This window comes from Ostrinia nubilalis, chromosome 15 (genome assembly GCF_963855985.1).
Source record: "Ostrinia nubilalis chromosome 15, ilOstNubi1.1, whole genome shotgun sequence".
In the NCBI taxonomy this organism is placed as follows: domain Eukaryota; kingdom Metazoa; phylum Arthropoda; class Insecta; order Lepidoptera; family Crambidae; genus Ostrinia; species Ostrinia nubilalis.
In genome coordinates, this window is record NC_087102.1 from 10,143,111 (window position 1) to 10,215,199 (window position 72,089).

The 72,089-nt window shown below is 36.3% G+C and overlaps 1 protein-coding gene across 1 annotated transcript; it reads right to left on the reverse strand.

Moving 5' to 3' along the window:
* Positions 1-3,477: 3,477 nt before the first annotated feature.
* Positions 3,478-45,448, reverse strand: LOC135078688 (runt-related transcription factor 3). The gene is made up of 5 exons (XM_063973231.1): positions 45,031-45,448; positions 25,108-25,221; positions 11,812-11,928; positions 5,708-5,893; positions 3,478-4,512 (listed from the first exon to the last, which is right to left on the reverse strand). Exons 1-5 carry the CDS (start codon positions 45,446-45,448, stop codon positions 3,890-3,892), a joined length of 1,458 nt encoding a protein of 485 aa, XP_063829301.1. The 3' UTR covers positions 3,478-3,889.
* Between the last annotated feature and the right edge of the window lie 26,641 nt (positions 45,449-72,089).

Genomic DNA, 72,089 nt, shown 5'->3' on the forward strand with positions numbered 1-72,089 from the left:
CCTCAATACATTAGACTATGAGGATACTGAAAAAATTCTTCATCCGCTTATCTAGGAGTATCAAATACTAGTTTTTGCCCGCGGTCTCAACCGCGTGAAACTTGGTTTGTCACAGATCACCATAAATTATAGCCTTTATGTTATGTTATTCGTTCCGCCCGCGGCTTCGCCCGCGTCGAGTTTTGTCTGTCACAGAAATTGTCGCGCGCGTCCCTGTTTCAAAAACTGGGATAGTAACTGTCCTATGTTCTTTCCCGGGACTTAAACTGTCTCTATGCCGGATTTCGTCAAGATCGGTTCATTGTTTTGGGCGTGAAAGAAAGACATACAGACATTCAGACAGAGTTACTTTCGCATTTATAATATTAGTATAGATAATACTGTAAGGTTTCACCAAAATTAGTTCATTAGTTCTTGCGTGAAAAAGTAACAAACATCCGGACATCCATTCAAACTTACGCATTTATAATAGGTATTTGTGTGTAAATGCTTTAGGTAAATTTCACCTTCACATCCTTATTCGCCCGAGTGTACAGACACGCGCTTCCATCTTTCCTTCCATAACTCATATACTTAAGTCTTTCCCTCATTCACATAGACAACACATACACGACCAAACAGGCTACACTTACACATCCACTAGCACACTCACACTTTCACACTCACAGTCATATTTTCACACTCATTCATTTAATTTTTGTTACCGCATGCATTTTTAATTTATTTTTGTTACCAGCTTTTTCTTGCGGCACTGCCCGCGTATTATTAGTATTATATATTTAATAATTAGTATTAGAGCATATTACATTAAGCTGTTCTGTTATCTTTATAATAATACTGTCAAGTAACAACAAATTCGTCCTATGGCTTTTCGAATAGATGTGTAAAGTAACAGGCAAACATCAATTTGTTTTCGCAAACTATCGCACTTAAGGGTCTTACCGCTATACTACCATATAATATTCCACGGGTGGGGGCCTGGTGACCTGTAGAACAGGTTTTAAACAAAACCTATTTCAGGCACCAGTCCCACACAAACTTAGTATTAAGTACCTATAGCGTAATGTATATTTTTTTTACCAAATGTAATTTAACCTAAGTTTGTGAGGGGAAATAAATGATTTATTTATTATTATTATTATTATTAAGCTATGGGAAGCCTTCGGCGGTCACAACGTTACTAATAAATTGGTAATTGTTGTTTCGTAGGCACTATTTTGTATTTAATTGGAAGAACGAAATAATGATCAGTTTTTTATTTCTCTGACGGTAATAACTATAACTTAAAGAAGATGCTACAGGACCAATAACAGGTAGAGCAAAAAATTCTCAAGTGGATGGAGTCGTCTCAGCAAACCTACCTAGTGTTGGGTGCTTCACTTATCCACGGACCAACGACCTTTGGAAAAAATTGGCAATGGCTACATAAAATAAAACAGGAGTCTTGCTCATAAGCGTCTATTGTAAAGCACTTGTACAGCAATTGGATGATAATGATGATGATAGATTTGCATAATGCGCATAATGAGAGATTTGTATCATAATTAATAAGTAATTACAAATTATAATAACAAAAGGCTTGAAAGTTAAAATCAATGTTTTAGACCAAATGCAAACGTTTTCTACAAAACTATAAAGTTCTGGCAAATAGAGCGTTTTTAATTAACAACCTGTCGATACTTTCACCTTGTTACAAATACATTTTTATGAAAGTTCACCTACATCTCAAAAATGGTTGATTTTCTGTACATTGACACTTTTAACAAATAATAAGGGACACTTACTTGTTGTTCAAGCTTCGCGTAGATTTCCCATGTATTTGAAAAGACCGCTCACAGGCGGGCTCGCCTTACTTTCATATTCACAAGGACCTAGGAGTCCGATTATTCAATAAATCACCACTTATTCCTCACCTTTTATTTTTTATGTGGGGCGCAAAACAGGTAGCATATAAAACATGAACAGTGCACACACACATGAACAGAGTAAGTATACAGCAATGTGCAATATACCTACATATGAAGTAAATAGAATTGCAGTAATGATCTCATTACTGTAATGCGCAGTCTTTGGCGGTCATAATTTTACTCGCAATTCAAATTGTAGTTTCATTTTATAAAAGCATTTCGTACAAATTGTTATTTTGCGTACATTTTTATTAAAGTTCGTTATGATACGGTGGTGATGGCTATGAGATGCAGTGATTGTTTTGTATGAAGCAACGCGCAGCACTAGTAGAGTATAATGATTATTCCTCTTTTTATAGGTTTTTGGAAAATGAAAACACCGAATAATTTTATACAATATTTTTAATGTAAAATTATTTCCGCTACTTCAAGTCAACAGAAATACAACGACAAATCGAAATCAAATGCCAGTTGCTATGCAAATGTAAAAATAATGACAATTGATAGAGCTAATTAATAAACTAATTAATATTGCACAGTATCCAATTTTTGTGGAAGTATTACATTAAAATAGTATGGATTTGCTTCCGACAAAGTGACACAGATTTTTAAGAGCATTTTCGTTCCGTTCTTTTACGAACTTCTTCAATAAAATCAATACCTACTTGATAAACTTATCAAGACCTTCCTATCCTACCTAATTCAATCATAAACAACTTTGTCGATATTAAATAAAATATTATTTTGATAGGTGATCATCCATATCTCTATGCTTGATCCTAAATGTTCAAAAATATGTTAGAATAAAACGGACACAACAAAACGTTATTTGGCACTTTTTCTAACAAATAAAAAAGCGATTAAACCACAATTAAAATACAACAGAGTGACGAAAATAATTATTTACAAATGGACATACTCAACAGATAGAGTTACAAGGTGTCCTATGTCAGCGACCGACGCGACGTCATGACACGTTCATTATCTGCTTGTAGCGTCATAATTATGACGTCATACTATGGCCAAGACGCGACCTAACGTAGGATGTTACAGGTAGCATCATATCGCGTTGGGTATCGTTGTGTAGCGTAGCGTTATGTATCGTCGCGTAGCGTTATGTATCGTCGCGTAGCGTTATGTATCGTCGCGTTTGTCGCTGTCATGTGACACCTGTACTATTTTATTTCAGTATACATCTACTCAACTTTATAGTTGCACATCTATTGCACTTTACAAGATGCATTTACAACAACTTATTCACAATATTATTTACAATGTATAGAAATCAAAATTGTTATTTCAAAATCCTATTGCACTATTTTATACATAAAACATAATGAAAATTAGTTTGTTTTGATATGTTTAAACAATGTTATATATATTTTACTTCGGTAAATAAATTAAAAATGTGTACTAGTGTGTATTTCTCAGTTACAAATAGGTACATACTCACATTTAAGTATATCGAAATGTATGTCCTAATATTGCAAGACAAATAAATAAAATAAGAACTAAATAAACATTAAATTTATCAAATTGCATATTTAGATGTGATACTGATTATTATTTATTTAATAAATTCAAAAATCAATTAAAATTCAATGACAAACATCGTATAATTTCAGGACGGGACCGAATTTTAGAACGTAGATACAAATTTAGCTAATAATTACGTTATCCGTACGTTAATTATAAACATTTACATAATTACAGTAATTTCGGTATCTACTTCGTTGCACTATTTACCTTATACAACTTAAGCCTTAAATAAATGGCGACATTTTTCTTTTGGCTTCATCAAAAGTCCATCGTATTGAATATTTATTCTTCATTCATTTTTATTTCATAATGAAATATCCTCTTGATCCTTTTTTGGATCTTTCTCACAAATTCCTTACTCCATGATCTTATTACAACGTCACATCTATTGATATCCGAGCTAAATCAATTGTACGAAGAAATAAAGTACATATCCAAATTCTTTAATAAGGTCGCCAAACCGTGTTGCTGTCAGGCTGAGGATTCCCCCTCTGACCGAGGTTATTAACTCTTCCATCTTCCCCTCTCGCCGCAGCAGCGGCGCAAGAGTTTCCACCACCAAGCAAAAGATCATTCTGTCCGTGGTTACCATGCTGTCTATGACTGTTCGTCGTCGAAGAGATCTGATCCATCATGGTTTGTAACTCATTGTGATGATTTTGGGTAGAGTGGATTGTATTCGAGTGTAGTGGATGGAAGTTGTGCGTCTGATTCGCTGCTGTATACAGCTGGCTGTACAGCAAACTCGCTGGTAACACTGGATAGAGAGAATTGTTGCAGTTACTGCTACCATACGACGAGTTTTGCGTCCCCATCAAGGAAGGGAAGTTCGAGGTATTTGTGTGGTTATGGCCAATGTTCGTCGTCGTATTCGATGTGAGCAGGTCATCCTGAACTGGCGATTCAGGCTGTGAACTATTGTCGCTTAGCGACCGAGGGCCTGTGGAGAGACTGTAGTCTGCATTGTTGTTGTACCGTGGTAGGAGGGTACCGTGGTGCGAGGGCGATGACCCCACCAGCCCAGATAACTGTTGGTCCAAGTCCACGCCTGTCGTGTCTGGTAAAACTGGACAAAAGAAAAAATACGTAAGCGGTATGCAAAACTGTGACTTACTTTCAAAACCAGACTAATTTCGGCTGAGCCATTTAATGAATTCGTCTGGAATTTAAAAGTTTAAAATAACATCTATCGGTATTGGAGCTGGAATGGCACGTATTGGCTATAAATTCAGACAGCTATTTTATCTGCAGACATTTTTATGTTAAAGCTTGGGGAATTTTCTGGATCCTAGGAATAAGGGAAAACTCGAATAATACCAACATAGACCTAAATTTTGCATAGTTTAATAGGTGGGAAACGTCTTATTTATGCATAAAAAAAATTAAGAACAATAAAGTTAAGTGTCAAAATTTTCAGATTTGAAAAATGATGGTTCCATTTCTAAAACAGAATAGATGATTATTTTGGATTGAAATAATGCTATCATCCTTGCAGAGATCATATTTCCTGAACACGTCATCCATTAAGGATGACCACATCCCTTATTTCAACATAACATCACATCACTAAAATGTACCGTAATTTGATTATCTCTACTACACAAACTGCTAAGCCGACCTCGGAAGAGTTGCGTTTAAAAACAAAACAAAAAAAAAACAAATGCAAACACTGACGTATGGACTCGGTCAATATGTTAATGGTATCGGTCGTATCTCGTCCGTCACGTCGTCGTAAATTATACTGAGGGTCGGTTAACGTCCGATCGTACGCCTCGGAGGAGGATGTCACTCGTAAAACATCGGTGGATTTAATTTCGACCGAGATTTAATGAGTTACCTGCTATAAATCAAAACGCGTTAATGATTTCAGGAAGGGAAAAACGTTAGTTGGATGTTTAAGTTTCATTTGGACAATCAGCTCAAATCTCAGTTTCTTTTGAGGGAGCGAAAAGTACATACAAAATATACATTAGCAAATAGACTGTACGTTACAAACAGGTCAGGACGTTACAATTGAAGCGGTAATAGATTGAGCGAAGATGAGGAGCATAACTTTTTAATTTATTATAGTTTTACGAATGAATGGAAAAAAAGCTTTCAACTATAACCAAAACGTAATTAATTCAAATAGAAAACTAACTATACCTACTCTTCTTACCGGCGAGGGCTGCCTAGGAGTCAAGAGATTACGGGTTCGTTCCCATACAAAACACCCTTTTGTCTGCCTTTAAAATATCTAAAGATCTATTAATTTATCTTACCAGTATTATTCGCAGTAAAATCCTGCGTGGGCGTCTGCTCAGGAACTGCTCCCGTGAATCCCAGCGCTGGGGGATTGAACTGGGAAGCGGCAGGCGCTGCACAAGACGGCAAATACGCCGGGTATGCGCCCGCGCCGCCGTAGCCCCAGTGCGAGTTGCTCGAACTCAAGCCGAACTGGCTCATGTCTGGGGAGAAAGATGGTACATGTAGAGCCGTCGAATGTATGTGTTAAACTTATAGTTTAATGATGATGATAATTCATCATTTTTATTATTTTAGCCACAATATGCCCAGTGCTAGGTATAGGCCTTAACATGAACATGAATATACTACATTTGTTGAAAAAAAATTCCATAATGACGCTAGACCTGCCAGAGAGTAATAAGTGTAGATAGAGGTTTGAAATGTCGTCCACTTATTTTAATTATTGGCCTCAGTAACTATTCAGAAACCTGAATAACATAAATACATTTAAGCCCAAGTTCTAATGAAACTGATCACCAACGTTGTGCGATTCAACCACACCACTGTGTATGTGGTAATCGAAACCGTATTTGGGTTAAAAGCTTAATTGACTAAAGTACATAGGGGAGAGTTCGGTATATTGTACCGCCGGGTAAATTGTACCACCCTTATATTTCGTAAAGTATTTATTGAATGTCTGTAATTGCAACACTCAGCGATACACAACTAAAATCAATTAATATCGGCTATGTGGTTTTTGCCGTGACAACAAACACGTGTGTTTTATTTTGAAAAGTATTTTTTCATTGTTTTCAAGTAACTTTTGACAATACATGTTTAGATTGTAATTTTGTTAAATTAAATCACAGGGTGTTTCTAATATATTATTTAGAAGCGTAAATTAGTGTGGATTACAATTATTTGAAACATTTTTCGGTATTTATAAGCTATATTTTTTACCGATTTTTTAAAAGCACTATCACCTAGTCGGCTAAATTGTACCACATCAAGTTGTATGGAACTTTACCAAAGGATTTTAAAATTTTTTTTAGTAAATCATATTTTGAAGTTATAATAGCGTAGATGTGTTTGACTAACAATAAATGAAAGCAAAAGACTGGCAAAGTAGATTAGGTACAAGTGTGCGTTACGATAATTGGAATTACAAAACTTGTACTCAAAATCGTGATAACGTGTAAAACAATATCGATTGTCTATGTTATTAACTACTGTTTCTCTTCGTTTCCTAATTTGTTAAGAACGTATCGTATAATATTTTGCCATAGTTTTTTTAAAGGCTTGAAATTTATTGAAATCCAATTTAGTAACCCTGTGGTACAAATTATCGAACCGGTTGGCTAAATTGGACCGAAGCTCTGAACTCGTACTTTGTTGATTTGTGCTAAATATACAACAATCATGTTAATTAATACTTATGAAATAGTAAGTTGAATAATGTATCTTTTATTATATACCATGGACATTAGCAAAAACAAAAGAAAACTAAGTGTAAAATGGGATTGAAAAAAACTGGTCCAAATTAGCGGACTCTCCCTTATCTCTGAAAAGTTCAGAGACTGAACCCGAAGAATATTCAATTTATTATTAAGATCACCCCTCAAAATCATTACTGTTAGAGTCACATCAACCCGTTTGCATAGTTTGGACAACTCCACTACAACAGAAGTTAAAGCGCAAAGTAAAAATTCTAATTCAAATCGCTGCCAAAAAACAGGGAACAACCGACTCACTTATAAAGATACCCGGCGTGGACAAAACGCGCCGATCGGCGTGCACTTTATTTTTTCCAGGGTATTACCGGCTTTTATTTTTCGGTATCACGGTTCCGTTTTTGGCCAGCGATCGGTGGAGTCGGTTTTTATACGATATGCATGGCCCCGCGTCGATTTGTGATTTTTTTCCCGTTTTGAGCCGCATGAGTTGTTTTGGGGTAGCCGTGGATTTTAGCGGACTCGCTCGGTTGTTCGATTGCGTACGCAGTCGGCTTTTAGTCGATTCTCTTTTTGCGAGCTGATTGAATCCGCGCTTTAGTGAACGTAGTTTAGTGTATCGGCTTGGTGACTCATTCACTTTTGAGTTGCGGTTCCCGTTATAAGGTTTGCGTCACGAGATAACAGTTTAGATACTGTTTGGCGAGGGGAATTTTTCGATCGTTCTCTTGCGTGTTTTTGAAATCGTTTGGCTGTTAAGTGATTGAGCGATTTAGTTCTGTTGCCGCGCACTTTTTAGAGATGCTAGAGTCCACTTTCACGTTTAGGAAACACCAGGCAGGCTTTGCGTACATTTGTTTTAATTTGATATATCAACAAATATATTTAGGTATACTTAAATACTATCAAGAGAATGACATTGACAATCTTTGCTATATAACTAAACCATCATAGTTCATTGTGCCACTTAATTTTTTTCATTTTTTGTGTAACACTTAATAAAATGTATATAGCCAGATTACAATATTAAACAAATGCATGATGTAACATTACTGGCGTAAATGTTGACGCGATCGGCGCAATGTGAGATGCCAACGCGCGTCATGATGGTATGCAATGGCATGTTCAAAAATTGGTAGCGCATTTTCTTACATAATTTTTCAATTCCTATCATTGGAGGTCCGAAAATATTTCTCATACAATTTGATACCATAATGATCATTCTTCATAAAAAAAACCTACATATTTAAAAACATAATCATTGATATTCATAATATCACTAATCATACACTTAGTTTTTACTAATATTTGTTTTCATATATTTTTCTATACTAATGATCGAAACTCATAATCATTCGAATAAATAACTATAATATTCATAAATGTGATGTATCCTAATATTTGTTTTCATAAATTTATTACTCATAAGTGTATTTATCCATATTATTGAAAATCATGATGTCTATATTCGTATTAAATCGTATTTTAACATTATATTAATTTGAAATGGTCCAAAACAGGCAATATTTTGTGCCACAAAACTAACGTGACAGAAACGAATCGCTGCAAAACAGACTCCACGTAGTCTTGTCTGCCCTACCCCTAGAGTGTAATTTAAAAGCCGGAGGCGCGGAGGGAGGGCAGCCCTCGCCCGCTGTAACGAGGCTCAGGCGCCCGGGTGAGCTGGAGCGGCTGAGGCTGGTCGCCGAGGCGCCGAAGGCGCCGATGGCGATCCAAAAAGCCGAAGCTGCGGAAGCAAGCGTGGGTGCCTGAGCCTCGTTACGCAAGGGCGGAAGGGCTGCACATCCCGCAGCGCCGGAGACGAGGAGATACCAATGCATGCTGCATGCTTGCTTTCATGCTGCATGCTCTGCATGCTTATCTACTCTATTAAATTATATATGATTTTTTTTAAAGATACGAGTATGTCTGTTATAAAGTAAATTATTCTGAACAACAACATTATGTGTTGAAGTATGTTCTTAGTAACGACATTATTAATTAAAACAATATGATCAATGAATGTTATGAAGAAAAAAGATCTGAAACTAAAAATTATGTATTTTAAATGGTTCTTGGTAGTAACAGTATTGATAAAAAAATTATGATTACTAACTGTTATGAGCTCCGATGGTAGTAATAAAAATGTATGAATAAAAAAAGTATGAAAAATAAAATTATGAAGAGAGATTATTATGAACACAAATCGGTAGTAAGACAAAGAATAGGATTTAGAATTTTATGTGAGCCAATATAGAACCTCAAAAATTTCATCGTTCTCGCCTCTCGTCGCGCATTCAAATATTTTGGAAATGAAACAGGGTTCACCCTGTTTCGTGCCGGGCTTCAGCCTTTGATGGTTTAAAGTTAATGATGAAATCCCTTATCAAAAAACTACGGAGTCATGAATAAGTTATCTGTTGATAAAATAAACTTCAAGCTTACGAAAACTACACTTGGCATTGAAGTGATATTATGATCTATGACTAACTATAAGAAAAAGAAACATATTGTTAGGGTCCTAACGAATATTAGTATAAATAAAATAGTGGACTGTATTAAAATAGGTTGCTGTAATTCTCGCCAGCCTAATTACAATCAATTATGAGAGTACGCGGTATTTGTGCGACGACGGTGGTGTAGGGATATTCGATATACATCGATGTATTGAAAACATCGATGTTTACAATGCGATACATCGAATGGATCCGATGTTTTGAAAAGCTATTGAAATACTCGATGTATCGATGTTTTTAAGTTTTCAGTGTTAAAACATCGAATCGATGATAACCAATCAAAATTTCATAAAACTCAAGTCTGACCACTAAAATTTTACTTATACCGTAGTACTTATTATTATTCTGTGTTTATATATAACTTGTATTTTAAAAATGTTGGCAACACTGCGTACGAGTGCAGTGAGTAGTGTCTCTAGTGACAATAAAAAAAAACTGTTATGTCAATGTCGCGTCACGCGTGTCGGTTGGCGAGTTTGTTTGTGTCAATTAACAAAGAAATAGGCTGAAAGGCAAACGTTTAAATAAACTTTTGTTTTTGCAAAGTCTTCCAAAAGAACACTGGAAATACTTAGGATATAGGTAACAAACTTATAAAAATGAATGCGGATGTTTTTTTTTTGTTCTTACTTTAATATACAGTGTGAGTCACGTTAAAGTGTACATATGAAAATAGATGAAACTAGACCTATTTTTATCGACAAAAAAGAGGTCAATTTTTTTTTTAATTTTTTATAGACATTTTTTTCTTCCAATTACTTATTGTACAGAAAACGTAATAACTTTTAAACTAAGCGGTATATCCTGATAAAATAAAAACAGTAATAATGCTAAATAACAGGCGATACTAAAAAAATACATAAAATACACAAAAAAGGCCAACAAATAATAAAAAATGATACTTTTTGAAAAAAATCTTCTTTTAAATTCGTGTTTTTTTGGTTATTTGATAAATTTCTCCAAAAAATGCCTATATAACCGGTGGTTTTTATTACTTTGTATTATTCTCTATCTACCTTTGCAAAACCCAAAAATCGCATGTTCTCTCTATCCCTATCACAACGTTTGCAATGATCGTTTGAACTAAGCCTCTCCGGGCGCGCCATTCAACGCTTCGTTAACAACGAAACTGAAAATGGCTCTAGATTTGTAATTTTGATAAAGACAAGTAAGATTTCAAATAAAAACAAAAGATTTCGAAGTAAAATAAGAATTTTAGTTAAAATTAAAATTGTCTACCTGTAGCGGAGAATAATGTTGTAGCAGGCCTTTGTTCAAACGATCATAGCAAATGTTGTGATAGGGGTAGAGACATGCGATTTTTGGTTTTACAAAGATAATACGATAGAGAATAATACAAAGTAATAAAAACCACCTGTTATAGGGGCATTTTTTGGAGAAATTTATCAAATAACCAAAAAAACACGAATTTAAAAGCAGAGTTTTTTCAAAATGTATCATTTTTTTTTATTTGTTGGCATTTTTGGGGAATTTTTTGTATTTTTTTAGTATTGCCTGTTATTTAGCATTATTACTGTTTTTATTTTAGCAGGATAAACCGCTTAGTTTAAAAGTTATTACGTTTTCTTTACAATAAGTAATTGGAAGAAAAAAATTCTATAAAATTTTTTAAAAAAATCTGAAAAATTTTTTGACCTCTTTTTTGTCGATAAAATTAGGTCTAGTTTCATTTATTTTCATATGTACACTTTAACGTGACTCACACTGTATAATGAAGTTTTTTCTCATGTATGGCTTTTACTTTTTTAATAATACAATGTTTAAATTAGTGGATTATAAAAAATCTTAAAAAAGTACTCGATTTATACAAAACATCGATGTTTTCTTCCAATACATCGAAAGAAATCGATGTACAGTTTCAATATATCGAATCGAAAAAAACATCGATGTTTTTTCAAAGTGGACACCCCTACGGTGGTGTCCCAAAGGCGAGTGTGTGACCCGAGCGCAGCCGATGATGACGCTGTCGGCCCGAGGTGACGTTAGTCATCGTACGCCGCCCGCACGTCTCCTCCCGCGCGTTGTTGGGTTCCCAACACATATCTTCATGTGCTTGTGGACCATACCTACATATACTGTTAATAAGTAAGTACACCTATACACAGTACAGTATGTAATTAAAAAATCGTAAATAGGTTAAAGAATACTCACTTTGACAGGTAGTGATGGGCGGCATCCGGAACCCTCCCAGCGGGTCCGGAGGGAACGGGAACGGCCGCTGGCCGAAGGCGAAGTGGAACTGCTGCTGCTGCCCTAGGAGAGACAACACTACATCAGTACGATACGGGCTGCTCTTTGGTAGTAGCACTAGGGGTACTTTGGCCCGGTTTCCATTCCACCAAAGCAGAAAGGAGAGGTGTTGTAGAAATAAATAAATCAAATGGTTATTCAAACTCATCACTTCTCCTTTTCGCTTTGGGGGATTCCGGAAAAACTTCCAGATTCCGTGACTGACTTTCTTGCTGCTTCATTTAGAATTAATACTGGGACGTGTAAAAGTGCTTTTTAAAGCCTACTTGCAACAATAAAATGAGTTTTAAATAACAAGTGTTTTTTTATTCTGATGACGTGTGATTACTTATAGCCAACATGAATTGTATTAATGTTCCGTCGCAATAATTCAGTGCTAAGTTATCTTCACAGATTTCCAAAACAAAACAAAATTGTCTACAAAATAGATACTAAATCCCATCCATGCCCGAGTATCGGACGTCGAGCGTCTGGGCTAAGTTATTTCAATTATCTACGAATCAGCTTGAGATGAAGAATTTGCTTGAGACGCAAAGAGCAGCGTCTGCATACGATAGAAGAATGCATTTGAAAGTGTATAGGTACTTACTCGTACGTGTCAAGTATGTTCAAGAGCGTAAGTTAAATAAGATGAGAAATACGAAGTAGGTACCTACCTATTGTATCTTTTGATGCAAAAACTATTTATGTTACATTTTATAATGAAATCAATTAAAGTGATTTAAAAATGTAATACCTACAGACATGTTTAGTGTTGTAATGATTTGGTAAATAAAGTTTTTTAAGTTCCACAGTTCGAATAAAGACACAATCAATCGTTCGTTAGTTTGTGACACCAAAAGTGGCCAAAAAGTTTATTACGCAACCTTATACCAATCGTAAAACCCGGTTTCCATCAAAACCGAGAAGTGTCGAAAAATATAACAAAATTTGACAGCGGCGGTAGTGCGGTACCGAGCAGAGCTGTGTGTGCGGTGCGGTGAGAAGTGGGAATAAGGAAATCTGATTGGTTATTCAAAACAATTTTCCTCTCCGCTCCGGTCTGCTCCGCTTTGGTAACCGGGCCTTACAATGATGACTACGATATTTTTGTCTACTTTACGTGTCTAGAACTATTTGACGCTGACTGTACTTACCACGGTAAAATAGTAAGACACGGGTCTTAACGCGACGTTTATTAACGAGTTACACTATGTACTCACGGCTTGACGTTGCCGTCAAGTACGAATACGGATACTGTGAGTGTTGTGTGTCGTGGTAACATCACTAGTGGTAGTGTAACAAATAATGACAATAATATGAGGGTAGTTGAAAATTTTCAAGCCCGCCTGAACGGACGACGCCGCGAACCGCCAGTCTGCTTGTGACCACGGCTGCAGCATCGCAGCCGAAACGTCAAGCCGTGAGTACATAATGTAACTCATTAATAAACGTCGCGTTAAAACCCGTGTCTTACTATTTTAATTGAAATGGAACGCGAAAGTTTAAAATCTTGTACCACGGTATCCACACCGGCACCCCGATATCGATATAACAACTTGTTCGTTCCCTCGAGACTGGTTAGGTGCAGACGTCGAATTTGTCCGACAAGAGTGTCAATCCGTCCCTCCGCCTAGGGTTGCCAGGTGTCCGGTTTTAGCCGGATATGTTTGGCTTTTTACGGTCTTGTCCGACGAAATATTGGCTTTTTATGTGGCTGCCGTGCCAGGCGAAAGTCGAGCTACAAAATAATATCAAGCGCACGCATCAGGATGTTGGCAACCGATGATGATAGTACTCACTCGTGAGCTATGACACAAATTGCACCCCTCTTTGTGACCTGTCCGGCTTTTAGGGTAAAATGTCCGGCCAAATGAAGCACAGAGTCCAACTTTTGTGTTTTTGGACCTGGCAACCCTACCTCCGCCGAGACACTCGATAATTCATCGACTACGCGACACTCGCCCCTCACGCATTACTAATAGGTGTTAGAACCCTTGAAATTAGACAGTTCATTGTACTTCACTGTAAACATAGGACTTGATTGATTGGATAAAGGTTTTTAATTGTTGTAGCGATTGAGATTGTAACTTTGTTTGGAATCAGACTTAAAGAGCTACAATGTGCATCAGAAATGGTTCAGTCAGACTGATTCGCGACGGCTTATTAGGTTTACCTTTACCTTTTGAAACCCGGTTTCCACCAAAGCGAAGAGGTCAGAAGATGTGTTTCAATACACAATCAGCCCCCCTAGACAAAATGCCAAATGTGACAGTTTTTATGTCGAAACATGGACCTAAGCCTTTTATTTTGTTTCAACGGATTCGATTTTCGATTCGATCAAAAAGTGCCACTTGTCTAGATCCACAAATTTCTGAAACTGAACGGAGAGGTTTTATTGAAATGACGTAATTATTCAAACACCATCTCTTCTCCTCTCCGCTTTGATGGAAACTGTTCCTGTATCGTGAATAATTTCCTGAAAACTACCGCAACTTAAGTTTCATTCATAATGTTACTTTATTTTGAACGTAAAGCATTAGCTTCACTTAGCCTATTATCAGATTAGCAGGTATAAGTCTGTTATCAGATGATTAGATTCGGATCTACTGTGTGCGGATTGATTTTGAAATGCTTCAAAAGACGCTTAACATTCAAAGCATGCCTAAAGCCAAATATTACCATCAATATCCAATCAATTACGTCATAACATGGCACGCGTATAACCGAACCTCGTGAATAATCGAAGCGGTTGTAGTAATGAAGGCCCGCTAATTCCGTCCCCACTCCCGATTCGGCACTTCCGAATTGCATTGCTATCCAATCGACGTCACTAATCAAGGTCGCAGCGTCATAGGTCCGTTGCACACGTGTGCAAATACACGAAAATGTATTCAGAACAGTGCGGTGCACATGAGAGAAAATTTCGATTTAGAAGCAAGGATGATTTTGGGAATTTTAGATTATTGACCTTTTGGACTAATTAATACATGTTTTAAGTTTCGCAGCGTCATAGTCCGTTGCACACGTGCGCAAATGTATGAACAGTGGAGTTCACATGAGTGTAAATTCCGTTTTAGAAGCAAGGATTAACAGTTGGATTGATTAAGTGTTGAGTGATTAAAATATGTTTCTTGCATATTCTTACGATTAACTGAGCGGTCGAATATTAATATGTCTAAAATAAATTAAGCCATTGAATAGTCATTGAGCCTGAAAATTTTATATGTCAGTTCTTTTTGATCGATCCTTTTTGACAGCTTGAACAATAATTTATATTTACCGATAATATACTGGCCGAAAACCTTTTTTATATTTAAATCAATGTGTATTGGGCTATAACTAATGCTAAATTAAGGATTGAGAGCTCAATAAATAACAAACTTTCAAATTATAAATTAAAATACCGTCTTCAGAGCGATTGAATCTACATACAGGGTGGAAACGATAAGTGATCTCACTCGATTATTTCTAAACTATACAAGATATTTAAAAACTGGTTACTGATCCTGAAAGTGCTTCACGAGCTCTTTCAAACGGTACCAATAATAGGTTACAGAATAAACTGGGACTATCCGAAAATTCAATGTTTCCAGCTTCCATACTAAATGTATGCCAACCACACAATATTAGAAGTGCAATTTATTTTTTGTTAAATAATAAACTTTAAAAGTCGGTTAAATAAACTCTTAACTTGCATCTAGTTTAAAATTATTTGTGGAAAATATTAGTTTTAGGCATTACTTGCTATAATATTATCAAGAGATGAGTGATATAACTGTGATAGTACTAAATGTATGGAAGATGGAAACATTGAATTTTTGGATAGATCCAATGTATTCTGTAAGCTATTGTTGATACCGTTGGATAGAGCTCGTGAAGCACTTTTAGTATCAGTAACTAGTTTTGCGATATCTTGTGTAGTTTTTAATATTTAGTAACTTTACCAAATGTATCGAAGCTGGAAACATTGAATTTTCGGATAGTTCCAGTTTATTCTGTAACCTATTATTGATACCATTTGAAAGAGCTCATCAAGCACTTTCAGGATCAGTAACCAGTTTTTCGATATCTTGTATAGTTTAGAAATAATCGAGTGAGATCACTTATCGTTTCCACCCTGTATAAACAGACATAAATGCTAAAAAAGCTAATAAGTAAGATGTAACCTAGTTAGAGATTTGATCACTAGGTATGGTGTTGATTCCTTTTCAACAGGCTAAGTAAGACTAAGTGCAAGTGTGAGCATAGTTACCGTCAATCAACAGGCCGTTATCAATAGGGTAAACGCACAATGTGCACGCACACATAACAGGATAATTCAATCTCCACCGTATGGAAGGGACGTAGATAGGTACGTGCCATATTGGTTTACAGGTATCCGCTGTGGCCATAAACCTAACCTGTTTGGTTGGCGTTAATTGGTGTTCTAAGATGCCAAGGGAATTAAAGATGTGGTGATTGAAAGCAACTAATACTGCTAATACAGTCAAACTGACGACCTCTCGTTTTGCCTTAAAATTTTTGCACTAATACTGAAAAAAAAATGCTAAACTTTTAGTTATTCACAGAAAAAAGCTATACTTATTTCCGTATAACAATAACAAATAATTTGCTTCTTGAATCTCTTGCAGCATCTTAATTAACATTGACAAACGTCAAAAATATGTCATACTCCACACAAAAAACACCGGTTAACGTTATAATTACGATCAAAGTTGATGGTGCAACTCCGCGTTAAAAGTCAAAACCCAAGCACCACCATTATATTTATCGAAACTTGGATATTTGAATTCAAATCCGATAACAAAATACATGTAAATAACTATTTCACCATGACAGTTCAAAGAATAGTCCTATCCAATCTATACTATACACTATACTAATATTATAAATGCGAAACTAACTCTGTCTGTCTGACTTTCTTTCACGCCTAATCCACTAAACGGATTTTGATGAAATTTGGCATAGAGATAGTTTGAGTCCCGGGAAAGGACATAGGATTGTTTTTATCCCGGTTCTTGAACAGGGACGCGCGCGATAAAGTTTTTCTGTGATAGACAAAATTCCACGCGGACGGCGGAAAGCTAGTTCATTATATGAAAGAAATGACAAGCAAGTAAGTAAGTAAAGTAGATTTAGCATCGGCTCTACGGATCGCACCGGCTAATCTAATCTCTCGAAGGGTTGAGCACATGTTTCACCTGTCACCTTTGATTAAGTCGAGACGTGTGACACACTCGCATTATTAATTTGGGCGGTTCATTTTGTTCCGAAACACAAAACGAAGGCACCTATGTGTGTACTGTGATGGATTTCTTTCTTTCTTTCTATGTTTTTTTAAATTGTTTTTTTTTTTGTTAAAGGTGTACGGTACTTAATTGGATTAAACGAAAGTTTTATGCTGAATTTTTTTTATGTAGGTATGCGACCTGTAAGTACAGGGGCATGGGAGCCATTGATATTGTACGGGTTTAAAATGATAAAATTGGGAGAAACCGTGAGGAAAAAGAAAACTTCCGCTCTTGAAATGAATTGTTGTCTAACAATACCTAAGTCTCATAAGACATTTGTGCTCTAAACTCTACCTTTGTAGGTTTTATTATAATTATGATTCTAATTCTCCCGAGACATATCTGAAAAATTAAAACGCAGCTAATGTTGCGGTTAATATTAAAACGTTTCTAATACACCCCTCATACACTATCGGAAGCTGAATCTTTTATGAGGCGCCTTTATTTCATACCCAGTTTCCCCTCATCTACATATACTAATACATATTACCCATCATCTACATACACACATTACCTTTCAGATCCCGATAATAGTTCCAGCTTATCGTAATTACCGATCCACACATGCGCGAAAAAAGCTTTTAATTTACCCACACATATGAAGGCGTTATAAGATTGACGAATGTGGACTCACACAGCGAAACGCAATTGGTTCTGCCTCGTTTAAAGGGGAGTGTAGACTTTGAATTTTTTTATTTGCTAATATTAATAAAAAATATTTGTCAATTTATAAATCTTGGTATTTGTGATGTTTTTAGTAAGTAGGTATTCAAATACCGTCACGCGTCATCGTGAATACTCGTAGCTAAGAATGCTTAATAGTTTCAGATAGTTTTCTAATTTAATTCAATCACGTGTTGGTTGAAGATGAAAAGTATTTTCTTAATAGTAATCGTGTTTATTGGCATGAATTATTATGTATTTTACTAAAAACGCAAATAACCTAATCATTATTTTAATAACTTTCATAACCGTGTTTCCAGCAAAAAATATCATTTCCGTTTATAGTATAATTCATTCATTCTTGTAAGCTTCACGACATATTTTTGGTATCAAAAACATTAAAAAACAAAACACGGATTAATTATTCTGAAAAACTATTAAACGTGTCATTGACCTAACATAGACAAATGAATACATCCCTAATCAATTAAAACGAGCGAATGTGCCGGCGCCCTTACCTCACACATGCTCAGTTCGCAAGGCTCCAGTGTATAAATCAACGGCACAACAATTACACACTTTCATGGCAAGTTGGAATTAGAAACTGTCATTTGCACCGTTCAGGGGGGGTTCAGGGGGGTTTGGGGGGGCTGGGGGTAAAAATAGGGTGCGGCAAGGGCTACTGTGGACCTGATTAAAGGATTACATAGGGTGGCGTCCAGTCTAGTTAGATTTATTATGCCAAGTATTTCAACTAGTTAGCCCAGCTTTATTCGGCCATATTTAATTTGGAGCCAGCTGATTAATTGGCGAGCGAAATTCTAAACGGAAAATAGTTGACATTTTAGTAGTGATGAACTCTATGTGACTCTATACTAGAGTCTTGTGTAGGTTGTGAGTAAAGATTCAAAGAACATTGTAAAACATTCAAATAAGAATGTAATATAGAAAACTCTTATTTATTAAAATAATTGAAAGATTTCTTTATTTGTGTGTAAACTGCATGTTTATTTTATTTAGGTTTATTTCCAAAAATAAAATTTATACCTAGCTATAAAGTCATATCAACCATAAGTAAACTTACGCCAGTATTCACAAACGATGCTTGCTTAAGTGAAGCTGCAAATCGAACGCACAGCGTTGAATAAAGCTCTATGATTGGTTAATGTGTCACCCTGTGCGTCCACGCGACCTCATAGTAATGTTTGCGAATACGGGCGTTAGGTATTTACTTAGATAGGATAGATCACAAAAATACGTAATTTACTGGTGTCAACGCACCTATAACGACACTCATTTTTGTCTTTTGTTTCCAAAAAAAAGACGGTCCAAAAATTTTAGACACCGTGTGAAGTAAACATAACTTTATGGCGCGTAAACGGTAGCGCCGAGTCCCGGACCACCCGCGCTCGCGCACCGAAATAGCGCTACAACCTTTAAGAAAAACATCTTTAATAGTCCGATTAATATCCTAGGCTACTGCCGCTGTAAAACCAACCACCCACAACGTCGCACAATAACGTGCACCTTATTGGATGGTGATTAAGCATACTATTGAGTGGAGGGCGAGCATTCGGGACAATGTTTGTAATTTCCGCGACGCTATTTGCGTCGGAGGGACAGCATTGTTGTAACCAGACTAGGGTTTCTGCTCGAGCTTTCTCGAACTCGAGAAAACTCGAGAAATTTGGCTTCATTCGAGACGAGAAAAAAAATACCGGAGCTCGAGAATTCTCGAGTTTCCAATTTGAAGCTTTAATATTCTTGAAAGCCTATTTTCTAAGACAAAAGTAAGTTTTTAATTATTTCATAGGTTAACGTTGCTTTTAGACTGGCCTAATCTCTCTTTTTTAACTGATTTGATTTGTAATGCAAGTAGTGATCTCAATTTATCAACATTACCTAGTTACTCTATTTAGTTTTACTTTTGTTTTATATTTTTGATGCTGTTTTGTGTCGCTGAATAAAATATTTCATTTTCATTTTTCATTTTCAATCGATATTAAGTAATAACGTGGTAATAATGTTCACCAATGAGATGCTATACCTATTTATTAAGTATGTTTAACTCTGACCGATTTAAGGACTGAAAATTTTATTAACTGTCTGTTAGGTTAGGTACTCGTTCCTCCTCGTAAAGTTTATTCAAGTCGTTATCTTTTCCACTTAACATCAGGTGCGATTGTGGTCAAATAACTGCCATGTTATGCATAAAAAAAAAAGAAATTTATTAAAAATATTTTTTTGTTTATAAAAAAAAAACTATGTATCGTAATTTTGCTATTTGGACTTGTGTTTTTTAGAAATCAAGTGATTCAATGGTAGCTCCAGATTTTTATTGTTATTATTGTTATAATTTATCCTTAAAGTACACGCGACTTTATGACTTTTCTTGTGATTATTAGTTAATATTAATTATGAAAGAAGATTTTATGTTTTGTTTCTTTCCTTACCAAAATAAGTGGTACTAAATTCTAATATTGATTGTTGTGCAATAAAAGTAGGTATATTAGATTAAAAAACCTGTGTTTTTATTAAATTTCAACCGATTTCAACAGTTTTAATTAAAAGACTCGAGACCCGAGAAAACTCGAGACTTTGGCCTCGAGAATTCCCGAAACTCGAGAAAAAAAATAGGTCGAGAAATCAGAAACCCTAAACCAGACGTATCGTGGCCGATCGGGTTGTATTATTTTTAAACGTACGTAGAGTGTGTGTTTACTTTAAAATTATTATACCTAAAATTTTTCTATTACCAAAATAAAGGGGCGAAAGGTGGGAATAGTCCCGTTTTTGGAAGCTTTTAGTTTTAATTTTTTAAATTACCAAATCAACAATTATACCTGGTAAGTGCGTAAGTTATTAAGCAACATTTAATCCATGAAAAAATTACATTTCCTGATAAGAGCACAATTACAATTGGATGACGACTAGTGTAATTAAATTGTTCAAAGTTTTTTTTTCCTACGTTCAAAACACTCCATTTAATCCATATGTACAGTCGCGGAATGAAAAGGTTCGTCACCTTAGTGTCGGTTTTCGCTTGCAGTATGTACTGTAAGAGTCAAACCTGCCAACATAACAGTACAAGAAACAGTGCTGCTAACATTTAAATAAATATGACGAATAAGGTTTTGCTTGTTTATTTTTCTATCCCATCTCAGTGCAATTCAATGATGACATTGACCAATTGACAATAGTTTTTTTTTATTTAAAAGAAATAATAATGGCAGGTTGAACCAACAAGAAGGTTTTAGTTTATCAATCATAATAATCTTCTTGACAAGATAAATCGTCAAACAACTTTGATCTGAATAATTTTGAACTTTACTGACGAACAGTTAAAGATTATTTTTTCTAACTCGAGATTATTCTGTAACATAGTTTCAAAAGGTAATATGTGCTCGCGATTCGTTGAAGGAATCAATTTGAAAACTGACGAACCTTTTCATTCCGTGACTGTACCTTCCGAACCCAGAATAATTGAACAAAATCTCTACCACCCAAATTACAATTCCCTATCAATTCCTGAACACGCGGAACTTAGCGGAATTAAATAATTTATCGCGTAGAGAGCACATAACTCAATATGCAGGGCATGCACACACGGGCGGTTAGGCCTGCCCTTCTTGACTAATTAATTAAACAGTCGATTCATTACGCGCCTCCTTTGTACCATTCGTCTAGCGGTAGGGTTAGCAAGATTGAATTTTGTTGGAAAAGGGACGATATCTTCTATACTTATAATAAATCTGTAGAGAGGTCAATTCTGTACATGAAATATATTTTCAAAATAACTATCAGGGGGTGATTAGTGATCGATACTGATGCCAAAAATGCAATCAGTAAAATTTTTGTCTGTCTGTCTGTCTGTCTGTCTGTCTGTCTGTCTGTCTGTCTGTATGTTCCTTATAGAAACAAAAACTACTCGACGGATTTTAACGAAACTTGGTACAATTATTCTTCATACTCCTGGGCAGGTTATAGGATACTTAGGAATTCCCACGGGAACGGGAATTAGCGGGTAAATCCTTTTGTATGAAAAATCTAAACCGCTTGAGTTAGACACTTGAAATTTGTCATGCAGGTACCTTAGTAAACATAAAGCTTAGTTACAACAGGATATTGCAAAATTCCCACGGGGACGGGAGTTAGCGGGAAAAAACATTTGTATGAAAAATCTAAACCGCTTAAGTTAGACGCTTGAAATTTGGCATGCAGGTATCTTAGTAAACTTAAAGCTTAGTTACAACAGGATATTGCAAAATTCCAGCGGGAACGGGATTTAGCGGGAAAAAACATTTGTATGAAAAAATCTAAACCGCGTAAGATATATGAAGGGGGTAAAACGGGATCCACGCGTACGAAGTCGCGGGCGGCCGCTAGTTAGTGATAAAAATCGTGTGAAGACGGTAAGAGTGATAGAGAGTTGGGTAAATCGTTTTAAGTAATATGATGAATAATACATAATGTCAAATATTGTTGTGATTTGCATGTGAACACAAAAACTTTTATGAATACATATTAGGTACTCTACACTAGGGACATAGGAGTAGTTTTGCATCTAACTGTACCCAACCCTTTCTGTGCGTGGGCGATATCCGTCAGTACGGTAGCAATAAATTTAATATCTCCACGTGAAAGATCTGTCATTTATTCGTTGCAATTCAGATCGATCGTTTACATCTCAAATCAGAAAGCTACAAAAATACACATTCTTTTTTTGTTTACAAATACAAATTGCATTAAAGTTTGACCCTCAGTAGGCAGTTTTGCATTCAACTGTACCCAACCCTTGCTGTGCGTGGGCGATAAATATCCGTCAGTACGGTTGCAATAAGTTTAATTTCTTCGCGTGAAGGATCTGTTATTTTTTCATTGCAATTCAGATGGTTCACATCGCAAATCAAAAAGCTACAAAAATACTTTTTTTTAAGAAGAGAGTGAATAGTCACTTACAGGATAGATATGTACCATCCTAGTCTGCATCTCACTTAACACCAGGTGCGATTGCGGTCAAATATCTGTCTTTTTATCCATCAAAAAAATATTAGTTGCTTTAAAGTTTGACTCTCGGTAGGTAGTTTTGCATCCACCTGTACCCAACCCTTTCTGTGCGTGTGGGCTGATAGTCGTCAGTACGGTCGCAATTATTTTACTTTCGTCTATACGTAAATACGTATTATTTTTTTGTGTGTGTAATACTATACAAATAGCATAAAGATTACTATAAACTATGACCCTCGGTAGGTAGTTTTGCATCCACTGTACCCAACCCTTTCCGTGCGTGCGGGCCTGATAGCCGTCAGTACGGTTGCAATTATTTTAATTTCTTCGCGTAATATTCTTCCTTGATTTTTACAAACACTATTTAAATAATAATGTTTTACTATAACCACCCTAGTAGGTTCTTTAGAATCCAACTGTACCCAACCCTTTCCGTGCGTGTGGGCCTGATAGCCGTCAGTACGGTTGCAATTATTTTAATTTCTCCGCGTGAAGGATTGATCGTGCATTAGATGTGATTCCGGCTCCGACCGTCATTTGTTACCATCACTGCCTCTTTGTAATTTAAATGCTTCGTTCGGTGGCTGTTTGTTTTTGATTTTACTAAATGTAGGAGAGAAAGAATTTCACTAAAAATAAAATTGTTTAAATCTAATCTAAACAGGTATAATAAGATTAACCCACAGGTTGAAAAAACAAGAATTCTAAAATTTTTTTCCTGCAGCTATTATTGATTTTAAAAAGTACGAGGGATTTTCTAAATAAGTTTCCAAGACATGCAAATAGTAACATCAAGAATGCTGAGTATTTCATGAATAAAATCAAACTCTACATCCCTTTATAACGCAACATTCTAATAAAGGAAATCTCTAGTTTCACGCTCAGTGAATTCGAAAAGGTAAAATCTGGTGCAAATTATTAATAAATTATCTTCATTAAAACCGGTGTTTCGAATGTTTTGCGGTCGACCTCGTTTGTGCTTTGGAGTGTTCAGTAATTTGAACCTTTGATGTTTATTTTCGGTCAGTGCCGTTATAATGCTGTGATACAATGTGTTTTGATATTGGACAGAGCAGAATTATGGCTGAAGCGGTTAGAGAATAATGTGCGGTCTTATTTTTAATAAATATTGGCTCAAAACTTAGAAATCTAATACTTCTATACTAATATTATATATGCAAAAGTAACTGTCTGTCTGTCTGCCTATCTTGCTTTCACGTCTAAACCACTGAACCGATTTTCATGAAATTTGGCATAGAGACAGTTTAGGTCCCGGGAATGGACTTAGGATAGTTTTTATCCCGGTTTTTGAAACAGGGACGCGCGCGATAAAGTTTTTCTGTGACAGACAAAATTCCACGCGGGTGAAGCCGCGAGCGGAAAGCTAGTTGTCTATAATAGTCAGAAAGCTCATAAGTTTCTAAGTACTAGTGGAAAATACCGTCAACATGATAGATAAGTCATATTTTTTACTCACTTTGTATTGTAATTCGTATCATTTATTCAAACTTATACGGAACCCTCACAGAGTTTTCACTAGTCGGGCGGTTTATTTAAATAAGTAGTTAAAAAAGTGCTTAGAAAGATTAAAATTGTGATTCATAATAATTATGACCTACAGATTAGACTTTCAGCCTGACTTATTTCAGCCAAACTTTGCTTAGTTTAGAACTTGACTTCGTCGGCCTTTTGGTGTAGTGGTTCAGAACAGAGTAGGTACTATGCTGAGAAGTCTCGGGTTCGATTCCCGGCCGGGCAGAAATTGATGATGAATTTTAATTTCTGTGACGGGTCTGGGTGTTTCTATGCATAATATGTAGGTATTTACAAAAAAAAAGTATATACGTATGCTTATATTCGTTGTCAGTACCCATAGTACAAGCTTTGCTTAGTTTGAGGCTAGCGGCGCAGTGTAAAACGTCCAAGGATATTTATTTATTTAGATGGTGAAGTGTAAAAATGCCTAATGTGGTGCCTTGCCGGGTGACTGCTCTTACACCATCTATACTAACGAGCAAAAGTATGGAATCATCCCCTTGTGTTTTGTTCCGAGCCATCATAAGAACTGAATGCCTATGAATGTATCTATGGTAGGTAATTTAAAGTTTATAATATTACCTTTAAAATGGTACCATTTTTATTTATCTTCTATTCTATTAGTAATTTAGTTCTTACGATCGTTCATAACAAATAGGGTGATTCCATACTTATGCTCGCGAGTGTATCTAACGCTTTATAACAGATGGATACTAACTGGTTTTGGACCGTGGTTCCCTGGGCCCATCCACGGTGACCTTGATCGCCTTGTTGTAGGTGGTGACCTGCGGCGGCGTCGTCGATATCGTGATGGTCAGCGTGAACGACTTGCCTGGAACAACAGAGACGGGGTTTAGAACATGTTTAAGGAGTATGTGATCAATAACAACACTATTTAAAACATCAGAGGTGGAATTGACGTTCATAAGTGCCACTTGTGGTCTAAACTGAATAAATATTTTTGATTTTGATTTTGATTTTGATTTTGAATTGTGTAAAGCAATCGTAATCATTTGACAGTTCATATCGTACGATAAAGTCAGTTAAACAAAGCGTTTGACAGAATAATCGTACGTTATGAACTGTCAAATGATTACGATTGCTTTACACAATTCCACCTCTGATGAAAATAGCAAATATACAGCTATTTGTGGCTTTTACTGCGCGTTTGAAAATTTTATATGTAATTTATAATAACTTACATCTAGATAGTTTTCAATAACTAAAATAATTGGTCCTTATCTTAAGAAAGTTTTCGGTAATTTCCGTTTGCGGTTAGAGGAGTGCCAACGTAGAAAGGGTCATCATTTAGATGATGTTATTTTTAAAAAATAAACTTCAGTTATCACTTAATAATTGCTTAGTTTTATTTTAACTATACCTTTTGTATTTATTTTTTAATAATTATTTTAAAAATGCACGTTCTATTGCGCCACCCTGTAGTTGGCAAACTTTACTGTTGTACCCTTGAAGTACGTTACCCAATCCCTTTCTAATCATAATAATGAAAACTCAGTGCAATCAATCGAAAATATATTCTGAAACTGCTCTTCCAAGTAAGCAAACTACTGGCCAAGCGATTAATTGTCCGGAGATAATACCAGCGCCGCAAATATCGGTAAAAACCCACCCTTAATACAATCGGATTGAAAATATTTACGAAAACTTTGCACTCAAAGTGAGCGCACGCCATAAATTCAATCTGTGGTCGCCACTCTTTTCAGCCAGCACTTTTTATAGTTCGATTTTGATCACTTGTTCGAAAAGTTAAAAATTTATTGCCCGGTACGTTTTCAATTTGTGTGCCCGACTGTTACGCGGTAGACGTAATCCAATCCACAACGATAGTAATAAAATTTTCCTATCGAAAATACCCATCTACCGCACGTTACATGTTAGCCGACTATTTCGTTTTTCAAATTGGATTCCTTTGTCAAAAACTGTAAACATATCGAAATTACTGGCGAGACGAGTGGGCACTCCGACATCAAACGCCATAACACTCGAATAGAAAAAAACGGTATTCAAACATGGAGAGGATAAAAGAGCAACTCATCCGCAACACATCAGAGCGCGTCACAAACAACGGGCCGGCCACTTCATCACAGCGTAACAGCAATAAAAAAAACATTTCCATCTGCGGAAAAACCACAGTTAATATTAAATGACCGTACGTCAAAGCGATATTGTAGAGCGCTTGCGGCCCGCGCGGCGGGATGGAGCCAATACCAATTTTGTGATTCCCCCCCGGTGGAGTGAGTGACATGTAAGCTTTAATGGCCCGGAGCGGCGGGTACACGCGAAAAAACTGAAAAAAGGCCTCATTCATACGTGATTTCGTGAGGCTACTTTGGGCTCGGCGGTGAGTCTCGTTAAAAATGGAGGCGGACACGCGGCGGGCTTGTTGCGGCGGCGTACGGAGTTTATTAACGTACGTACTCTGTGTTCACACTTGTTACGGGAGTTTGCGTTGGCCAAATAATGATGTTCGAGGCCGTGGATTAAGTGGCTGTCGCGATTACGTTGGTGACGTCATTGTCATGTTATCCTTCTTCAATCCTTGTTCACTGCGATTGTCTTGTTTTGACGAACTCTGTGCTTTGTGATTTAGAAGGCCTCGGCTTTGTGTTCTAATATGCTATTTGGAGCTCTAAACACCAATTTTACTTGTAGGCTAACTATTGCGGTGTACAAAGAGACCAAGGCACTTTGACTAATTACTTAACGTAATAATGAATTTTTGTGTTCGACTGTGATTTTAGGCAAACTCACTCGAAGATTTTGATTTATGGTATAATGAAATTGTATGTACTTTATTTGTAACTAGCTGACCCGGCGAACTTTGTTCCGCCTTAATGGCAATAAATAAGCAGACTTTTTTTTTTAATTTCGAACGGGATAAAAAGTATCCTATGTCCTTCTCCTGGCTCTAAACTACCTCCCTGACAATTTTCAGCTAAATCGGTTCAGCCGTTCTTGAGTTATAAGTGGTGTAACTAACACGACTTTCTTTTATATGTATAGATTAAATAGATTAATAACTATGATCATGATGTAATTACTAATGAATTGAATATTACTATCTTAATATTGTTTATAGATATTCTGTTGTCTAAAATGAATAAATAAATTGAAGGAATATAGTATTCATTTAAGTGAAAGCAGATTTTACTTTGCTACTGCGTCTACTTATCCAACACTTCCCAACTTAACCCGTCAGATTTGTGATATCAATCAAAATTCCACGATTAACCCTCCAACGGTTACGAAAGTTACATCCCCAATTTGGGCATCACAAGCGTGTTTTTCGTAAGTTCCCAAGACGTTGAGTGATGCCGTGCCAGCCACGCTGCGCCACGGCGGGTTAAATAAATAACCCTGCTTAATGGTAAGGTGATATTTCTGTACCCCCAGTGAAAAGGGATCTAACTCGACTTAGATCAAAATTGACTTTATAACATAATGTGAATCTCTGAAAAATTAGCTATTTTTGTATCTAATCGGTATGTTTCTACGACGTATAGAAACGAAAATAATTTTGTGGCAAATGATACAAGTAAGGCTTTGTGAACCAATTTTGAGTTTTGCTTCGTGTATATTGATACATGTCTACTTTTAACAAAGTGTACCGGAGGCTTCTTTCACTTTTTTATTGTGTCAAGAGGTATGACTCGTGTTACTACTTTTTACACAATTGAAGTTGTTCAGATTGAATTTGTGATTAACAATATAAGATGACTCATATTAATATACACAAAAAAAACTATGTATTGTTGGTTGGTGAAAAAGAATGTAACTTAATTTATAGCACAAAAAGTAAAAGACAAAAGATTATTTATTTTGTGTATAATGATTCAATTAGACTTATACCATTAACCACAAAAGTTTTGTACATGTGTAAAATGTTATAAGTTACTTAGATCAAAAACATTTATTTATTTATTTATTTATTTATTTATTTATTTATTTATTTATTTATTTATTTATTTATTTATTTATTTATTTATTTATTTATTTATTTATTTATTTATTTATTTATTTATTTATTTAATTGAAATGCAAGTGAGCTTACAGATTTATATCCAAAGCGCTCACATTGCCAATTTGAAATTACATTTAATGTTAGTAAGTACTTATATCTATTTATGGTTAGTAGACAAATACAATCTTAATTTTTTTACAAAACACTAAGGAGTTGGCAAAGATGTCGACGTCTTGGACGGTTTGCGTAAACATGTTTAAAAGACAGAGTGCCCTGGGAGTCGGTGTGTTGTTAGCATGCAGTGTGCGCAGGCCATCGGGGGCACAGAACAGGCGGTGCTGACGACGACCCGTACGTGTGTAATTATTTGGAACAAATAAACTAATACTACGAAGCACGACAGGATTTTCTATTTTGCTACGCAGCAATAAGTAGTAGTGAATTGCTACCGACACTTTACGCCTCAGCTCAAGAGTATCAAGACTTGAAAATCGCAACTAATAATTTGGTTAATTATTTGGTGTAAAATGATATAACTTAGCCCAAACGTCAGATTAAAGGAAAAAATAATGTCGTAGTTTATAAAATCAAAGAAATTTACTTAATAGTTTTAATAAATAATGGTGAACATGTACTAGTAAAACATATAATTGAATTCATAGTGCCTAACGTTGTAAATAAAAGTACTTAATAACTAATAAGTGCATTATCGAATTTACAAGAGCTCCAACTACCAGAACTCTTTATAAACAAAACTCATCACCTTTGACAACAAATTGAACTGGGCGAGTCATGTCGAGAACAAAATAAAAATGGCCTGTATAGCATTCCATCAGTGCAAGAGACTCATTGGTAGTAGATAAGGTCTCAACCCAAAGATAACACTTTGGCTCTACACGTTGCGTCGGTTATATGGCCCTCTTACACATAATTATTATTATGGATCACTTGTGTGGTGGCACAGAATACAACTATCCACAGCAAGATCAAAACTCCAAAGCCTGCAACGCCTAGTAAGCATAGCGGCCACTAGTTGTATGAGAACCACTCCATCGACATCACTTGAGTACCTTCTGAATCTTAGATCTTTAGAGCTCTTCATTCAGGAGGAAGCGCAAGCAGCCGCTCTAAGACTTAAAGGTAAGAACGGCATATAGAAGCAAAACAAGGAGACAGGACATTCCACGATCCTGCACAAAACCCTAATAAAAGAAATACCTCTCACCGAGGCACCCATCGACAGAATTCCCTGTGTTCACATCTTCGACTGGAGATATAATATCCAGCTTACAGAAAACGCAAGATTGCTCTGGAATCAATGAAGTTAGGATATAAACTGACGGCTCCAAAACCCAAAAAGGTACGGGAGCTGGTGTCTTCTCGAATTACCTAAATATACTAAGAATATCAACATCACTAGATAAACACAATACAATTTGAATTTTCCAAGCAGAATGCAATCAGAGCAACACAGGCGGTTGCAACCATAGACATCCGAGGTCTGAATATAAAAATAATCTCAGATAGTGCAAGCAATACAAAGCAACTTAATATACTACAATATAATACTTATATTGGAATGCCATGACGCGCTCCTAAATCATTGCAGACGCAAATGGCGTTACCCTGCACTCCTGAAGTGGATCAAAGGGCACAGTAACTCCTTGAGCAACGACGCAGCAGATGAACTGGACAGAAGGGGATCGTACACGACGGTATTTGGTCCGGAACAATTATAATGCCGATACCATAAGCACAGATAAAAATAGAAAAATAACACCACACAGAATGGAAAGATTGTGAAAGACGCAGGCAAACAAAAGATGCAGTTGTGGATATATCGAAAAAGTTCTCCCGCAGCCTCATAAGACTAAACAGGGACAACATCCGCAAGGTCCTAAGTGTAATAACAGGTATCTTAAACAAACACCTACACAATATAGCTGTTGCAGACAGCCTACTGTGCAGAAGATGCATGGAGGCAGAAGAAAAACCGCAGCACGTGCACAAGGAGTGCACAAGGGTAGCAGATCAACAGGCTCAAATTCTCCAATCACCAGGGTCGCTGCAGAAGGCCTGTAGCGACCTAGATAGGCTGCTGCTACCTGGGGGGGATCTGGAGCGGTTGGAATAGGAAGATAAACTACAAATAGCGCACAATGGTCTAATCAAGAGGCTAAGTGCAATATTCGATTGCCCTGAAAAACTAACTACAAAAGCCCTTATGAATGGATACTATGTATAAAGTAAATAATTATGTAAATGGCATGTGTTGCTGAACTTTATCTGCTTAGCTCGCAAGTATAACATGTCTTGTTAATTCATGTCTCTATTGATTTAAGAAGATTCCCGCCTTAGGCAGTTCGATTTTTTCAAGTTATTTATGATTTAAGAAGAGGCTGACAAGGGTGGCTAAATTTCTTGCGCTGCTTCTTCTCAGCACTGGCCCATTTATGTCCCAAAATAATTGTAGGGTTCAAGTAATACTAGGACGTGTTAAAGGGCTTTTTAAAAGTCTCTTTGTTGAAAAGAAATGCATTTTATGACTTTACTTTTATTATCCTTCTGTAGCCAAAAGGCAATCAATATAGCTTGACATCATCATCTCTGGTCCAGGGTTTGATTCCTAATAGGGTAATTGTAGAAAACAAACTTTTCTATGTCTCCTGTCTAATTAGTTGATGTGAAACCATTGTTGTTTCAGGTCTTTACTACACAATTGCTTCAGCTATACTTACTTTAAAATAGGAGATAATGTATGTGATTTAGGCCGATATCATTCATGCTATATGGTGTAATAATTAATAAAATAGTAGTTTCAGATCAGAATAAACATTTAAGGAGTAAATAATTAGAATTCAGTCTCAAATTCTAGCCTTATTCCTTTACAGTCGCCACTTGTATCACTTTACACATAATTATTAGGATACTTAGATCGCTATTATGTTAGTTAAATCAGTTTACACATTTTTTTTCTCACCAAAAAATTGGTGTTTATCGATATAAGTAAAAATTTTTCGACGATTTACCCTAAATAACCTGAAATAATGATTCCTCATAGTGTAATTACTTATGTTTGTTTTACAACTTTTTCTAAAATTGAAGAAACAAAAAATTATCAACAGAAATTGCGTAAAATGTATCACTTTACACTTGTTAGCGGGTGGTCAATTCAGTGTGGTGTAAAATGATTTATGTCCCATTACATCACTTTACACGAATGTAAAGTTGTCGTGCATGGTGATATAACTTGGTTTTTATTTAATTACGAAAAAACCACATGCTAAATTTCCCAAACTGACACACTGCCTAATTATATCTAACATTACCTTTCACCTAAAAAATATTTCACCCAGTTATCTCTAATAGCGATGAAGCAGGATTTTTTTTAACTTCAAATGCGATTTCCCAAAAATCACCATTTTCGACTTAGATCCCTTTTCACTGGGGGTACAGTTTATAGTGGTACGGTTACCTGAATAAGGTGAAAACAAGAACAGTTTAGCATACTCTGTGCTTGATAGTTTAAACGTTTTTTTATTTGCGGTCATGATTTTTAGTGGCACGGCTACCTGAAAAAAGGCGGAAACAAGCACACTCTAGCACACTGTGTACCCAACTAAATTATCTAAACTTTTTTTTTGTTCGCGGCCATGTTTCTCGAACAAATCAACTTAAGAATGACAGATGTCATTTAAGTAAAGATGAGGCGTCAAAAATGCATTGCGCATCATTGCCACATCCATTGCGTCGCTCATCGAACGATTGTGTACTACTCGTAAAGTAACTAATTAGGTTATGTATCCAGTGACTTATTTATCTGGGGGCACGGCAGTGCCCCCGCCAAGTCGAGCGCGAAGCAAACACTGCCGTACCATCCTTTACTGGATATTTATTTACAGCTTATTTGCACATTGAACAGGTTCCAAAAGCTGGTCTTTACACTTCTCGTACTTATAGAAAAATTTGTAAATACTTAATTTTTTGACCAAATTTTTGTCGACCTTTAAAAATATTCTGGAATTATTACAAAAATTATGGACAAACCGTATCCATACCAGATATAGTAAGAAATATTTAAAGCTCTCAAGTTTAGTCTTAACAGAAATCCACACGGGACCAACTCTAATCCTTAGCCACGAAAGCCTTACGAAAAACGAAATATGATATTGCAGACGAAGTGGAAACGGTACTCTGTTGTCTAGTACATATAAGATACTCTCGGAGAATAATATTTCAATCGTCCAAATATTGTACTGAACCACTTCATACTATGGGTCTGAATTTCTTGCGCTGCCGTGCTGCTTTTTTCTAATATTGGTCAAACGTTTGAAACGTTATTGATGATTTTCCAAGAGTCAGATAAAAAAAAACTGTCTTTTTTTCTGGCCTGGTGGTTTGAATACCAGACTGCTACAGTTGCTGTGGTTGTGGGTTCAAATCCCGTTAAGGAATTTCAGTCACAAAAATTCAACTTGACTAATCACGAAAATCAACCAATAAAGGTTATCTTATCGACGCGATTTTAAAGCTGGAGACAAATTAATGTAATTAATAGGCAATCACGTCCACCTATCAGACTCTATCAATCTCCTTATTTTTTTCTTAACCCTCTACTAGTTGCTTGAACGTTACATCCCCAAATTGCCCATCAAAAGAAGCTGATGTGGCCGTGCCAGCCCCGGCACGTCACGAGCTAAATAAATATCCTACTTAATGTGTGTGGAACACGACATACTAGCGCCATTCTTATTGGCACACAATTTCCGTGATGCCACGACAGTGTTAAGAGGGTGCAAAAGTTTTAAAGATGATTTACATGAAGGTTGACAGCAAGTAGTAGCTATGTAAGCTGACAGTGCAGCGATAACGTACTTGATTGTTGTATGACATGTTGTGTATAAGTAATACAAAATTGAATAAGCATGATTGAGGCGGTAGATAATAAATATCTTGATAAGAGAAAGAGGCAAAATGAAGAGGTACTAAGTAGACGAAGCCGGAATCAGAAAAAATAACTGAAATTAGCAAAAAGGGTTAAACGCACCAAAAATATCTAGCACATGAAAAAATAAAGAAAAATCATAAAAAAATCTTCGAAATAACTAACTCAATGTTATCTTTGTATACAAAATTACAACAGCATTTAAAACTAACGACTTACAATTTTCCCTAAACGGGCAGTCAAAGAACACGAGTAAAGTAAAACTAAATAGGGACGTGTCGAATCTCGTTAGCTGCAGAACGTTTCGTAAGTGATACAATTACACCGAACAGCTCCTGCGTACTGTCTCACACTTGGCGGTGCAGCGGCTCGCGTGAGACTCAATTTGGGCAGCGGTACGATTGAAACTCACGGACATGACATACAAATATTAATAAGAGAATGTAGTTCTAAATTATCTTAATAATCTTAGGTCCGTTTCAGTGATAAAGTAGTTCATTATGTAACATCTAATGTACCACATTCTGCAAATAAATAATTTAATTTTCATTTTCAGTATTATCTTATAACCCATGAACACCTTACTATTGAGGAGGGAAACCTTTTCTTGAGTTTCTTTTTAAAACTAGCAGTAACACTAGAAACTAACGTCTTTGTTTATTGGTTATGGAAGACGGCTAAAGAGCGACGTCTCAATGTCAAATCTTATTAGGAAGAGATACAATTACACCGACCAGCTCCTGCGTACTGTCTCACACTTGGCAGTGCAGCGGCTCGCGTGAGACTCAATTTGGGCAGTGGGACTATTGAACAGACGTAAATTAATATTAGAAGTAGTAGGTAACCTTTCGATCAATTTAGTAGAACCGTAACCGACGATCTAGTGAAAGTCGTGGATAACACCTGGATGCGGTGAGCGCAGGACCGGTCTTTGTGGAAATCCTTGGGGGAGACCTTTGTCCAGAAGTGGACGACATTTGGCTGAAACGAGTAATGATTTTCTTACACACGATTTAAGAAGGCTGGATTGGCTGTTAAGAAGAAGACGCATTAGGAGCAAATAGCTGAGGCCTACCCATGTCCAAATTAGCATAACGTTTAAGTAACTAACCATAACCAGTCTTAGACTACGCCAGTAGCTTCTCTTCACAAGCTCTGCTGGGCTAGGATGCGCGCCGTGATAAAATCTTATCGATGATTTTAGGCGACAAACGTATGGGCTTAACGCGTAAAATTGAAAAAATAGTGCGATAAAAGCTTGTCCCCACGCGCATCCTAGGCCTACAAGTGAAAAAATTTATCACGGTTTATTATTTACGTAACTTGTAGTTAGAAAAACAATATTATGTTTTTAATTAATTTTCCGCGTCATTGACTCAAAAACCTGGCATATCCACGCAAATCCTTCATCTGTCGCGTACAGCCGACATTCCCTAATAGCTGGATGCAATCCAATTTGACAGCTGTCAAATACACTCCTCGCCTTGTCAGCCATCGCGATTACTAAGCGTCGTCGCCTTTAACGACGTGCTAATGCCTGTAGCCTAATTGAGTGAATTAATATGCTGTAGCCTTAATGTAAGAGCGGCTGAGCTGGCTCTAGGTGTCAGCGTTTGATTGCATTGCTACATGTGATTGTAGGGAGTCACGTGGTTGAGGCATTAGTTGATAATTAGTAGTCTTGAATAAGATAGGAAGCATGTCGGTCTAGTGATATTGAATACATAATGTCACTTTAATATGTCTATTGTCTGTCCTGTTCGCGCTGCTACATCAGCGCCACCACCGGCGACGCTAGCGCCCCCTATTACAACCAAGCCTGCTCCATAGAGACGCTGTCTATGGAGCCGAAGATTTTTTGTCTATACGACGACCGCCAACCGAAGCGTCGCTTGCATTTTTTACCGCCAAGAAGAAAGGCTTTTTATTTTCTTGTACAGTCGCGGAATGAAAAGGTTCGTCACCTTAGTGTCGGTTTTCGCTTGCACTAGGTACTGTAAGAGTCAAACCTGCCAACATCACCATGCAAGAAACAGTGCTGCTAACATTTAAATAAGTATGACGTTTGCTAACGAATAAGGTTTTGCTTGTTTATTTTTCTATCCCATCAGTGCAATGTTACAAAATGTAGTTTTTTTAATTTAATAGATAATGGCAGGTTGAACCAACAAGAAGGTTTTAGTTTATCAATCATAATAATCTTCTTGACAAGTTAAATTGTCAAACAACTTTGATCTGAATAATTTTGAACTTTACTGGCGAACAGTTAAAGATTATTTTCTATGACTTGAGATTATTCTGTAACATAGTTTCAAAAGGTAATATGTGCTCGCGATTCGTTGAAGGAATCAATTTGAAAACTGACGAACCTTTTCATTCCGTGACTGTACCTATTATTGTTTAAATTGAAGTAAAACCCAATGTTCACCGAAGAATGGCTAGTTATTGAAGAAGCCCCTATTTTCAACATCCTACAAAACTACAAACCTACAGACTACAAACCTAAAGCTCCAATAGTCCTATTTGTGATGAACATCGTGAATAAAATAATATTGTTTTATGTAATTACATAAATTACTACCTTTACTGTCATTTACAAATTATAGTCCAATCTAGAAAGGCAGAAAAAGAGGGATGAACTGTTGAAAAAATTCATTTGAAGGTTTTTAGGTGACTGGCCAAAATTATGTAACAGTTTAAACTTTCTTAAATATTTAACTACTGTTAAGTATATAATTTCGAATTTTAATTTAGATGTATTTTAAAATTGTATAATTATTTCGAAATTAAAATCATATTTTTTTTAAATTCATTTAATCATCCTTCTGTGAGAAACCTAAGTCGCAGTGACACCATGAAAGGTAGCTTGAAAACAAAACTATTTCAAAATCTTTTAAACAACAAACGCTATAAATAACCGTAAAGGCTTCCTAGCGAACAGAAGCAATAGCCCAAACTGTCGCACCGAATAATTCTGCCGCCGACCGCGTCATAACAGTTCTCTAATAGAACGCGTACTACGCAACCTTGCGGGTTCGGCTTAGTTAGCCCGAAACCAAGGGGCTACCGTAAATGAAATGGTAGTTTTCCGCGGCTAACCGGGCAAACCGGGTGAATCGGGTGAACCGGTTCACCCGGGCGGTTAACCGTCGCTGCGGCCGCGTTATGGCTGACAAGGGCCTGTTATGGCTGACAACGTGCGTGAGACACTGTTTGCGTGTCGAACGCTCTGACCGAGCGCTTTTGTTTTACTTTTTCGACCGCCTACTTGAGGATCGATTGTCTTGTTGTTCGTTTTGTGGCGTTTTGGGGGTATTGAGCGGGAAATGTGTTGGGGAAAACGAATATGGAAAACAATGTGTGAGAATCATGACAGTGATAGTTAAGATTAGTTTTTTAATGTTGGTAGTTGAAAATATGATTAACATTGTCTTTTTAATTACTTTTAGGGAAGATTTTTTAAAAGTGATGTAAAAACATTCTTTTTTATGAATAGGTACATATAATTTGCCTTAATATTGAAAAGAAAGTAAATTGTAACATAAGTTAGTATTAAAGAAATCCTTTTAACTTCAGTCGAATAAAATATTAAAGGTCTTCTTTAGCTACAATAAAAAAACATCGCTAATTTTTAATGCCATATTACTGGCAACTTATAAAACGTCTTCCAAATTGAAACCAACAGCCGCCTCGCATCTTCCCGCGCGCCCACAACATATTCAAATAAAGAAACTCAAAGGAGGAAATATATTTAAAAAAAGAATCTTTATTCAAATGGCCGCGCGACCGCAAGCTACGCCCCGCCTTCTCGAAAGACGTCTATTTTGCGACTTTTCCATTGGCTGCCGGTAGTGGGCGTGCCTTCTTCAAGTCTTCGAGACTAACTTTTCATTTGCACAGCTGAAATATAGCGGGATTAAGCGCGAACTTCCGCTGCAGTGAGCGCAGACGATTTTTTTGCAGCTTCAATTATTGTAATGGGTGGTTCGATTCGAAATTCAAAAGTTAACACTTACTTGCGCTGGGACAATGGGTTCTGTAATGATCGGGGTAAAGACTCTTTTCTTCGTCTTATTGAATAACTTTTTCTTTTTATATTTCATTTCAGCTTTTATTAAGCAGAACGATTAAATTGAACTTTCTTTTGTTTTTTGCTTCTAACAGCCGAAAAGAAAATTACTACACATTTTCCATACACTTTTTACTTATAAGTGAGGTCGAGATGTAACTGAAAAAAATGCTTTGGCTGAGTTGCACCACCTTATTTTAACCGTGACTATAACCATAACCGGTGTGTTTTTGTATGGAGTTTGACAGACTTTTGTTTATGAAAGTTAAAGTAAAATTATGCAACCCAGCCTAGTAAAGTAAACATTTTTTTCTAACATTAAAAGCTAAAAATCTATTTAAAAATGATAATTATTTAAGTGACCAATTATACAGCTTCAATGCAGTAACATATTTTTAATTTAAAATAAAACAAATCTATATATATAAAAGAAAGTCGTGTTAGTTACTCCACTTATAACTCAAGAACGGCTGAACCGATTTAGCTGAAAATTGTCAGGGAGGTAGTTTAGAGCCAGGAGAAGGACATAGGATACTTTTTATCCCGTTCGAAGTAAAAAAAAAGTCTGCTTATTTATTGCCATTAAGGCGGAACAAAGTTCGCCGGGTCAGCTAGTTATAATTAAAGTGTTACCACCAATAAAACAGATACAGTATCTTCTGAAGGTTATTGTAAAAGAAAAAATTGGGTAGGTACATTCAAAACACTTTTATTGCAAACTAGCTGACCCGGCGAACTTTGTTCCGCCTTAATGGCAATAAATAAGCAGACTTTTTTTTTAATTTCGAACGGGATAGAAAGTATCCTATGTCCTTCTCCTGGCTCTAAACTACCTCCCTGACAATTTTCAGCTAAATCGGTTCAGCCGTTCTTGAGTTATAAGTGGTGTAACTAACACGACTTTCTTTTATACTTAGTCGGGTCATAAGTTCTGTCACATGTTTATAGTGAAATAATTGATACTATATTTGTTTTAACGGTAATCATTTATATACTAATAGAAAGGTACTAAAACAAAGATTTTATGCTTATAAAAAATATTTCAAATTTTCCTCGCAATTATGAATACAAGGGCTCAAACTGCGCGGTCAGTGGTCTCTAGAAACACGAGCGAGTTTCGTATCAATATCGGCGGCTGGTTTAATACAGGATGCCTTGAGGTACTCCAAATCAGTATGAGGCATAGAGCAGGCCTTCCTCTCCAAATGTTGCCATATTTTGTAATCCAACGGATTAGAGTCTGGACTGGATGAGGGCCAGACTTCGTGCCGGCTGAGGTCAATTTTACGCCCTACGAACGGGTTTTGCGCGCTTTTCGCTCTATGAGGTGGATTAAAATCCTGCTGGAACTCCCAGTGTCTGTTATTGAGCATGATATGTGAAAAAGGTTCCATAAGCTTTGTGAAAACTGAATTTTGATACAAAATGGCATTCGTTTTTATGCCTTTCATGCAAAAAATACCTCAAAAAAGCCCAAATTTGAGACATGTTACCAAACCTTGAGTGACGATAAAAGCTGGCCTAACTGGACAGCCGAAATTAAGCCGGTGCTTCTTCATTGATGTACGCATCCAACTTACCATTTTGTTTTTTTGTAACTCTCCTCCATGGTAAAAAAAAACATTCGAAAAATTTTTTCAAGGTACTTTTTTCCTGCGTACCGCTTAAGCAAAACGTGGGATTTCTTCAATCTCAGGTCTTTTAAACGCGCATCCAAGTGATTTTTTATTTTTATTCAAAAAGTTTGATGCCTTGAGTCATCATAAATACCAATTTCACCCTGGTTGTGCTTAAGCCTACCTCCAGGGCAGGCAAAGTCTGCTAACGCATGGGATTTTTTTGTGTTCGCGCCTTCGCAGCTTTTAACGCTGCTGGAGTCCTAACCGTGTAAGGACAATTACTTTTGTTTTGTGTCTTCTACACTTAAAACTTCATTATATCGTTTGATAAAACGATAAATGTAAAATTGATATTTAATCAAATTTTTTCAGCACATCGAAAATCTGCTTTGGCGCGTAACCGCACCAATGCAGCGTGACAACTGCTGTTCGGTCTTATTTATGCGTCCACTACATAAAACAAATAAAGTTCAAAACAGTGCACATTTTTAATTTCGTTAAATAGCCTAAATTTTAATCCAATAAATATTTTTGAGACCTTCATTCAAAATTCAAAAGTTATGATCATGTGACAGAACTTATGACCAGACTAGGTATATATGTATGTATAGATTAACTCATAAAACAACTAAATAAATGCGAGATATTATTTACTTGATGTGTCATCGTCTCTATATGGAAAAAATAGCATAATTGTTTGAAGAAAGCCTTATTCACAGAAAACTCAATAAAAGGTACGAGTACGAGAATAAGCAATTATTAAAAGAAGTTCCGTAGCTAGGTATACATACCTACAAAGACTAATGGGAGTCACATTTTGATAGCTAATAAAAGGCACATCGATTGATTGACACCTAAACCACTCAGGGGAATCAACACCACTAGTAATTGGGCTTCACCAATAATTTCATGACAACTTCTTTATTAGACTGTTCAATCTAGCCCTGAAAATTAAATAGTCAATTGAACTGTCAGAAATGTGATAATGTTTTGACAGCTTTTAAAGCATATTGATTGTTTGACTGGTTTGACTGACACCTTAAAACACTCAAGGGAATAAAAATTAATTTACCCTTGTAACCTTTATGATTTGCAAGTGTTTTGAATTGAATACTTGACGCCAATTTTAGGTTTCGTTTTTTTTTAATTAATATGATTTGGAAGAACTAAAGCAAATGAGGCAGTTTTCTTATTTAAATTCATAATTTCAAAACGTTAGCTTTTTAGGTTAGATTGTCGGTGAAAAGTGTCTGATCCACTTTCTATCGCGGACTTTTTTTAGAACTTTTAAAGAGGAACAATCCTCATACATGATTTTTGCAAAACTTTAACCGTTTACGCAGCGTCAACTCTCAAAAGGAAAAAATCACTGATTTGAAACATTATTCATTGGTGCTCCGCTCCTATTGGCCTTAGCGTGATGATATTATAGCCTAAAGCCTTCCTGGATTAACGGGCTATCCAACACAAAACATTTTTTTCAAATCGGTCCAGTAGTTCCTGAGATTAGCGCGTTCAACCAAACAAACAAATGATAACCCCCCTTTTTTAAAGTCGGTTAAAATAAAAAGTATCTAAGATGTTGACCCCATAAGGATATCGACATGCAAAATTTAATTGAAATCGGTCAAGCCATTTCGGAGATTAGCCCGTGCAAACAGATAAACAGACAAATAGACAAACAGAGAAACATTTTTTTTATATTTTTCCTTTTTTTACATCCCCCTGACTTGTCTTTAAGCATTTTTTTTCTATGTACAGACATTCGACCTCTACAATTTTATTAAGATTACTAGCTGTGCCCGCGACTTCCCGTTTTCGCAACATTTTTCATTTTTGCTCCGCACCTATTACTCGTAGCGTGATGGTATATAGCCTATAGCCTTCCTCGATAAATGGACTATCTAACACTGAAAGAATTATTCAAATCGGTTCGATAGTTCCTGAGATTAGCGCGTTCAAGTAAACAAACAAACAAACTCTTGAGCTTTATAAGATAAGGAGACATGTAAAGTGCCCCATAAGGGCTACCTTTTCTTTTTTTATTATTTTCTATTGACGTTCATAAGTGCCACTTGTGGTCTAAACTGAATAAATATTTTTGATTTTGATTTTGATTTTGATAATATTAGTATAGATTGTTTGTGATTTTTACAGTTTGTATTTGTATTTTATAGCGCACATCCGACCAGAAAGAAATCTAGCTCATCGGTCATGAATAAAAAATTGGGATTTCATTTGTGAAATGTCGAATATTCTACTAACAACTTATAATTTTCAGTGCAGTTTTCAAGAAAATAAACTTGCTGTTTTTGATGTATGATAAATCGTACATTATTTTCCCGGAAAATTATTGTAATTATTTGAATTATCAGATCGTCTGTGCCCTTAGTCTGTAAGTACAATGCTTTTTTGCTGAAGGATGTCCTCTCAAACAAATTATTAATTGATTTGAGTAAGAAAATGACAAGTGAAACAATTCCGTGCCATATTAAATGACTCTGAGACGGTAAAATATTGTTCTAGAATATTCTTTTCCACTTGGGACAATCGGAGGAACCATAAAAATCAATGGAATGTAATCAAGTACTGAAATATACAGAATCGACGCTCCCTCAAAGCCTTAAAACATTTTAAAGAAATGTTCAATATTTTGGTCAATGTTAGTAGATAATTTTATTGTGGGTTTGAGCCCTAACATATTTAGTTCCATTTTTTATGACGTCACATCACATCTCATTTAGTTAGAAAATTCACGAAGTATTAATTAAGAAAATTAAGACTTCGTGAATTTTCTTGACTATTTGCTATTTCGCAATCCGCTTTGCCCTATGAAAATAATAGTTAATAGTAAGGTTATGGACTAAATTGGTTTTAAAATCATCACAAAAATACTAAACTTCATCATGGCCCTTATTAGGATTAAAGTTTATTATGACATCTCATAAAATGTACAAAATACATTTGCATCTTTCTATCAAATTCGAAGAGAAAGATGAGAAGCTCATGAGAATCACACATTCTTTCAATATGTCAGTTTAAATGATTTAAAAAATACCACGTTTTAACCCATTAGAGGTCACTGTACTCAAATGGGTACAGCTATATTTTTACGTGTCAATTCCAAATCTCACAAAATTAACATGGGTAGACTTGTTATTTTACTTCATCATAACACTATTAAAGTATATTGACAACAATTACGCGGGTAGTGGGACTTTTTTTGATAAAAAGTATCAGTTGAAGTTGTGTCACTGAAACATAGTGGGGGTAGGTGTTTATTGTTTTATTTTTTCATAACAATTACTGCTCATAAGTTCTTTTTTTATTTAATTACTTTAAAATACATATCAGTGTAGGTTATAAAGCACAATATAACATAATATTTACATCTCAAATAAAACTAGGGTCATATAAAAGTTACTGTACTCGGTTGGGTACAATGACAACATGCGTAAGTAAAAAAACTGTATTTATTTTTTGCTCTTTCGTAACATTTTACAGCTCAAAAGAGCTAAAAGGGACTTGAAGACATTATTGGAGCCGTTTTACAGGATAGTTATGACGATGAATGTATTTTGGCTTATAATTATACCACTTGATACAAGTGCGTTGACTGAAAAAGAGGATATGGCGACGTTTTTCATACCGTAAGACGTACTAAAAGGTATTTATGAACAGAAGAGATAGTGGCAGCAAAGACAGTTTATAGAACGACAGTGATAATGAACCGCTGGCGTGAAAAAGAAGACGATAGGTTCCCACAAATCTGCACTCAATCAAAAGTCATAATTCTTCAATCGCTGTAGATACTTCCGAAGTCTGTGGTGATAACTTTGCTATATTTTGTGAAGAGCTGAAGGGCCTCAAACTTGCACAGTATTTGAAAGAAAGAAAGAAAGATAGAAAGAAAGATACATTTATTGCAATGGACATCACACAAATACAGGCAATTACATAGACATGACAGTGGCACATAATAATGGAAGAAGAAAAAATAAAAACAAGAGTAAACTGAGCAGTGCCACCCATTCACCAACAAGATGCCCACTGCAACGGGACCCCACTCAGCATATGCCGTGGCCCACGGTGACGAAGGCCACGGCGCTGGCGCTATTTGAAAAAAAAAACTGACTATAATAATATTATTATACCCAATAGATAACTACGATGCTTCTCATTATCATTACGATATTTCTATTGGCTATAATCATATCAGTATCCAATCAACACAATATACTTAGGATTCCTGTAAAGCCCTATTTAGCGGTTTTGGTACTATCTGAGTACCACTAGCTACCTAGACTATGAACTTTACTGGTCACTAGATGAAGAGATATGCTAAATAAACAAAGAAAATGCATCCGGCTGTACCAATAGTTGATGGCTTTTCTTCAAAATGGAGTTGGAAAATATCCCATCAAAACTGAAAAAGAGCTGGGGTATGTTCTCTGTCATTTAACAGTGCGTTGGCAGTGTAAGAAGTCCCTTAAAACACTTTTTGTCGAAAAGGCGTATTTTGAAAATTTGCATACCTAGGAGGTCATTGTACCCAATTGAGTACACCCCTGTAATTTCATGAAAACAACTTTTTTTCAGAATTTTCTTGTATTTTGTGTTTTTTTGCTCTGATTTCAATATGAAAATAAAGAAAAAATTGAAAATATATTAGTACTTTGTGTTTGACCTCTAATGGGTTAAAATAATACCTATTTGTATGCCTCACACAAACACAGAGAGAAGCACTTCAGAAAAAAAAATGTAGAGTAAATAAACACACAGAAAAATACAGTAATGTCTGTAGATTTCATAACACAGTTTTCAAATAAAACCAAAAAGTGCAAATAAAATAAAAAAAATAGTGTAAAATTCTCAAAATACTTCTAGGCACCGTAAATATCTTATTCTTAAAAGTTTCGTCGCGTTTCCTTCAGTCGTCCACGTGGAAAAAGTAAACTTTCTCAAGGAGGGGAAGGGCATTCGGAGGGCCGGCCGGCTGTCTTCCGCCCTTCTTATAATTTATTTGTTCTTAAGCACTTGTTGAGTTCTTACGAGACAGACTTTATCCGAGGATTAAATGAAAACTGTAACTGAATTCACCAATCTATTTATGCTACACAAATGTAAAGACAACTTGCTTCTACTCTTATTTAGTGCATTTTTAACCGGATAAGTTTATTTTTAACTTATTAAAGATTTATTATTAAAAAACTTGAAGATACGAGTATGTTTAAGTTTTTTCAAGTCGATTTATGTAAGTGTAACATTTGAGTAGAGTAAACTTTATCAAAAAAAGAACGGAAGGCTCATTCTTAGACTTGCTGCGCTTCTTTCTCACATTTCATATTTGACATACATAATCCTATCATTTTACTGAGAAAAGTTTAAAGAGATAATTTTTAATCACACTGGCGCGACTTTTTAGCTGCAATTCTGCGAAATTGTCGGTACTTTTAATTAATTAAATATTGTGTTAAGAGGTATAAATTTGTCACTATTTCTATTCAGATTGCAATGCTAACATGTTTATAAATTATAAATATCAGTTGTGACTTCATGTCGACTTGATTTTTGTAGTTAAGCTGTGCTCTAAGTTTTATTTTACATTTAATAACACAACTCGATATTAATTTGATATCCAACAATCGTAATGTCAGCATATTTAACTGATCAAAAAGCATAACGCCACGTGGGTAAAGTAAAAGTTAACTTTATGAAGAAAGGGCGGAAGGGCGACTCCTTGCCCGCGCATCTCCCGCCCTTCTTATTTGACATTCACGCGGAAAAAGTTTCGGATACTTTTCAATGTCACCGACTTCTGTTTTGGCTGCAACTTTGCGAAGTTGATACTTTTGCCGACGTAAATATTATCACTGCATTTTTATTTACGTAGCATTAAAGCTAATCGTTTGTTATAAATATTGACTGTCAAGTTATTGTTTTGTTTTTTCTATGCCCTAAGATATATGCAAGAGTAAAAAGCTCAAATTCATTGGGTATCACACAACTGCACCTTCAGCACTCACCGCGCCCGCTCCGGCCGACGAACCGCAAGTCGTTGAACTTCGCCACCTGGTTCTTCATCACCGCCGAGCTGTTCCTCAGCTCAGCGCAGCAGTTCTCGTCGTTCCCCGCTCGGACGGTGACAAGAGTGCCGTCCCCGACGTCCCCCAACGCCACCACTTTGAAAGCCACGGGGAGCGTTTTATTCGACCGCCAGTGCGGAGGCAACACCGTGCACACAAAGTGCGGGCTCCCCGTCCGCACCAGCTCCCCCGGGTGCTCCGATAGAAAGTCTCCCAGCGTCCGCTCCGCCAGGATGTCCGACGTCATCTTGGTGTAGGTCTCGTGGAGCAGCGTGGAGCTGGTGTCCGGGGACACGGCGCCGCTGGACGCGCCCGTCAGGTGCATCCTGGCCACGCGCGCGCGCTGCGTGCTACACATGTAGTCCGCTGCCTCCGCGGCCGGCGCCACGTGTCACACCTCGCGCCGCACCGAGGACATCCACCGCGCCGAGACGTCCTCGCTCAGCACCGCCATCGCACCACCACCGGCCTCTCCCGACCGTTGCTACGGACGCGTGGCCGCTTCACGCGGTGACGTCACGGCGGCCTTGCCACACTTTTTTCCCCGGTGAATGAAAAGTTCGACGCGGGGAGGGACGCGAGGGGCCGATTTTTTTCGGCGCCGAGGGGTGGTTCCCCCGCGCGGCGAAAAACTTTTCACTAGTTTCACTGTCGGCGGCACTTTTTCGCACCGTATTTACGTACGCACGCAGCTCTCACTTTCGTGTTCGTTTTTGACTTTTTCGAATGCCGGGCACGGATTCGCTTTTGGTATTTCGATTGTTGTCGTGATTACGCGACGGGCCGTGGGGAGTGGATGCGTGCGCTCGCGAGCACGGGTTAGATGCGACTCGCGTGGGGTGCGTGGGTTGCGGTGTCCGTTCACGGTGGCTATTAATACGCGGCGTACGTCCGCGCCCGTCGACTTCGAACAAAGTTTCGCGGGCGAGTCGGTGCGGCTCAGCGGCAGCGGCGGCGAGAGAGGCGGCGACGGCGCGGGCGCGGCGGGCGGCGGAGCGCACTTTGCGGTCGGGGTGGGTTGGGTTTAAAGCCGCCGAAGGATAAAACATACAAATAAACACGTGTTCGCGCCGGCGCGAGCGAGAGGTGCGCCCGGCGCGGCGGAGCGAGCGGGACGGCGCTCTCTTGCGGCATTTAGCCGCCAGCGCGCCCAACGCGAACGTACAGCACGGTGGTCGGTGACGTTGCCGCCGTCCTCACCTTGCATGTGGAAATGGAAGTTACACTTCTTTCAACACTAAAAGTATTCTTCAGTGACAATCATCATAGTGCGGAAAAGTTTCGTGTGCTAGTTTTTTTTTTTTAAACGAGTTTTTAGTGGTTTCTTAGAAAACGTATGAGTCTATAAAACATGAGATTAATAATCACATAATCCGACTGACGAATAAACTTCAAACGTCAAAACGATACACGTTAACAAATTCAACTAAAATCTCTATAAAAGAAATAACACATTTTCTTACTATTTATCAACAAACAAAATAAAAAGACTGGATGAGACGAGAGAAGGTCCGACGAGTGTATGCGAAAATGACAGCTGCAATTCAGCTAGCGTTCTAATGGTTAGGCTCGCAATAGACCAAGAGACAGTGTGTTAAACTTCGAAAACACAACACAACAGAAGCCAAAAGAAAACGTTAAATATCAGTATTGAAAATATTAAAGGAATGGACATTGTAATAATAAATTAACTTTGTAAATGTGGATTTCACAGAATTACATTTATTAATATAGTTCATGTGATTGTTCTGAAAATTGATAAGTCTTTTTAATAATTCTATAATTATTTATCAAAGATAATTCCAAAAATGATTTGTGAAAACATTACTTCTTAGTTAGGCAATCGCAGAATCCTTCAAAGATTCTGAACAATAATGAGCTAATCCATCAGACTAAATAGGCAAAAGATGTCTGCAATTCTCGCGTAGTAGTTACGAAACAAATAAAAAAAATGCGCCATGATATTAGGTACGAGAAAAAAGCAGCTCTAAGCTGTCAATAATGTCAATACTTACTTTTAATTTGACTTGTTAAGTCAACTTTATGAATAGAAGAAATAGGAACCCGAACACTTACAAAACACTTGACCTAACAAAATGTCTGTCTCCAGGCCTACCAACTCGACATTTCTCACACTTGTCGCAACGTATAACTCAATAATCCTTATCCTGGAGTGGCAAGGGTCTTTTTCGGTTGTCGCAAAGGGCTACCGACTATAGACAAGCGTGAAGCTGTAATAGAGACGGGGGAAACTGTCAATGCATTGTAGTTTGAAATTTATTACGTGCGTTCCGTGTCGTTGCTATGAAAACCGGTGGGGAACCGGCCATCTGATGTTTGGGGATGCTATAGAAAATGAGGGACTTTCTGTTAGATAACAAGGTAGCAAGTTTGAAGATTATTTTGAAAAGTAATAGGCTAGATGAAAATGAATCAATTATTTGTCAGACAGATGATTAAACTTTAATTATTATTATAAGTGAAAGGTAAACCATAGTATTATATTTTACAGACAGTCATTACATGAATAAGATAGTCAAAAAAAGGTATTTGCGTTACGATGCTACGATATTTCGTAGTAGTTTCTTCGTAGCATTCGTAGCAAATACTCTTCTTTGTATAGAAAATATAGATATAATCTAGCACTAAATACTGAACATGGATGTTTTATACAAAGGTTTAAAAATAAACTGGCCAAGTATGAGGCTAACTCGACTCTCGTACAATTTTACACTCGTTTCTCGTTCTTAAAAAGGTGGAAAACTTTTTTTAAAACATTTAAACTACAGTTAATACGTAACTTAGCCGATCAGTATACCATTGGCTCAAAATGTAATCGCACGTAAAGGTGGTATTTTAAAGACGTTGCATTTCAAGAATGGACTCACTAAAACAAGGTTAGCTAATAAAATGAATCCCTGTTAACATATTCAGAGGTCCAGAAGGGTCATTATTAATCATTAATTAGCTATCGACCTCACAAAGCTATGCAGATCCGTCGGCAGCTCCGCAAATATTATGAAGACCCTTACAACACAAAATCAAACCTTTTATTTAAGTCCAAGGGGCGTTTTGCATTGGAGGCAGGGGATAGTTCAACAACCCTTGCTGACCAGGAGATTCTAAGCGATAGATTATGCTATGCTTTGTGAGAATAATTAAAATACTTTTAGAGTGCAGTAGTTAAAATATGCATGTTATTGATGAGCAAACTATATGATGAAAAATTATGATAGAGTCACTAGAGTGGTAGGTTTTTTTAAAGATTATGTATAACTATTGTCAAATCACCTCTTTTAATTCATTATTTAAACCCGTTATTTTTTTGCACAATAAGAAACAAATAGATGTAAATGTGTAATCTAACAGTTTTTAAGAAATGCCCGTATAGTAACCATAGTGCCATACTGATAGTTATATCTACAACCCTGATTATTTTTTTATCACAAATACACCCGACAAATGTATCTTTCTTGAACAGTCAAGCTAAATTAAATCGATGTAACAATGTATCGATATCAAACCCAAAATAGGTATAAATCGGACATGTGCCGGAGGTGATGGAGTTCTCCGGCCGGTGATTAGATTTAAGAACAACTGGGCGCGTCAGAGGGAGAATGGCCGGCATTAATTTGAGCTCCTCTAACGAGGGCGACGGACGCCGCCGACTGGGACCTTGCAGCGAGAGGTGCGGTGGAGTCGCTTTGATACTTCAAAATTTTAACCCCCTTACTAATAAAAAGTTACACATTGTTGAACACTGTTTTAAAGTGACATTTCCATACTAACCGTCACTTTAAAACACTGTTCGAGTGTGTAATTTTTATTAATAAGGGCATAAATAATGTTACTTACGATCCCATTTTTTATGCAACATCACATAATTTACAGACACATGTGCAAGGCTGTGGTCTGTTTTAGGTCTACCTCCCCCAACCGTTATATTTTTGAGCTCCTAACTGGGTCTTTCTGGGTCTTTAAAAATGAGATTAAACCTGTAGTGTTAGACTGAAAAGAAAAGCACAGAAAATGACTAGCAATTGATAAAACTGTACTTAAATGCAACCTTTTTATTTTTCTATTATTTTAAGAAAACTTTTGAAACTTTTGTACCAATTGCTGATTTGTGCTAACAAACATAAATATTTATATTATGTCGAGTCGTCTCCACGCCATTCGCTGTGCGATGTCGGCAAGCTGTGTCCAGCATTGTTCCGCGTCCACCGTCTGACCGTTTTTTTTAACTTTTTAAATTATTTTAAATTTATTTAGTCACTTTGATATGTTTCGATTTTGAGAAAACTACTGTAAGTCTTTGTACTACTAATTATAAAGTAAAAAAATGTATGTAGAGTCGTCTCCACGCCGTTCGCTGTGCGATGTAGGCAAGCTGTGTCCAGCATTGTTCCGCGTCCACCGACTATGTTTATTGCAATCTGGCGGCTAAATGCCCGTCTGCTCGCCCGCTTATACAGCCCTTTTGTTACACACGGCTTTACATATAAATCCTCAGATAGTGCTTCATTTATACAAATTCTAGAACGGGATTTGGCGGAGACGGATAGTTGAAACTTTATTGCTGCTGTACAAAGGGAACAAAGAGTTCAATCCTCAGATCATAGAAAGAGAATAGATATGAAGTCGCGCGTAACTACAACGAGAACCAGTGTCCCCACATTTCCCCCACCACAGCTCCCACACACACATTCAACTGTGTAAAAACAAAGCGACTGAGAGTCTACGACAACATGTGCAACCGGCTTAAAAGTGCTGTGATTGGTCAGAAGGCGTGCCTTATGGCCAATCAATGGCCGCGTGACGTGACGCACACTTTGAAAAAAGCAATTAGAGAGAAGAAAGATAAAATGGAGTCGATAAGATATCGATACTTTAAATCCTGGGGGCAAGGCTCGAAATTGGTTTAAAAAATGCTTGTATGAAAACCTTTTTATTATTATACGTTACTATTATGTTCTTTAACGATTTTTGCATAAAGGAGTCAGTTCCATTTTGTATGGACGAAAAACTCAGAATCAATTATTGGGACTAAATGAAGTTACCTTATATTAATTTACCCCAACCAAAGCTCAATGTCGTTATCGATGGAGTATAGAAGTTATAGACTGACAAAGTTTGTATGAAAAGTCATGGGTTAAGTAGGTACTTGCGATTTTTACCAGTATTTACAATATTGGTAATATATTATTATTTACTTTAATAATAATAACAGGATCACTGTAATTATTATTAACTACTATCGCGCATTAACTTTTTAATTATGGCGAAATTCGTACCGCCTATGTTTATCAAAAATAATGCCTATATTAGGCTTTCAACTAGCTCTTATAGTAATTACATAGTTGACAGTTACTAATCCCTTCTACTATTGTTATTGTTTTTGTAAAAACTTAAAAATCGCAAGCAACTCATGATTTTTTCATTCAAAATTAGAAAATAGAAAATAATAATTTACTTCTATTTATCGATAATAGGAAACCGTATTAGAACACGAGCCCTGCACTATGTTACGACCGGCACATGCGGCCGTACTGTGTATTTTCACGCGTCAGTGGATATCGGAAGAAATAAAATACATTGCGCAGTAGTTACGCATGACATAAAGTGGTTGCTAACTAAATCGTCAATGTACAACGTGTTTGAATTTTTATCACCACTAATTTCGATATCGCAGTAAATGTCACGGCACTGAATTCGTTCGTAAAAATGTTTAGTTTTTTTTATTTATAAGCAAAATACCAATGGATTTGCAATACTTACATGTGGTAAATGACTTCATTGTTCCTGTAGTTCTTCGTTTCACTTATGTTATTGCACGTTACGACGTATTATCCAACAATATCGGAGAACATTTCCTCAGTACGACTGAATCGCGACTAACCTGGCGTCGCGGGCGATGTTCGTTTCTGGGCATATCGCGGAGACACGCGCCACGCCCCCGTTTCACATCTATTCCCTTCTATGATCTGAGGTTCAATCCGATAGAGTTGAATAGATCGTAATTGTTATGATGAATATTTATTAATTTTTATTTAATTAGTAATGTTCTTAAAATTATTGTCATTGATAATACTTCTGTTAATATTGTTTTCTGTCTGTAATAATACCTAATTTTTATTTTATTTTAAATTAATATAAGTAATTGCAATTTTTATTTATTTCTCTCATAATGTACGAGTAAGATTTCTTAGATATAAAATGGCCGGCTTACATCATACATTTATTAAAATACATCAAACAAACCAGAATTAACGGTTCGATTGTACGGGGCCTTAATTATCATTTACTGGCCTCACAAGACGATTTAATTTGTTCACAAATTGTTTATTTTGTCTCTTTAGGTAAAGATAAAAGGTATATTTTCGCCTTTATCCGATGTTTGAGCTAGCTTAAGAGATAGTAAGGCATCTCAATATACAGTGTGTCCGGGCTTGTAGTGATCAAACTTTAATGGCGTAATCTATGGACAATTTTATCGATGAAAATACTTCAAATTTGGGGCTTGACCCATTCGTCGCAAAATTACGAGGATTTAAGTTTTTAATTTTTAGTTTTCACCTCTTCCTTCAAAAACAAGTGAAAACGTGGGTAACTTAACATTAATAAGCGAATATTTGATATCATACGATAGTCAATAAAATTATCTAATAGTAGAAGTAGAAAACGGACACAAGTTTCATACATTTTATGGAAGTAATAATGGATTGAATTAGAAAAAGACATGATTTTTTTCACTTCTTTTTCAGTTATTTTCCAACACAAGAAAAACCAGGTCGTTAAAGTATCGGCCATTCTCAGATGAGCTAGTTTTTGCGTGTCCGGGCTGTTAAATCGTTAAAAATGACAAATTAGAGACATGCAAGTATTTTTATATGTTACTTAACAACCCTATCCAGTTGTGCATTAAATCATAGGCCTTTATTTTAAGTATTTGTGTCTAAATTAATTTCATCAAACCCTGTTCTCTAATTACCGTTACGCGTCCGCACACCGACTTCATGTTAAAAGTTGGCTGTAATTTTTATGTCGTAAAGATTTGGTTTACTCCATTCAACATTTTAAAGAGTTTAAAAGATTGTCTTATGCATAGCAAAATATCTATTCAATAGAACCATTCTGTAAATAATTAGAATTAAAAGACTGCTTGTCCGAGCGAAAATCCTAATTCCCGTGACGTTTTTTGTTTTTGGGCACACAAGCCTAAATAATAATATTTGACACATCATTTACGCGCGCGGCGCGACCCCTAGGTTGGTTCTATGACCTGTTAGCAAGTAGACGTCTATTGCGTTGGCGTACCGTCGATGAATTGCGTAAGAGTATAATTACCATATCTTTGGTTTTCAATTTTTCTATTTACCATGTCCTTATTTTTAAACTAGATTTTTGAAGGTAGATCCACGTTGTTGATTTAAATAGAATCAGTACTTTGGCCTCCATACATTACAGTAAGACAGTATTTGCGTACCCTGCAGATTTTGGAAATTTTGAAGAAAAACTATCGTTTTCTAATTTCCATGTACTAATTACCATATGTTTATAATCACCGTTGTATGAAGTTATTACCTACAAATTGCACTCACGATTGAATAAGTATGATTATAAAATACCTAGACTTTCGCATAACAACTTTACGGACTTTTCTTCCAATCTAACATCAAAATTTTGAAAAGCTTTCGTTATAGTTACTTCGAAATAGATTCGATTTCATGACGAATGTTCAGCTTCAGTTGCTGCATGGTTGTTGGATTTTAGAGTATATTTTAACCCCTAAGGTAACCCCACAAAAAGAAGTTAGCTGGAGTGAAATCGGGGCTTCCTGATGGCCAGGAGATGTCCCCTGCGTGAAACATGTCTCGTACCAGATATTTATTTTTACTATTAATATAATTGATATTAATATGTTAAATCATTAGTTAATTCTAATATAATACCATTAAAATCTATCCATGTTAACTTTGCCCTAAGAAGATGAGATTGTCCAACAGTAACACTTACCTGGCGTGATCACATTAAGAACAAAAGGGAACAAATGAACAGACAATGGGACTTTTAAAGACGAGAGTGTTTAGGCACTTTGTACCATCCTAGACTGCATCCTACCTGCTTTATTATGCATGCATAGAAAAAAAACTTCGTGATATGCAATGGATACTGGGCAGAAGAAGCTTGGAGAACAAACAAAATACAAATGCATCCTAAGACCCATGTAGACATATGGCATCGACCGGTTTACAAAGTCCACTGAAGTGATACCAAACGTCAAAGAGGGTGTAGAAAATTCCTGTAAAGCTTACAAACAATGACTAGACCGTCATGAAATCTATTTGCTGCATCCCTTCTAAATTCTGGGAATTCTGCATTCAGGATCAGGAGAAAGTGAATAGCATCAATCTGAAAACTTATTGTAAAAGAATCGAGGTGACAAATCATGGGATATGCAGAGCTAGAACTGTCATTATTACAAATTCAATTTAATCTGATAATGAGTGATGGCTGATCACAGATAAATTAAAAAGAGGAAAAAACTCTAATATCATTAATACATTTTTCGATATATGCATATCCAAAAAGTCAAATTTCCTGATCCATTATCTGTACCCATTGTTTGTACCACATTTAAAGCAAATTGCAAAATTCAGATTCTGATTCAGCTAAATGCTCTCATTTTAAATGTGACACATAGCCCCTTCTTGCTGAAACTAAGTGTTCCTGTTATAGCCTCGATTCTTGCAGTATACTGAAAATATAATGATAAATAATAGAAATTACTGTTTTTCTTTTTGCAAAGGGTTATTAAGAGTACCTACAGCTTTTTATATGACGCTATTATTTGTGTACAAATTTATCAATGCATGATGTTGTTTTTTTGCTATTTTACATATATTTTCTAGGTAGGAGAACCAAAGTAACCGACATAGCTCGCAGAATTGCTAAAATCAAGTGGCAGTGGGCGGGGCACATAGCTCGTAGAGACGATGGCCGTTGGGGCAGGAAAGTTCTCGAGTGGCGACCACGGGCTGGAAAACGTAGCGTGGGCAGGCCTCCTACTAGGTGGACCGACGATCTGGTAAAGGTCGCGGGAAGAGCCTGGATGCGGGCAGCGCAGGACCGTTCATTGTGGAAAACCTTGGGGGAGGCCTTTGTCCAGCAGTGGACGTCATTTGGCTGAAACGACGATATATTTTCTAATTACCGTTAGATTAAGTATTAGCCTTATCTAATTACCGTGACCATAAAATTTTTGGATCTCATTTACGCGAAAACCGCTTTGAATAATTTGACGCCTTTACGATTGTTAAATTCGTACTTTTCATGTGTTTTATATTTAAATGCGTTTAAGTCAATTAAGCCAAATTTCAAAAATAATATGGTAATTAGGCTGAGAACGCCTAATCGTGAGAATGACCGGTATGTTTTATTTGCATTGTATTATTAGTATTTGAGCTATTCTACAAAACGAATGTAAATTTATTAGTCTACGTCTATTAGTTTCGACGTAATTGTTGAACAAAGATACCCCTTCCCAGCCGGTTCCATAGTGCTGCTAACATACGAAAATGCACTGCCTGAAAGAATCACACAACCTATTTCGACGCGCTATGGAACCGGCTGGGAAGGGGTATCTTTGTTCAACAATTACGTCAAAAATAATAGACGTAGACTAATAAATTTACATTCGTTTTGTAGAATAGCTCAAATACTAATAATACAATGCAAATAAAACATACTTTAACGACCTGGTTTTTCTTGTGTTGGAAAATAACTGAAAAAGAAGTGAAAAAAATCATGTCTTTTTCTAATTCAATCCATTCTTACTTCCATAAAATGTATGAAACTTGTGTCCGTTTTCTACTTCTACTAATAGATAATTTTATTGACTATCGCATGATATCAAATATTCGCTTATTAATGTTAAGTTACCCACGTTTTCACTTGTTTTTGAAGGAAGAGGTGAAAACTAAAAATTAAAAACTTAAATCCTCGTAATTTTGCGACGAATGGGTCAAGCCCCAAATTTGAAGTATTTTCATCGATAAAATTGTCCATAGATTACGCCATTAAAGTTTGATCACTACAAGCCCGGACACACTGTATATTAATGCCTCTATTGAGCCCATCTCCCACACATGCGGCTAACGTTAAATCAACTGCGAAAACCGGCCTACATCAGTTAATAATTAATAGGTACACTGTAGGTACACTGTACTATAAACTCGAAAGTATACCATGAATGGATAGCGAAGACTGGAAACGTAGATACTCGTATGCCCAGAATGACTCGATCGCGCTGCGCTATATTTAACGTGAGCTTCTTATAAAAGGGATGTTTCCTGGGTAAAAAAGCAAGAGTTTTAATTAGTCCGTCAGTTAGCTTATCAAAAATACTCAACATGTATTTTTCACTTTTTCAAACTAATGAAAATGTAAAGAGACAAAGCGTGCCAAAGTTCTAAAGAAAAGGCCGGTGACGTCAATGAGTGCTTAAAAGTGCAGCACTTTGTGACGTCGCGCGGAACTTCAACGCACTATAACTTTGTAATTATTTGTTTGATTGACAATTAAAAATATACGTGTCCAATATTTTTTATAAAATTGACGGACTAAAAAAATTTTTTTAGGAAACTAGCCTATTAGGGCCTCTACTTACCTGTGCTGCAGTCGATCAGTATATAGATCAGATATAGAGAAAAGAGATAGATGAATCATATAATTTTATAAGCTACTGCATAACAGCGAAATTTTTGCACTAGCAACTGAACCACTATATGTATTAGGGTGGAGCACGGTTGTATGGGAAAAATTTTTTTTTTAGTTTCGAAGTTCTAATAGGGGGGGATTTGTGCCTTATATGAAAGTATAAATAACTGTAATTTTTTATCCCATTTAATGAATATCTTCTGCCTCCGCAGTGACTTCAAAATTTTAAAATTTTATTTAAAGTTGAAAGTCGTCTAAGGTGAAATATTGCGCTCTATTTATTAGTAAGAAGGTATTAAATGACAGATAATTTATAGATTAGATATTTACTAAGGTAATATAGCAAGAAATACATACAAGAATTAGATAAATTACTTTAATTATTATGCTTGAAAATCCTTTTTTAATCAAAATTTAGGCATCACATTTCGCGATTCCAACTTGACTTTTATTGCACCTTAATAGTGACTTTCTGGATGCAGTGAGAAATAGAATCTTTGATCTTAATCTTCACAGGTCCCTCAACAGCTTGAGTGAGGTAGAGAAGCCTTAAAACAAAGGTTTGCTCTCACCACCAGATTTGACAATGTGCTGAATTTCTTAGTCAAATAAATATCTCAAAAGCGGCTGTTCGGTTAAGTAAATTAAATCAATATATAAAATAGCATTAAAGTGTATCACTGGTACTTAAAAAATTCTAGGTATTGAAGGGTGACTCGTACTGTGTGACTTTAGTATGCGACGAGCGGCCAGCTCTCTGACATCGTAAGAAGACTGCTATCAGGATACTCGTAATAGCTTTTTCTCCGGGTAACTAGTTCTTTAATGTTTCATAGGGTATCTCGAGGCCATAATAATTTTAAACAGATGACGGGTGCCATCTTTGCATGATGGTTTTGTTCTTAATCAAAAACCAGGACGAAGCATAGACTTTAACCACAATAGTAGCCAGAGGTATCATAATTTCTATTGGATTTTAAGTTCCTACAATACAAACGTAGTATTCGGTACGCTCGTGTGATCTAACGGGCATGTTACAATTCACCAGGAGAAATTATTGCGAGATTTTGTGAGAATGCGCCTAATTACCGCCGAAGCAATTTTATGCAAGTTCTGCTGATCAGTACTCAGATAATTGGCCATTTCTGATCACATTTGTCCTTCAATTTGTTCAAATTTATAGATAGGCAGTTTCTCACATGTTTCCAGAGCTTTTCCAGTAGACTATCTGACAAAGACGCGAGTCGCGAAAAGGGCCAGAAAAATTCTCTTCTCGCGCTCCCTCACTGCCCTTATTAAAATTATAAACCCAAAGCCTGGCTTTTTTGTGTATTTTACATTGAAAATATAGCATATCAGTAAACGGTTTGTGATAAAAAAATAGTATTTTTATTTAAATATTGCACAGATATGTGGCGCCTTAGTGAGGTCTAAAACCAACTTTTTTTATAAATTCAGTGTCGATGCGGAGGCAGTTACTGTAAACCGAATTGATTAATATTTTGCATGACTTCATTTAAGCCCTAAAGGCACAAAATTTTGACTATTACATTACAGTTATCTAAAAAAAAAAATTTCGCTCCACCCTAATATGTATATCCTATACCTTTTACAGACCGTTGTCCCAACCAAAGTTATTCTGACCACACTCATAAAAATAGCCTCTACATCGGTATTCCTGGTCCTGCAATTAAAATATTCTCCCGTATTGTGGGGAAGTGAAACGAATCGCCGTTTTACAGGCCTCGGAAACTTTTGAACTTCCGCAAAACATGTGAGGGCTAAAATAGAAGTTGCACGCGAGTTTAGAATTGTTCAAACGAAAAAAGAAAGTTTAATTTCTACATTTTAAAACAAAAGGCAGCCGGTTAATGGCTGGAGCGTGTTCTGAAACAACCTTCAAACGTTCAACAATGTCTTTGATAGACACTTGGGTCGCGACGTGTTTTATGCTTTGATTAAAAAGGGTTAAGGGATTTTTTCGGAAGTTAGACAGTTATTTAGTCGTGGGCCTAACGAAAAATAACAGATACAGGTTTGTGTCAAGTATCTTAATGTTTTATTTAGGTTTTGGATCAATAAGAATGCTTAATTTGGTCTTAGCAAGAGTGTACGTTATTTGTCAGCAAGACCTAAATCTTATTAGATTTTTTTTCAGCTAGAGTTGACTTTGCTGACAAACTCCCTGATACTTAAAGATTTTATTCATCAAATTAACATTTACGTTTCTTTGGTCTTGGATAGAATAGATGGCAGATAAAGTCGGACAATAGTAAACAGCAACGTTTGTTTGTTGTTTGATGTTATTAGTAACAAAGTTCATCAAGAACCGGTGAAATTGTTCTTCAAAATTCCAATAAGACTTTTTAAAAATATATAACATATTTAACTTAAACATAGAAGATACCCTGGAATTTCCAGCACAATTTCACGGGATATTCTTTCAGGGTACATTGTTATAATTTCCAAGCTATAAAGGTGCATAGTTGGTACCCTCACGGATGCTTCGCGTGGCTGCTCCGAGGAATGTAGGTGCAGACAAAAAATGCCTCCGGCTTCAAACGGAGGGTCACTGGACTCAGGATCCCTCGTTAACGCGGACTGTGGCTCTCAAAGTGTGCTAATTAGAGTTTAATTTTAAAATAACTTTTATACTACGAGTATTAAAGAAAAATGAAAAACTTTTATTTTATTTTTGCAAGTAGCCTTTTAAAATCACTTTTTATTTTGATCCGTTACAGTTCTATGATGAAGATCGCGGGAAATACCTGGATGCCGGCAGCTCAGGACCAATCGTTGTGGAAATCTAAGGGTGGGTTGCACCATCTTACTTTAACTTTGACAAACGTCAAAAAGCTGTCAAACTTCATACAAAAAGCACCGGTTATCGTTATAGTTACTGTTAAAGTTAGGTGGTGCAACTCAGCCTTAGGGGAACGCCTTTATCCAGTTGTGAACGTCTTTTGACTGAAAAGAACGAACAGCTCTATTATGCTGGTGTAGAAACACTATGTGTGTCTTATCTGAGAGTTAGCCCATAGCCTCCAGTAATAGTTTGCCTCTCCCTTGACAATTTTATTGGTTATACTGAGCAAATTGTGAAAAGTAAAATTAAACTTGTTAAAGAAATTCTGATAAGTTTGGGTACCGCTAGCACGGTCATAGCTTCTCTTTGTAAATCTACGTACATATAATCCACCGCTTAGTTGCCTAATGAAAATGAGCCCTTTCTTCCCGCCTCGGTCGGCCCTCGGACAGGCCAAGGATGCTTACTACGCCACGAAACTACCCGCACATTCTGAACCTTAACTCCCCGACATAAGACCTATTCATCTTCTGAACTGACCATACGTTTCGAATGGAAATCGCAATTTATGTGATAGGGTTAAGTCTGACCCCTTCTCGTTTTATGGACGCACTTGTGTGCTAATTTTGCTGAATCCCGACAGGTGCTTTATTTTTTGTTTTTTAAAAAATTGCTTTGTGTGATTCAAGGAGTTTGTTTTGGCACCATAATACTATTTTGAATGGCGCGAATGTGTATGTATGTACAGACATGATGTTGTTGAAAAATTATGAGTACCTAACTAAATAAATGTATTAATGCAAATAACATAATACATTTGCTACAAGAAGTAGATACAGTTTGTTAGAGGTAAAAATAATAATAAACAAAGACTTTTAATTTTTAAAAATGTAATAATTCCTTTAACTCCACTAACACATTTTAAAAACTTTTTCTTCCTTACTCTCTTAGAATTTACCTCAATGTAGTCATCAAATCTTAAAGCACAATGCCAAAATTAAAAAATAGGGGTGCAATTTCAAAAGTGGAAAATTGTGAGATATCTTCTCACAGCAGTTCAAAGTCTAGAACTAGATTTCTTAGCTCTTAGGTCATAATCATAATTAATTTAATGATGTGAATTGAAATGAAATTTAAATATTTTATTATTATTATTATAATTATTAACTGTAACCTTAAACCTATGACTGTGAATCTTGACAATTTCCAAACCCAACAGACGTCTAGAGACGTGTATCTTTCGTCCGGAATTTAACCCTATTGGAAACTAATTAGTCCAGCGTTCTAATTACAAATTCCAATTAGATATTTGGCTGAAATTCCGAAAGGTCCGAATAACAATAATTGTTATCCTGGCCAGCCGAGCACGAGAGGTTTGAGAGAGGGTATTTCGGGACGGCGGCCCTCTGCGCCCTCCAAGACGATCTTTTTGATGTATAACCACTTCCTAGTAGACGAATGGGTGAGTGTACACATTGCGTTATGTCGAATGCGTGAAACATTCTACTTTGTTATTGATTTGTTTGTTTGTTTGTTGATAATTAATTTAATTAAGGCTATATTTAATACTTTTCCTACAGATCATCTGGCATTGAAATTGCGAAGGTTGTCTTATATAAACGTTACTCTTCGAGTATACATCAAGTTCGGTAGTAATGCAATATCTACGCACCCAGTTATTTAGTGTTATCAAGCAGCTTTATTGAAACAATGTAATAGGTTATGCTTGACTGTCTTTGAAAAGAGCAGTTTTATTACAGCTACATAAAATGTAACATTGCTAATGATCTGTCTTCGTCTGTACTACATACAAAACTAAATTATTTACGCTTATCGCTAGAAAGCTCCTTAAAAATACGACACGTGGGTAGAGCTGACACTTAAGTATAAATATACATAAATACAGACTATTTCGAATAATTTTATAATCCAAGCACTCGCAATATGAACAAGCACCTACGTTTGTTCAGATAGATAGTGTGTATATTCACTTAACCACATTTTACAGCCGACTGACTCGAGTTACATTTCACTGATTTTCATTTATAACTGGCGTGCCCGTTTATTGAAATTCACGCATCAAATCTGTTTATACTTTGCGGTGCTTAGTTTTATTAGAAAACGGATGTGCAGTGATAAAAATTAAAGTATCCATTTTGCTGTTTGAAATAATGTTTGGTTTGATGCTTTATGAACTGTTAACTCGAATTATCGAGGTGTAACTTTTTAGAATTAATTTTATTACAGTTGCTTTGAACATGTAGGTTGTAGGTACTAGTCCAATCTCTAGAATAATTAAGAAAAGTTTATTGGACTGACAGTTCAATGTACGAGTATAATTATCTTACCATTTCTCCACTAATCAAGTAAAAACTTAGGGGTCAATCAACTCAACAGCACCATAATTGATCTCTTTGGCGTCTTAAAAAAATTTTCACTTACATATTCCTATAAGATCTCTTGGCATTCTAACTGAATAACAATTCATATAAGATTTCATTTCAACATTTTTAGGTATCAGTCAATGCTTTACTTACAGCTTATACGGATATGTTTATTCTATCCATGCCTGCAATTACCTCTGACGCTCGAGAGAAATTTAAGCAATTGTCAGTCTCAGACACTTCACATTGTTATCATTTGAGATGATTTAATTTGAATAGTAAGTATGAATACTCTCGTTGAGTAAAACACGAGTTGCCATACAGAGAGCCAATTGAGCAGCTATTCCTTTAATTTAATACTAAAAGTCGTAAGAAAAGACAATAGAGAAATAAGAGATGACTCTATCAAAAGGACTGAGAGTTTATTTTTGGTTGGTAGAGCAATTTATTTGTGGTTGGAACTTTAGACGATGTTAAGTTTGTGAATTTGCATAAGACGCTGTCAAATCCTTAGAAGGGTTGAGATCTCGAGGGCTCCGCTGATCCGGGACTCCGGGAGGCTTATCCTGATAATTATTTGAATTGTTTATGCCTGTCGACGCTGCATTTAGATGGCGTATTATAGTTTGTGCCGTGTTGTCTTCATTATCGGGGCTCTGGCTGTCGGCGGTGATCTATGGATGGGGTCCGATGAATATTCCCGCATAGATAGATCTCTGGAGGAAGGTTATCGGGATATTTCTAATTGGAGCGAAGTTGCTGTTCGAATTTATAGAGAGACAATTGTATTGGAATTTGTTTGCAACTGGTTTTGATACTTCGCACTTTACTAATTCTGGAGATTTTTTCTTATTTTAATCTAAACCGTTTTATATTGTGACTTCGTAGAGTATTTGAAGTCTTGTAACTATACAAACTACTATTTAATTCCAGATGTTAAAGCTGTTCAAAGCTTCATAGGCTTAAGACCACCTAAATTGTGCCGTCTCTTTTATATTTCTTTCTTTTCTAGTGTAAAATAAAGTACCTATGCTTTAAGTCAAAAGCTTAGTTTCTTTGCCAATACCAAAAAATAAACGATTTCCGAATAGTTACACGATAAGAAATCTAATAAAAGCATTTATCAGAATTCATATTGGATCTGATTTGATAGAGGAGTTCTATAGACGACTATAATTTGAAGTCGTATTCCTCAATTCCAATAGGATTCCATTAAGATATTATTATTCATACCATATTTTCTCGCAGCTACTTTCAACAAATATCTACCCTTTTATAAAGCAATTTTTTATACTAACAAAATTTTCATTGTCAAATGCTTTTGACGTGATTAAATCTTCAAAATACCCTCGCGCTCACATATTTGACTAATGAATTGTTTGGAGCTCCTCCTTTGAAAAGTCGATTCTTCAAGAACTCCCCTAATAAAGCCTTATTATGTGTGTTGTTTATTATAATCAAGTCCTCTTATGTCAATGTATGAAATTACTCCTTGTGTAAGTAGATTAAAAGTTGTTAGGTAAATTAGCTAAAATTCGAAGAAGACTTTTGAAGAAGTTTTTTGTTTAAATACTAAAGCTGAGTTGCTCCATCTTACATTAACCATTACTATAACGATAACCGGTGATTTTTGTATGGAATTTGACCGATTTGATGTTTGTTATAGTTAAATTAGGATTAGTACTTAGGGAAAAATCCCTGCAAACTATAGTCCAGTTAGCCTATTACCGGCACTGGGAAAACATTTTGAGACTGTTGTATAAATTAATTGTTTAAAGTTGTTCAAGCCAGTTTTTCCAGTTGACAGCTAGTCCTAGTCCTTTCCCACAAAATCTGTTCGACCCACATTACACAATACAGGGTGTAAGATAATAGTCGACATACTTGTGAATAGACGTAAATTTTATTATAATTCTGTTTCGAAGTCTACTGATAGCCAGATATTCTTAGAAATCATAGACTAAATTAATTATACATTTTTTTACTCCTCTAAGTATTAAATACTTATCGTAAATACTGTCCATAGCAACTTAAGTTCCGGTACTTACTTAGATATAACAAAATCTGTAAAGAAAATAATTTCTTTTTTTTAATTTTAAATGCAAGCAAGATCTGAATTAGCTGTATAAGATCTACTGTTCCATACACCCCGTATGATGTAACGCATAAAATGTACCCGTAAGATTCAGATCTCTTGCACTCTAGGTTCTCAAAACATATTTCATTGAGCAGTATTTTTATGGACTGCATCATGCTTGCTTATACTCGTACACCAAGCAAAAGAAAACTCAAAAAGAGTTCAAGGCTAGCAAAATCTACGCTGTTAAAATTTTTCAACTGTCCCATACACCCTGTATATGAAGTAACGCATAAATCTACCCATAAGATCCAAATCTCGTGCATCCGAGGGTCTAAATTAAGCCCCGGAGCGACGAGCCTTCAAGTAAGGGTTAATTAAGTTAATAAATACACACTCCATTTCATTAAGGCATACGTCAAATGTTATGAGCGTCTGAAATAACGCGGATCGGTATCTGGGAGATATGAGGGCTTGTACTCTGTTTACTTTTAAGTCGTTTAAAGTTCAGAATTTAATCATTATTTCATCAATTACTGTTATTTGTAAGAAGGATTTAATTTACTTATCTATGTTTAATCGTCTATTCTATTGTATCATTATAGGTATCTTATTTGTAAAAGGTTCTAGTTAAAAATCAATAATTTGGATTATAAAACTTACGTCAGTAATTGCATAATATGTCTGATATGTCTGTTCTCATTAATTACTCAACAATGTTTCAGCCCTGACCAAGAAAAACTAATCAGAATATGATTAATGTTTAATAAATTATGGCCTATTATTTTGCTTTTCCGATGTAGGTATAAAGTTTGGCGTTATTTAAGTAAACTAACGAGTACATAACATAAAAAAACGTAGCGAAAGTTTCCAAAACCAATATATTTTTGTTTTCAGTTGCGTCTCTAATTCCTCTAGTTTTTATTCAAATTCCAACCGTATCCCACTACAAAAACGGCACCACAAAAAGTGGTATAAACAAAATCGTCATCGGCTCATCCGACAGTCGCGTGACCATTTCCGACGTGGAAATTTATGACGGGTCACATGTCAGCTCTGAGGTCTTCAAATCTCACCTTTTGATCCACTCGACCTTTGCTTTTGTCCCGTTCTAACGTACGTGACGAGTGAGAGACGGAGAGATTTCGCTTGTGGGTGTCCGTACATGTTTAGATAAGGGGCAAAAACTGGTGCCAAGCTGTCTGCTGTAACATGAAGCCCTTTTTGTCTGTTGGGTTAATGAATGTAGGAAGTAAAGATCGTTAGGTTTTTGTTTGGTGGCACGATGACAAATATCATCGGGCACGTATTGGTTTAGCCTGTTATAACTAAAATAAAAACGTGGTAACAATATCGGTTAGTACGAGTGAAATGCAATGTCCTTAACTGTTCCAAATCTATTGTACAATAGGTACCGTGTTTTATTCCGAACGACCTGAAGAACTAATTATTATCTTTGGTAGTTTTAAGGTAAACTGGTACCATTTTTAATCGGGAATGGACTGATTCCTTACTTTTGCTCGCGAGTGTAGTATTATGAGGAACAAACTTGACCTTCACTGGTTTGGTTTTTAGTCAATCAAGTAGATCCTGGCTACACAGGAGTTGCAGCGGTGAGAACGAGAGGTGGGAATAGTCCCGTTAGAATTATAAGAATACCTTTACTTTTGGATCATGAACTTGTCGTAGAAACTACTGGATGAATATCGATTAAGCTATTTTACTCCCTAAACTCTATCATTAGGTAGTAATGAAATAAACTTTTTGAAAATTAAATCTAAACCAGTTCTACGCCTCAAACAAAACTCTAAATGAAATCGCTTTGTTCCAAGTATTCAAAACAGCATCCAATAAAACTTGCCCTCACAACCTGTTCAGAACAACACAAACGGGCGAACTCCACCGTTAAATAAAACGATTACGGCCAAAAGCTAACTCTCAAACGGCAAATTACTGTGCCCGGGCAAACAAAATCATCATTGTAACACATGTAATTGGCCACCGGTCGTTACTTGCCCGCGTGAATAAATTCACCGTGGGAAAGGTGGCGTGAAAGATGGACGTGGAATGATATTATGAATCTATGGGGGGTTTAGAGGAAAGTTATGGTTTTTAGCATTAAAGTTGGTACTTGGTAGAAAGAACTTTTTAACAAATTACATGATGTAGAATACGCGCAACACCAAAAACATTTTCCAAAATTATAAAGCACAAGTAAGTTGCTTCTTTATAATAAGTATTAGCAATTGAAAATCCCGTCAAAATCCAGCCGTAGTGCTTGAAGAAACATAAAAGTTTTAAACATTATTTCAGTTAAGTATAGGTAGTTTAATGCTGTAATCACTTTGTTTGTATTTGTAGAAAGCTGATCTAAATCACTGTTTTTACTTAAAATACTGTTTACCTCCATCAAACCTTCCTTTATGTGTGTGTAGGACTCCACATCAAGCTATGTATATTCAAAGCTATGAAAAATATTGCGTAAAAGTCGTTACGCTATTCATGGCTCACGCAAAGTGGCCCAGGGGCGGTAAACCTTTTAATTTTACGGTTAACTTAGCGTTATATTACAGAAAAAGTAGAAAAATCTATATATATAAAAGAAAGTCGTGTTAGTTACACCACTTATAACTCAAGAATGGCTGAACCGATTTAGCTGAAAATTGTCAGGGAGGTAGTTTAGAGCCAGGAGAAGGACATAGGATACTTTTTATCCCATTCGAAATTAAAAAAAAAAGTCTGCTTATTTATTGCCATTAAGGCGGAACAAAGTTCGCCGGGTCAGCTAGTCCCAACTAATATTATAAATGCGAAAGTAACTCTGTCTTGTCTGTTACGCTTTCCCGCTTAAACCTCGCAACCGATTTTGATGAAATTTGGCATAGAGATAGTTTGAGTCCCGGGAAAGAACATAGGATAGTTTTTATCCCGGTTTTTGAAACAGGGACGCGCGCGATAAAGTTTTTCTGTGACAGACAAAATTCCACGCGGGCGAAGCCGCGGGCGGAAAGCTAGTATTTAATAAAATAAAGTCAAGTTATGTATCCCGTTATCACCAAGGTTATAATATATTTTTTATCTAATTTAACAAGGAACTTCATGGATATCTTTTAGTAGACAAACATAATTTAACGTCGTCGTTCTAGAAATGCTTGGGAGAGGCCCTTGTCCAATAGTGGCTGTCATTTGGCTGAAACGAATGAACGAACGAAACATAATATGAATACTGGAAAGAATGAAATTCACCTTCGAGGAAAAAATATTATAAAAGAATGACAACTTCAAAATGTTGTGCACACCTACGCTGACCAAACCGGGAAGAGAACTCGACACCGCAGGCCACCGGCACGCTTCCAACATTTGTTTTATAGTTCCGGCCACCTAGGAAGGCCACGTGTGTAAATATGGTGATTAATAGGGGATGGGAGGTGTCTGTGAGTAGTTTATTGTAGACGACAGCGTATTAGTAAAGGTATACACGCAGCATCTTAAAAAGTGGTATTTAAAGGTGCTATTTTGGTATTAAAATGTAAGCATTGCTGCTCACTGTGCAACTATTAACAAGATAGGTCCCCGTAATTGATCGACGTTTGACTGAACCGTTTAGGCACGTTTAGGTTTGACTTAGTCAAAGGCCGAAATAAGTATTCACTTCGGGGTTTGCCTGAAGGCCTTGGTCAAACCTAGGATAGACCAGTCATTCCGCGAAGAGACTGCATATCGACCTTTGACTATGACAGATACACTCACTGTCCGTGGTTTATATCTTTTCTTAAAGGTAAGTACTTCCTTTGTTTTGTCTCCTGTCATCGGCTTTGCACTGGAGGAATATCGAAACTTAATTTCGAACTCCTATGTTCTTCTGGTTAATTTCGTTACAGGTCCAATGACAGATTAACTTTCCCCCGGGAGAAACTTGACCTTCACTGGTTGGGTTTTTATTGGCGGTCAAGCTGTAGATCCTGGCTACACAGGAGTTGCAGCGGTGGGAAAGAGAGGTGTACAACTACATTTTTAAAAATATTCATATCGTCATAATTCCCGATTTAATTAAAATTGGATTGTTTCCATAAAATACATTTTTTGTCTTTGAATCTATGAGTTGTCAAAACGCAATGTATTAAACCACAAGTGAGAATATTGTTGCCTCCATACCGGATTGAAAATAATATTTTGATAACAGTGGATGTTTTAAGTAAAAAGAATTACTGAGAAACGTAGGTAAATGCACACTAAATACGAGTACAGTATCAATAACAACGACTGATCTAATTTTCACTCTGTGAGGTATTATAATAATCCCTATTTTTTGACAATTAAAAGTTTTTTGCCATTGTATACAAGATACCTATTTATATTTAGTACGTTAGGCCTTAGCTACAAGTACACCTTTAACAAGATTCATAGTGAGACATCTACATCGCCACTGTGCAGTCCCCTATCTTGGCAAAGCTTCACAAAAGCTCCGGATCTCGCGATAAAAAGCTCCCAGCGCCCTCGGCGCGCGGCGGGCACACTACAAAGTGAATAAAGCTCGGCAGTTCCGCCCTTGTCGGATAGGTGGCAGTGTTACAGGAAATGGGATTTTTTTCTTTTTTGGCGTCTTTTTTTGTTTGGATCTTTTTGGAAACGAAAGAATTTTTGAAGCGACTGAGTATAAAGGTGGTGATCTAAAGAAATAAAGGAAAATCTTCAAGTTCGTGATGGGTTATAGGTCAATAAATCTTCAGCATTTTATACGATCAAGATGTTTAAAATATTTTTACATTTAGACTGCATTTACCAGTGGATTTTTAAATGTGATATCAGTAATAAGGGTTAATTGATAATTAAATAAGTCATGCTGACGAACTGCCTTCTAAGTAGGTACTAGTTAGTTAGTTAAGTAATAATCTTGTGGTTTTTAATTTTAACAAAAACATAAATCACGCATTTACAGAAGCTACTCATACCAAATATCATATTATGCAACTAAGTACAAACAACTGCAATTCAAGCAAAGCCAGCATCTTATACAGTTACAATACGTGCTATTTTGCAACAAAACTACAGCCTGATGTGCCCACGAATTGTGAATGCAGGTGAAATCATTAGTTGCGGCGCGTTTTATATTTTATTCGGCAGTGGACGCGCTAAAAAGCGTCCATGCATAATTACCTCCCGCGAGGTCCGGGGCACGACATGGGAACAGCGCCGGCGGTGGAGACTGCTCGGTTTTATAATTTTTTTATTTAATTTATTTTATTAATAGAATCTGTCACCGTAGGTATAGACGATCCTATAGAAGTGAGGGTGACTGAACTGTAGATTTTACCACCACCATAAACTACCAAATATTTTATCTCTACTTTTTCGGTTAAATTAGGTATGCATATTTTCACATCGCATATTCTTTGCATAATTTTTTATTTCATTTATATAGTCAAACTATAGTTCTATGCTGCTTAATCTATGTCTCCTCCATATTACATCATACATGTCGTAGTTGAAGTTATCCATAAATCATAACATTCTGAACACAGTTTTGTAGCCCTGTCTATTTAATTCAAAATCTTGATCTTTCAAGCATCATCTTGATGACGAAAAATCATTGCTGAATCAGTGAGAATATTATGGGAGTGTAACTAGTTAAAAAAGCTGTAACTTTGAAGGTTCTGAATCCGATAGTTGTAATAAGTGAATCAATGTTTAGATTTATAACTGAGATTTAATTTAATAAAAATTAGAATAATAATTGGGTAGTTGAATTACATAATAAAAAGGAATTGTAAACTAAATTGCTTTTCACTTATCAGGACAGAAATGAAAAATTTTAGTTACAAATTGTTAAACAGTTTCAACAGCCTAATTTAGCGAGTGCATTAGCTAAGGCAAAAAGTTTAAGAAAATGTTAAAAAATAATCATTAAAGAAAAAAATATAAAACTTTACCGTTTCCACTCCACCCGCTGTTCGTAACCGGACTCTTTTATATGCGTTTGTCAGTGAATTACAACGACAGCGCTGTAGCCAGCGAAAAACTCGATAAATACATACTCATGTGTATATTCGAATGCATGTATTCGAGTTTATACGTAACGTGCTCTGAGAGAGCTTAAAGATTTTATAAATCAAGGTTTTTTATAAAAATGGTAAACTTTAGAGAGTTGTAATTTATAAATATGATGATAATTACATACTTGTGTTGGTTGCTTTTATAATGTTTATTGATTAAAACAAATTATATATATTGATCCAAAAATGAACATATTTATTTAGTTATCTCCAAATATTAAGGCTGGGTTGCACCATATTACTTTAACTTTTGACAAACGTCAAAAATTTGTCAAACTGCATAAAAAATGCACCGGTTATCGTCATAGTTACCGTTAAAGTTGGGTGGTGCCACTGAGCCTAAAATATCTAAAATATTTGTTACATTTATTTATTAACAATGGGGCAGATGGGACAGAAAAGTCTGAAAGACGTAGTGTGGGCAGGTCCCCTACTAGATGGACCGACGATCTGGTGAAGGTCGCGGGAGATGCCTGGATGAGGGCGGCGCAGGATCGGTCGTTGTGGAAATCCTTGAGGCTTTGTCCAGCAGTGGACGTCATTTGGCTAAAATCAACGAACGATTAACAATAAATTGACAATGAGCTTTATTCGGATATCGATTACATGCGAGTATGCGACAGGAGACAAATTACGGGAAATAAAATATCTTAAATTCTAAACCTACTAAGGGCTGATTTTTCAATCGTCGGATAACTTTTAACTGAAGAATAAGTTTGGCACATTGACAGTTTCAGTATAGGAAATAATATGTCAAAATGACAAGGTAATTCTTCAGTTAAAAGGATGATGGGCACAAATGAATGGAAAGTGGTACCCGCTCCAATAGCCATAACCAATATATATTTTAAAAGGCCTTTAGATGTAGGAAAATGTCTGCTATGGGGCCAGTTCTAATTCACGTTTTGAAAGCAGTAATTCCACTAAGTATTATAATGAAAGTATAACACAATCATCCATGTATACGAGTATGTATTATGAATACAATCTATTAATATAACTAAAAGAAGCATTGAAAAGGAAAGGATTATACCTACGATGAACTACCCAAGCTATTAGCCCTTTATTCGCTTTCATCATCATCATCATGATCATTTTAGCCATAGGACGTCCATTTGAACATAGGCCTCCCCCAATGATTTCCACAATGGCCGGTTGGTGGCGGCCTGCATCCAGCGCCTTCCCGCTACCTTTATGAGGTCGTCGGTCCATCTTGTGGGTGGACTTATTGGGTCTTGTGGGTTTATTCGCTTTAGCAACTCATAATAAAACCCGTAAGAAGTAATAAAACTTTAACCCCTTTATTAATAAAAGTTACACCCTAGTTGAATTCTGGCTTAAATTGTCATTTGGTATGGAAATGTCATTTTAATCCGAGGTTCTTCCTAGGTGTAACTTTTTATTAATAAGGGGGTAGTACTTCTTTAAATAAAAATATTTATTTCACAATTATCCCCATCAATAATTATAGAGTTAAGGAAGGATGCTGGAGCAGTAAACCCTTCCTGCCTCGCATAACCTAAGTACCATACGATGGACACGTATGCTACTTCTTCTTCTTCTTCCTCGGCCCCTCACTGATGAGGATCGCGACCACAGATAGTGTTCCTCCACAGACTGCGGTCATAAGCTGTGTGGACCGCACGATGCAAACTCCCGCCCACCGTCTTCCTCACCGCGTCCGACCATCTCGTCGGTGCCCTGCCCTGAGCGCGTCCCCCTTCATACTGTATGATACTTAGGTTACACAAAAAGTATCTTTATCTTCGAACGCAACCAGATCTGAGGCTGGTGGCCATAGTAAATGTTGTTCGTCTTGGTAAGACCTTTCAAATGACACTACAAACATAACTATTGGAGCCGGGTACCATTCTGCAAAAAAAGTATGTATATCTTCGTACACAACCAGATCTGAGGCTGGTGGTCATAGTAAAAGTTGTTCATCTTGGTAAGACCTTTCAAACGATACTAGACACATATCTATTGGAGCCGGGTACCATTTTGCCCATTGTCCTTTATCCGACGATTGAAAAATCAGCCCTTAATCAAAGATTTTCATTGTTTTTTATGAAGTCTAAATAAAGTGATAGATTTTTCTATACAAATTTTTAATGTTATCCCTTTTATTAATGCAAAATAACACTGTGCAACTTTCCACTAAAAATAACCAACCGTGGCAATTTTCCAGAGTGCGTCCCATATTTTTGAGCATGGTTAATAAATTGAATTATCGTTCGAAACATTGGATAGTGTGGAACTGGTGAATAGGTCGTGTAATTGTATAAAAACAGGCTGCCCACCGCCGTAACAGGATTAGCAGCAGGCGTGCGTTCATTATTGCTGTTTGCGTACGCGAAATAAAAAAATGGCGGCGAAAAGGCTTTTGTGATTTTTTGTTTTTTTGTTGTTGATATAGGTTTTATATGACTGATGAAAAAGATATTTACATTTTGTTAAAAAAGAAACCTCTCATTGCAAGGTTAAGTTTTTAAAGATTATGAGTGACCGCTAAGCTTAATAATCAAACGGCTTTAGTAGACGATGAAGATTCAGTCACATAAATCTTTAATCAGTTTTAAGTCGTAGTTTTAATAAATTGTAGCTCTTACAAAATAGGAACCATGAGAAAGCGCTTGGTTATTTTTCTTTACCATACAGAATCGCATAATTTCATTCAGTATTCTATGTACTAATCTACTATTATCCCATGTTGTAGGCCTTGATCAACCACTATGTAACGGAGTTAGCAATGGAAGGTTCATTAGTGCCATTTACCACTGCCCAAATGAGGCTAGCAAATATGGCAACTATCGGCATTGTTAATTGTATTTAACTATTGTCATTTTTACAAATAGACCTAGATTTTCAGTAAAATCAATAAAAAATAAAATCAGTCACATGAACTTTGACATAAAGAAACACTGAAATGCATCAAGTGCTTAAATACAGGCTGTAAAGGA

What these genes read in the sequence shown, in the direction of transcription:
- LOC135078688 (XM_063973231.1), bottom strand. Translation starts at nt 45,448, where the DNA reads ATGTGTAGCACGCAGCGCGCGCGCGTGGCCAGGATGCACCTGACGGGC. An exon ending in CGTCGGCCGGAGCGGGCGCG is followed by an intron (nt 25,222 to 45,030) that starts GTGAGTGCTGAA and finishes CTGTTGTTCCAG; the next exon opens with GCAAGTCGTTCACGCTGACC. An exon ending in GCCCATCACTACCTGTCAAA is followed by an intron (nt 5,894 to 11,811) that starts GTGAGTATTCTT and finishes CTTTCTCCCCAG; the next exon opens with ACATGAGCCAGTTCGGCTTG.